General features: G+C 37.8%; 1 long non-coding RNA gene and 2 pseudogenes across 3 annotated transcripts; 2 read left to right on the plus strand and 1 right to left on the minus strand.

Moving 5' to 3' along the window:
- The first annotated feature begins 43810 nt into the window (after positions 1–43810).
- On the plus strand, positions 43811–45708 carry LOC145819931 (BURP domain-containing protein BNM2A-like; annotated as a pseudogene). Its single transcript, XR_014360718.1, has 2 exons — positions 43811–43992; positions 44691–45708. The product of XR_014360718.1 is annotated as a BURP domain-containing protein BNM2A-like (transcript).
- A 490-nt stretch (positions 45709–46198) lies between these two features.
- Positions 46199–54139, minus strand: LOC114274289 (uncharacterized). Its single transcript, XR_014360719.1, has 2 exons — positions 54002–54139; positions 46199–46838 (listed from the first exon to the last, which is right to left on the minus strand). It is a non-coding gene; the product is annotated as an uncharacterized LOC114274289 (long non-coding RNA).
- Positions 54140–55071: 932 nt separating this feature from the next.
- On the plus strand, positions 55072–57907 carry LOC114274288 (BURP domain protein USPL1-like; annotated as a pseudogene). The gene is made up of 3 exons (XR_003633358.2): positions 55072–55212; positions 56186–56273; positions 56931–57907. The product of XR_003633358.2 is annotated as a BURP domain protein USPL1-like (transcript).
- The last annotated feature ends 14182 nt before the right edge of the window (positions 57908–72089 follow it).

A 72089-nucleotide genomic window follows, 5' to 3' on the forward strand; every position in this document is an offset into this window, starting at 1 on the left:
TAACTGCCAGAATCTGCTACAGTTAACAGATTTGAATATGTACAGTTCAAACAGATCAAACTGTCCAGCAGATCTATTGAAATTCAAACAGTACTTGTTCAATTAAAAAACCCACCTGTTCAGTTTGAATTTTCCACCTGTTCGGGTCTATATAAACCAGTTCTGTTCCAGTATTTTTCCATTCCGAAAATTCATTCTTTCCTTCTAGTTTTTCTCTCTTGCATGATATAATCTTTATATTAATTTTAGGAAAAATTTAGAGAGAATAGAACAGAAGATTCTAGTTCGCTGGACAAATTTGTTTGGAGTGCTACTACAAATTTGTGAAGATCATCGTATCCTGGGAGATAGACTCCACTTAACCGTAAGCACCGTAGTGGGGTGAATCTGTCTTAAGGACAGAGTGTCACACACTCAACTTGGTCTTTAATTATTCGTTCGGTTCAATAAAATAAATTCGGTACGTTATTTATTTTATTTGTTTGCTTTTGTTTTAATTTATTGTACACAGAAGATTGTTCCAACATAAGATTCATTTTGGTGAGAAAAAAAAAATCATAAGATTCAGGTTGATGATAATAATGGATAGTAATGCATTGTTATTGATGAATTAGATGTCAGTGCTCTCTCCGGTGGTAGAGGGAAAGAAGGCCTAGGAAGGTCACGTGGCCCCCCTCAGTTTTTATTTTTTCTGTGTTGTTTTCATATACAAAATGCATTTTTTTTCTTAACATGTTTCTTGGTTAAGGGCTGATTGTATTGTTCACAACAAGTAGTTATTTGATACTTCGAAAGCACTATGTACTATTATTTATATAGTAGTTTAAACTAATAGTATAGCGAAAAATCTTATAGATTGGATATAATGAACGCATTATTTTCAGGTAGTTGATAGACTACTTAGTGTGATTTGTGATTTCCCATGCTTTGAGCATCACATAGGCAATGCTATATGGTATTCTAGACTATTTAATAATTTTCATTCAAAACACATCATTTATAAGCGATGTCATCTCTTTAATATTTTTCTATCAAATAAAAATTAAATAGATTTTATAATAATTTGTGCTATAAAGGATGTGTTTTTATTTTCTAAAATAAGGAATTTTTATCCATAATTTTTTGTGCTAAAATTACAAAGTTACATCACCATTCCACACCGAGCTATTCTACACTATTATAGAATTTTAATTTGTTCCTATTAATAATGAATATGTAATTTTTTATGCTTAAATTTAACTCATAAAATTATTATTATCTTAATGTTGATCATGATTTTTTTAAATAAAAATTATAATTAATAATGCCCCTCCAACTTAATTTCCTAGTTCCACCACTGACTCTTTGAATTTATGATTACTGTAATATTGAGCTCTCTTTACCAGCAATAATGAGCTAGAATCCAAGAGGAAGAAAAGTTGTTTAAGATTGCTGTAATATTGAGCTCTCTTTATCAGCAATAATGAGCTAGAATCCAAGAGGAAAAAAAGTTGTTTCAGTGTGGATTCGATATCTTATCTTATCTATTTTTGGTAACATGTCGATTTCAAGATTAATTTTTGGAATATGACAAGAGTGATTACAACAAATTACATTTTTGGTAATTAAATTTAGCGATTAAAAAAATTAAGTCGCCAAAAGTTGTGAAATTGGCGACTATAGCGATCCCGGTTCTTTCTCCTTTGGTTGTTGTATTCGGACTTAGTTCCGTGGATTCCGGTTGTTGTTTTGAACTTGTTTCTGCCCTTTAATTCTTTAAATTTGAGTTATAGAATGTTTTGGACTTGTTCGTTCCAGGTTGGGTGTGTTTGGGAGCAGGTGGTTGCTGCCCAGGTTTTTAGTCCTTCGCTCGAGCGAGATGTCTGTCGCTCGAGCGAGCGTGGAGTTTTGTGTCTGGTGGCTCGAGCCAGGGTTTCTTCGCTCGAGCGAGTGTTTGCGTCTAGTATAGACCTGAGAGTAGTGTTTCTTCACTCGAGCGAGAGTTTCTTCGATCGAGCGAGCTTCTGGGTTGCAGACCTGAAGCATCGAGTTTTTGGCTCGAGCGAGCTTTTCTTCGCTCGAGCGAGGCTTTCCTGTGTCTGGTCGCTTGAGCGACCAAGTATTCGCTCGAGCGAGCCTGTCCAGTTTAAATAGGCAGCAGCGGGTTTTGATCAGTCTTTTCATCCTCTTCTAGTTTTCAAACCCTAGGTCCGACTTCTCTCTCTCTAAACTCATCTTCTTTCTAGGTTTTCATCTACTTCTAGTGTGAATCCATCTTAAGTTCTTTGTAAGAAAGATAGAGGGCGGCTTGGGCTTCATTCTAATCTGAAAAATAGTGGATTTGGAGCACTTGGACTTTGGGTCATCTTCTCTATTTTTGTTCTTCGTTCGAGGTAGGGATTCTCCTTGTTTCTTTTCAATACTTCGTCTATAGATAGACATGTGGTAGTTTTTGTATTGCATAAAAATGGTATCATGTTGGATTTTGTGAAAATCATTGGGACTGAACCTGGGGTTGGTTGTTGAATTTGGGTTTATTATCATTAGTTGTGGTTTGGGCTAATTGGAGTGTTAATTAGCATGTAGTTGTTGAAAGGAGAGGAAACCCTAATTTCTTTTATTTGATTTAATAAATTAATTGAGGGGTTTTGATCTTTGGGAAAATACTTAGGTATTTTGAGTCTTAATTGTGGTTATTGTTGTTTGTTGATGTTAATTGGGCCTTTTTGGTCAATATTGAGAAAGAGGAAGGAAAGACCCTAATTTATTGTTTATGAATTAATGTGCATAATTAGTTTGAAATGGATTTGAAAAGAATGTAGCCAATTTAAATGAAGTATGGCTTTTGTCCATGGGAATGATTTTTGTGAAAACAAAGGAAGTGGAATTCATTTTGTGAAATGGGAAAGGTATTTTGAAACAAGTATAATAAAATTGGAATGTTGTATCTTGAGTATTGAACACACTTGTGTGGGGTATAGCTTTGACTACCATGTTCATGTTGTTGCTGAGTTTTGTAATCTCATGTTAGTTGGGTCTGTTAATAGATGTATAATATGCATGCATCTGGAGATTTTAGTCATCAGTGGAGGATGATAAGGTTGTGTTGAATTGTTGTGTATGTATTACACCATTGTTGATTGAACATCATATGTAATGAAATGCTGAATTACATTATATTTGTATACCGGTTGGGGAGAAGAGATGGGTTGTACTCCAGTGTGTGTGAGAAGATAGGGGATGGACTCCACACACTTATGTGTTCAGCGCTTATAATCAGAGGTATCATACCCTTCCAGCTAGCGCCTGGAGAACTGACGTGCTGATAATCTAAGGTACCATACCCTTCCAGCTAGCGCCTGGTAAACTGGTAGATTGTGGTGAGAAGTGTATCTTTGGCTTACTACGCATATAGCTAGTAGTGCAGTGTTGTTTTGTTATTGTTTCAGTGTATCTGGAAACATTGTGAATTGTATTTGTTACAGTGTTGGAGGGACGAGTTGACTCATTGATTGATTTTATGTATGTAGTTGAGTTGTTCTATTTTTATAGAGGTGTGCATGGATAATTATGTTATAATTGGAATTGCATTGAAATGCCAAATATGTTTTGAAAAGGCACATCTGTTGTATGTGTGGCAAATGGAAGAGTAATGGGCTTAGTGAATCTATTTTTCTAAGTAGTTGTAAATGTTATAAAAGATTGGGAACGGGGGTTAATGGAAGGAAAAAGGAAGGATAAATCGCTTATAGCGGTGAATTAAATGATTGTTTTCAAGAAAAGTTCATATATATATTTATATATATTTTGTATAAACTGTCACATTATTATTCTAGTATGAGAATGGGTGTTCATGATCATAGCTATCTGTAATGCTGTTATTGTTAAGGAGCATGTTGAGTTCCCTACTGGACTATATGTTCATCCCACGTTGTTGAATCTTTTTCAGGTGTTTAGCAGGGTGTGCTACAAGATTTGGATCTTCTTATTTGTTGGCCACGGGGCCTCAGTTATGTTGGCGGAATGCCATTGTTGTAAAGGGTTACACCCTTCTTCTTGTACTTTTAATGATGTAAGCCCAAGGGCAATTTATTAAGTTAGTTTATGTAATATTTACTTTGCATACGAATGAGAGTATTGTTAATCACTTCTACGGATTGAATGTATGAGTTTATTTCCGCATGTTATCTCTGAAATTGAATTAAGTTAAAGAATTTGGTAATGACTCCGAGTAATAAAAAGTGGGGCGTGACAGCGACCAAAAATTATATTTGTCGGGAAAAGTATAATATTTAGCGACTAAGTTTTTTCAATCGGGATATATTGATTATTGGCAACTAAAAAAAATTTAGTCGCTAAAAATGTCACATTGGTGACTAAAAATGCCTAATGAAAAAAAAAATATATTTTTTTTTATCTTTTGGTCGCTGAATATTTATTTTCAGCAACTAAAAAATATTTTAGTCCCTATATAGTGAGTTTTGGCTACTAAAATTATTTAGTAACCGAATGAAAAACAAAAATTTACTTTTTATCTTTGGCGACCAAAAGTTTGGTTGTCAAAAATTTATTTTCAGCAGGTAAAAAATATTTTAGTTGCCAAAAAACTAAAATATTTGAAGAGAGACATTTCAAATTTTGGAGGGAATTACCAATAGGTCCTAATAGTTAGACTTAATTCACATAAAGTTCTATTGAAAATAAATCTTGGTAAAATTATTGCTAAAAATAATTTTTTTGTGATAATTTTTTGCATACGTCGCTAAAAATTGACAATTAATGACTTTTTTGTCATATTTTTTATAAATTGTTTGTAAAACTTACAATTAGTGATTTTTTTATAACAAATTTTTCTCATAAGACCTATTAGATAATAAGTTCATTTATTAGGACCTACACGTAAGTACCTTTTATAAAAGGAAATGTTTGAGGGCTCGAAATGCCTGGCTCGAATGCCCCGAATGCCCAAAATGACATCGCTTTGGGCATTCCGTTTTTTTTTTTTTTTTTTGTTTCTCTACCATTTTCGACATCTGCAATGCAGAGGAAGAGGGAGAGAAAAAGAGGGAGAGGGAGAGGGAGAGGGAGAGAAAGAGAGAGAGAGGTCGCGTCGCCTGCGCCTCCTGCCGCCGATCGCGTCGGCCACCGCCCATTGCGTCTGCCTCGCCTCAGCCCCTCCTCCTCCACTTTTTAGGCCCCCTCCAGTCCTTCCTCCCCCTCCCCCTCCTTCCCTTCTTCTTCTTCCTCCTTCTTCTCAAATTCGAGCCAAATTTGGCTCGAAACCATTTCGGGCTCTGTAGCAGAGCTCTTTATAAAATTAATTGTTTGGTTGCGAATCGTGTAAAATGACCAATAAAATGACTAAAATGTTTTATTTGTTTATTTATTTATTAAACAACCTGGACCGTCCATCTCCTCACATCACAGATTCATATTGGATTTTTTTGCCCTAAACCAAAACCTAATTTGATCTCTCCTCTCTTTCTCTTTGGCAATCGTTCTACCCCTGGACTAGTTGCGACTCCACGTCGTATGAGGAGTCATCTTAATTTAAGAATCTCCAAGCCAGAAAAGGTTTCAGATGATACAGTGAAAGCTGTGGCTGATACTTTAGAGAATTCTAATTTTCTTAAGGTTTCTGAAGATGGTGAGTTTTTATTATTTTTATATTTCTGCCCAATTGGATGCTACTGAGAAGATGTGGAAAAGAAAATTAAGAATTGTAGCTTGTGTCTGGTTTTATTCCTTTTGATATTGGGCAGAATTACATATTGTTTGTATGTTTTAGGTAAGAAGATTGGTAGGGCTACTGAGCTTTTGCCGCCATATGAGGCCATAATAATCAGACAGTAGGACAATTGCTGCATCACCCCTAGAGTATGATGTCAAGCTTGAAGATGTGGAATCCTTCTTTGGTCAGTTTGCCAAGGTATTGGTTTCACCCCCTTTCCCTTTCCTTTTTTTTTTTCTTTTTCTCAATAATTTAGGTACTTTTGTAGAATCTCCTAATACTTATGTACAGAACTTAGCTGGGTAATCTAGGTTTTCTTCTTGTTTGTAATTTCTTTGAAAGAAGCCTACTTTTGTTTAAACTACCCTTGTTAAATGTTCACAATGTTCTGTCTTGTTACTAGTGCTTCCATTTTTGTTAAATTACAAAACCCAATTTGAGAAAACAACAAGTAGTTATTGCTTACTCACAATTTGCTCTTTCATTCAGATCCTTACTTGAACACTGATGCGGGAACAATGTCCCCTTTTGAGCATAGGCAAGTGTTTGTTCTAGATGATGGTGGAGAGGTAAAATAGGCGCCCTTTATATTACTCTTGCGTATCCACTTTTTCATATATTTTTATTGTAATTTCTTATCTTCAATGGGTCGGGTTATTGTTTTCTTGCTATTGTTAGAAGTTCAAACCTCTTGAGTTCTCAGTAAGAAGATTTGGTAATTTGAGTTGTCAATTCTATGATATACTGGAACTGGGTCACTTTGGTGGTGTTGCATTATTAATTAGTTACTAAGGATGTGCTATGAAATTTGAGTTATTTTATGTCATTACTCTTGATAATATTGGATCAAAGATTTAACTTATATGCACAAAATTTTCCTTGTCTTTATGAATTTCTCCTAAAATTCCAAATCCAAATACGTTGGAAGTATTCTGGCGATTATGTGATATATGGTAGCTCATAATAATGGCACGGTATAAGAATAGGGTAATAATAAAATCTATGTCAAATAATTTGTGCCAGGAGCAAAACTCTAGCCACCCCTACCAAAAAAATTAAACACTTAAAAATAAATAAATACAATCAAGTGATTAAGAAAATAAAGTTTACAAATTCTTCAATTTATGTTTATTTTGGTGAATCTGATTGCAGTTTATGTTCTGATTCAAGTATGTAAACTAGTGAAGACTAACAATGAACTCTCTCATCAATTTGAATTTAATTCATCCAAGCTTGAAATTTATGTTATAGGCAAGAATAGATTTTTCAAATACAATCTAGTAAAGTTCAATAGAGTCTCTTACTTTGGTGATATCTTGAGTTAGGGATAATTTTCTTGGTAGTGATTTGCCATCTCTTGTATAGTTGGATCAATCATTATAGCTCAACACTTCTTTCTCTGTTAATGTCTTTCCTAAAACATGATTTGTGAATATGTTATTTTGTGGTTAATGGTGATTGGATATTAAATTGAATGGGAAAGTGAACTAATGTTGTATTTGCTATTTGAATGGGAGTTATTATTTCATATTAGTGCTATTTTTTAGTTTTTTAGTTCAATCACATAAAATTAGCACAATTTTTTTTTTTAAAAGTGACTACCACGGCGTTTCTAAAAATATCGCTAAATATCATACCAACGGTTGGATTTTTTTTTTAAAAAAAGGGATACAATGGCGTTTTAAAAACGTTGCTAAATAGCATGGTGACGTCATGTTGCTGTTAGTAGAATTTTTAGTGGCGTTTTAAAAACGCCGCCTATAGTAATATAGCGACGTTTCTAAAGCGTCATAAAGTTACAGCAATGGCCGCATCTTCGGCGTTGGGTGCTAAACGTCACAAAAGGATTTGACAGTGTTTTTGGGACCTAATTATTTAGATTCAACCATATATATAGATATGTCTCACATAATCCACAGTGAGTACACCACACAAACACACAACATTTGCTTCTTAATTATTTAGATTCAACCATATATATAGATATATCTCACATAAGCCACTTCCAAGTTCCTATCCATGCTTGTGATTGTCCTTCAATGTTCATAAGTACTAAGATCTGGCCTCGGCTCAAAATCTTTCACAAATGATTTGCCTTTCAAATAAACTTCATCGTCATGTTAAGGCCTTGGCTCAAAGCCTTTCACGAAAGCTTTCTTCTCTGCAGAATCATTGACAAGTTTATTGTTGTTTGCTGCTGCTTTTGTTTTCGTGTGACAGTCAGTTTTCTTGTCGGAGAGAGGTGACGACACTGAGCCCGGGTGGATGATGAGGCCTTCAATTGCTTCTAGCATAGGCTGATCTTTTATGATGACTTGCCAGTATTCTTTTTGGTCTGTTCTTGCGTCAGCACTGCTAGCAACAAGCTGCTCAATAAAGAAACACACAAAGAGTTACAACTTAGTTGATTTTTGTGATCAAAATGCTAATTTCTTTTATAAATACTCAAAATTATGTTGGACCTAATGAGATCTTTTTGAAGTTTGGGATGCTAAGTTAAAATTATTTAGATTTCGAAGGGGCTAAAATGTATAAGATTATATAGTGTTGATAGTTCTTAAACCCCTTGGGGTTTGGAGGTTTCACCTAATATTCAGATTAATGCACAATTATACAACAAAACCAACCCTTCAAACCCAATAAGTGAAATTTCACACTTTTCAAACTGTGAAATTTTTTAGTTTTAAAAATTTCAATGTTAAAATTGTGAAATTCCATAATGGATTTGTACACAGACACATGATTCTAATCTCAGGGATGAACTTATATAACTGAAAAATATTTTTAACTAATACTAATACAATAAATGTGGTTTTCAAAACCCAGAAAGCTGGTTGCTTCCAACCATGCCTTCGGTCCATCCTATATATTATGTACTACTTTGCCCTAGGGAAATGCTTATCCCTACCAGGACCAATGAGAAGAAAGTGAAGAAAGCACAAGCTAATCCCATGTCTCCAATCACTAATTAGAATTACTCTGTAGTCCTTTTCTATTCTGCATGGTGGCTCTATAACCGCTTGCTATTTATAAAGATTGATTAAGAAATATAAAAAAACCATAAGCTATGTATGAAGCACAAACACAGATACGGATACGGTGATTTCAAAAAAAAAAATAGAGACACATCGGGGGGACATGGCAAATTATTATTATTTTTTAAAGAAGATTTAGAAACTCATTTTCTTATTTCAATTCATAGATCAAACGTGCATTATATAGAACAACCTAACCTCTTTTACTTAAGACTAACTATGATGAGTTAACACTAACTCTAATTACACTAACTTCTAACTAATTCTGTTACAATCATATCATACAGATATTATAATGGATATGGAATGATTGCACTGGACTCAGCTTGTAGCTTCTCACAGGTGGATGGAGTCTGAGCTGAGACATCTCTGAATAGGACCATATCAATAGCTACAGCCTTAGTCTGTTTGAGCTGCTGCTGCTACTGAGCCTTGGTCTGTTTGAGCTGCTGCTGCTGCTGGGTTTAAGCTACACTTTCATCACCCTCCTACAAGCTCATAGGGGAAGAAAACACCATGAGCTTGTCATAAAGAAAATGGAATCGAGAAACTAGTAAAGCCTTTGTAAAAAGATCAGTGAGCTGATCAGAGGAGGCAACATGCTCGATAAAGATTTATTTGGAGGCAACTCTTTTTTGGATATAATGATAATCAACAGCAATGTGTTTAGACCGAGAATGAAACACAGGATTGGAGCTCAAGGAAATTGCAAACAAGTTATCACACAATAGGATAGGACAAGGATGGGCTATGTGTAAATTAGTGAGAACTATTTTGAAGCCAACTCAACTCAACTGCAGCTTGGGCGAAAGCTCGATATTCAGCTTCGGTGGAAAAGCGGAAGACTGTAGGTTCCTTCTTGTCAGACCAAGAAGTTAGATTAGGACCTAAAAACACATAGTAGCCAGTGGTAGACCGACGATCACTAATACTCCCAGCCCAATCAGAATCAGAGAAGGCTTATCAAGAGGACTAGGAGTAAAAGACAGACCTTGATGAATGGTGTCTTTCAAATAGCGTAACAAGTGTTTGACAAAAGCAAAATCAGCCTCAGACGAAGAATGCATAGTTTGGCAGGAATGACTAACATCAAAGGAGATATCAGGGCAAGTAATGGTCAAATATTGGAGGGCACCAACAATACTGCGATAGAGAGAAGGATTAGAAAATGCCACAATGGAAAAAGACAAGGAAGAAGGCTTGACGGACATGGGAGACTGAGAGGACTTGCAATCAGACATGCTAGCCTTAGTAAGAATTTCCAAAGCATACTTAGTTTGAGAAAGAAAATAGCCAGAGATAGAGAGAGTAACAGAGACACCCAAGAAATAGTTGATAAGACCCAATTATTTCATAGAAAATGTTGTGCGCATATGAGTAATGAGAGAAGAAATATGGGCAAAATCATTCCCAGTGACTAGGATATCATCAACATACACTAGCAACACAGTCTTGGTAGTAGCTGTGTGTTGGATAAACAGAGAAGAATCTGATGAACTAATAACAAACCCATTAGTAAGAAGATAGTTAGAAAAGGTAGAATACCAAGCACGAGGTGCTTGTTTAAGACCATATAATGCGTTAGTCAATTTGCATACAAACTGAGGCTTAGATCTGTCAACAAAACCTTGAGGTTGGGTCAGATAAACTTCTTCATCCAAGATACCATGCAAGAATGCATTTGAGATGTCAAGTTGTTTAATAGGCCAACCGAAATCAAGGACCAAACAAAGCAAAATTCAAATAGTTGGTTGTTTAGCAACTGGACTGAATGTCTCATGATAGTCCAAACCTTCTTGTTAGAGATACCTTTTGGCCTCAAGACGAGCTTTATGATGAGCAATTGTGCCATCAGAATTGTGTTTGAAACGAAAAAACCACTTACATCCAATAGCCTGTTTGGTGGGAGACAAAGGAACCAAAGTCCAGGTGGACTGCTATTGAAGAGCTGCAAACTCTTCATTCATAGCCTTAGTCCAGGCAGAAGACAGAGCGGCCTCTTTATATGAACAAGGCTCTGAATCAGTAGAAGTAATGGAAAACAAAGTGAGATGAGCTGCCTTAGATCGAGTAACCATAGGATGAAGATTAAGAGATGGAACAATAGAAGGAGGATGAATAGAAAAAGAAAGAAGAGAATATTGGTGAAGATCAAAAACCAAATAATCAATGGGAATAGCAGGTGAAAAAGAAGGAGATGAAGAAGAAGAAGCAGAAGGAACAAGTGCTGGAGAGGATGAAAGAATAAGAGTAATAGCTAGTGAAGAGAATGGTGAAGTAGGAGTAACAGCTGGTGTGGAATGAGAACAAGATGGCCAAAAGAAAAACTGATAGTGAGACAGTGAAGGAGGAGGAAAATGCATAGATAAGGAAGCCAAATGGAAAGTTTGCTCATGAAAAATAACATGCCTAGACACATAAATTCGACCAGTGTGTGAGTTAAGACACCTATAACCTTTAACAAAAGAAATATAACCAAGAAACACACAAGCAATAGAACAGGGCTAAAGCTTGTGATGAACATATGGATCGAGCCAAGGAAAGCACAAACAACCGAATGGTTTAAGAAAGTGATAGTCAGGTAATTGATGAAACATAAATTCAATAGGAGACTGATTTTGAAGCTTAGAACTGGGCATGCGATTGATAAGGTAAACAAAAGTTGCTACAGTGTCAAACCAATAAGCAAAAAGGCACACAAGATTGTTGAAGTAAGGCAGTAATAGTGTCTATGATGTGTCTGTGTTTTCTTTCAGCAACACCATTTTGTGGTGGCGTATAAGGGCAAGATGACTGATAATCAATACCGTGAGTGTGCAAAAAATCCTAAAACTTAAGACCTAGATATTCGGTACCATTATCAGTGCGAAGAATTTTCAATTTAACTGTAAATTGAGTTTCAACAAAGGCTTTGAATTCTATGAATTTGGCAAACACCTCACTTTTAACATGTAAAGGATAGAGCCATGTAAACTTGCTGAAATCATCAACAAACAAAACATAGTATTTAATGGAAGAAGAAGAGTGAAATGGTCCCCATACATCACTATGGATAAGGGCCAATGGTTTATTAACAGAAGTAGTTGACAAACTAAAAGGCAATCGATGGCTTTTAGCCATACAACAATGCTTGCAAGGAAATGAAGAACTAGAAACATTTTTAGGCAATTTCAGTTTATTACAAATCAGTTACATCTTATGTAAGGAAGGATGTCCTAAGCTAGCATGCCAAGTAGAAGGAGCAGTAGTGGTGTTGTGGCAGACTTGATGAGAGATAGGTCTAGGAAGGACAGCTGGAAGATGATAGAGGCCATGAGAAGTAGAACCTCTATAGAGAATAGCTTTATCACTCTTGTCCTAAATCACAAAACCAGCATAATCAAAAGTAATGGAGCAGTGATTATCTGACACAAATTGATGAACTGAAATAAGATTTGATGAGATTTTAGGAACATGGAGAAGTTTTGTAAGAGAGAAATTACGAGAAAGAGTTGGTAAAATACCATTTCCTTTATGTTGAACAAGCAAAGCATTGTCATCTCTAATCATGACTTGATCTAATCCTTGATATGGCTGATAAGACTGTAAAAGATGAAGAAACATGTTTCTGACGATTATCTTGATGTGCAACAGAATAAGCAACCTGTAGATCTGACGAATTTTTAGACATTGATTCTACATGAATTTCCTCTGAACAGAGTAGTGATGATAGATTCTCCATGGATATAGATTCAGGTTTGGCTCAAATTGTAGTTTTAAATGCATTGTATTCGGCAGGAAGACCATTCAATGTGAGAAGAACAAGGTCTTTTTCATCAACTGGTGAAGTAGTCATAGCTAACTAATCAGATAGAGTTTTAATCTGAGAAAGATATTCTTCCATTAAACAGGATGTTTTCACAACACTATGAAGTTTGTTCTTGAGCTGATGAATATGAGATCTTGAGAGAGAAGTAAATCGTTTCTCAAGTGTGCTCTAGACTTCATGACTGGTCTTGCAATGAAAGACTGTGGTGAAGACTGCTGATGATAATGTGGCTGTAAGATAGCTTAGGAGATGTGAATCAATAAGAATCCATTGAGCACGAAATTTGGTAAGTCTTTGATGTATTGCGAATGAGGATCAATAGAACTATCAACATAGTAGAGCAAACCAGTAGCTCGAAGAATGTTTTGAAATTGATTCTTCCAAACAATAAAATTTGGAGAATCAAGTTTAACAGTAACAAAAGAATTTAGGTTTGAGATAAGAAGTGAGAGATTAGAGGGAAGCTGGGGAGAAGAAGGCAAGGTTGGCATTGATGGATCTTCAAGCTCATGAGAGCATTATCAGTGGCTCTGATACCATAAAGAAGATTTAGAAACTCATTTTCTTATTTCAAATCATAGATTAGACGTGTATTATATACAACAACCTAACCTCTTTTACTTAAGACTAACTATGATGAGTTAACTCTAACTACACTAACTCTAACTAACTTCTTACTAATTCTGTTACAATCATATCATACAGATATTATAATGGATATGGAATGATTACACTAGACTCAGCTTATAGCTTCTCATTTTTATTATATATATATTTTCTATGTAAATTAATATTATGTTACCAAATAATCAAAATTAACAAAAATTAACATCAATTCAATATATATATATATATATATATATATATACATATAAACCACTACATTTAAACAAATTAATAGATTATCTATATTTGAACATGTATGTCCTTGCCATGTCTCCTGCACAAACAAAATAAATAAATAAATAAATAAATGGACACGCCATCTGGCATGCGTGTCCCTGTTGTATCCCTGTCGTGTCCCTTTCGTGTTCCTTATAAAAAAATAATAAAATTAAGAGGACACACCATTTAGCGTGTCTCGTACATGTCCCCGGTATGTCCCCATGTTCGACTATGATAACCCAACCCGTATTATGCTTAATTACACATATGTTTTTATGTGTTTGATGTGAATTTGCAAGTTAAGTATGTGAATTATGTAATTTTGGATTTATATCTGTTGAATGGAGGAAAATCTGTTGCGATTGGAACCTTGAACTAAAAATTTAAAGCCTTAGAGGCGCGATAAACCAAAATCGACTTCATATTTGTGATCAGCATGATTTTTAGAGCCTACGGTGAAATTTTGTAAAATTACAGTTCATAATGTTTTAATTAGCCTAATTTATATATCTCTAGCTCTTGTGTTCATCTTTTTTGGTTAAGAGCTCTAGAGAGTGAGTTAGAGAGAGAGGAAGAGAAAAGGCTCGAGATTTGGAAGAGATTCAAGAGGCAAACCCTAGATTTGAACTAAGGTATGATAATCTACTTGGAATCTTTGTATGTATCTCACATTTTGCTTGAAATCAAGAAGAAATTGAGAATTATGAGTTAGGGTTTGAGATATGTAATAGTTAGAACCAAATGCAAGAAATTGAGCCCTAATCTCTTGATTTTTGTTTGTTTTAAGTTCATTCTTGTGATTATTCCATGAAATAGGCTCTAAATGGTTCATACATCCAAGATTTGTTGAAAGATTCACCATGTTTGTATGTATATAGAGCTTGAATATGAAATTCATGAATCTATGAAAAGATGAGACTTTGATTTGAATTCTAAGAAAGATTGATGTGTTTGAGTTGTGATTACACTTGTATATAAGGTTAGTATTTCATGTTTTAAAGGAAGATTACTTGAGATCTTGACTTGGAATTGGGTTTGAAAGCTCACACTTTGAACCATTTTCGAACTATATACTTTTGCCTAGACTGCACGAGCAGCCACGGGCTCCACACAAGCGAAATATAAAGAAAAATAGAGATTTGCATTTTGCTAAAACCACGGCTCGAGCGGCCCAATTGCCGCACGAGCGGTCAAAGTGGGCACACATGCGGCCAACACTGTTTCAGATTATACCTGGTAACTTCAAAAAGGCATATCTCCTTCATTTGGACTCCGTTTTATGCGATTCTTAAGCCTAAATTCAAGCTCTGGAAGTCTAGTTTCTAATAGTGGTGGTCTCACATCCAAATTCTAAGTACACAAATAGATATGCTAAAATTAGTGAAGGTTGTTTATTTTCTTTTAACTGTTTCATGCCATTTCTTACCCTAACTTAGTTTCCATTCGCTTTTTGCTATTTTCCTTAAACCTCAAATAAGTAAACATGATGGTGTTTGGTTTGTGTTTGTAGAGTAGTTTTTGAGATAAAAAGTACGAAAACTTGTTTGGTTTGCTTTTTTTCAGAAATGGTTTTGGAAAATTATTTTGGGGAGAGAGTTTTAAAAAAAGTGATTGATTTGATGTGTATGAGAGAGAGAGAGTGATTTTGGATAGTAGGTAACCAAACAAAATTTTGAGATTTTTTTGGAAAAAATTGTTTGGTTTGATCACTCTTGAAAATTTATTTGTAGAGAATTTTTCCCAAAAATTTTTCTGAAAAACAAACCAAACAAGGCCGATATTTTTAATGAAAAACATATAAAATTGTTGTAGGAAACATTAATTTAAGTCATGAACATTTAGGGTCATTTAAAGTACATCTTTGGCACATGCTTTGTACGTGATTCACGTGTAAAGAAGATTAGCATTAAACACTAGAGAGAAATTAAAGAAAGGTGTACAAATTGAAACGAATGATTTATCGAATGTGTATGTGACATGTTTTGTGTAGGTCGTGTGTCGGAAGCAACTCCGCAAGACCAACCGCAATGTGAGTAGTAGTATTGTAAAGACATGTTAAGTGATTATTTTGATCCAAGTACGATAACTTATTTTGACATTGTGTTTTGATCGAAATGAACGAGTTTTGTGAACATTATATGACATGTGCAATAAGGACTTAAGGTCATTCTGTTTTGATATGTTGGGCCCGAGGTCGTTTTGATATGTTAGGCCCGAGGCCGTTTTGCAATGATGGGCCCGAGGCCGTTTTGATATATTGGATCCGAGGCCATTTTGATATGTTGGGCCTGAGACCGTTTTGATATGTTGGGCCCGAGGTCGTTCCGTAAATGTGACTATGGATAATGTTATGAAGAATTATGGTTACTGTTATGAAGGATGGAATTTGGAAAAGTATGGTGTTCACATAATATGCTTTCTGTTAATTCAATATTATTCATTCAATTCTCTTTACTCTACTATTATTCATTGAGTTTCGCTTACTCTATATTATGTATGCACATGTAGGTGATCAGCAGCCTGGAGCCCAACCCTAGGGTCAGCTTCAGGAGCTATTTTGCGAACCTGTCAAGTCATGCTTCCAAGTTGGAGCTTTTGCCTTTGACTCACATCATGCTATGACATTTGCTTTACTTTAGCTCATGGTCTTAGGTTATGTAGACTATATGTATGAAATTTCTTATGGTACATAAGTTTTTGCATGGGTATGTAAATGTGTGAATGTGTTATTATGTAAGCTATATAATTTCACTCATATTGGCATAGCTCAATGGACTTCTTCATTTGTTGTTTGTTTTCGCTTATGGCCCTATTATTATAATTATTCTGTATGTTCATCTGGGGTCGTAGGTAATCAAGTGATTACTAGGCGGTTATGATCCAAACTTTTAGGGGCGGGTTTGGGTTGTGACATCGACACCACTACGGCGTCTATTTTGAAGTGTTCATACTTCATAGATCATAAGATTCATTTTGGTGAACAAAAAAAAAAAAAAAAAAACATATGATTCAAGTTGATGATAATAATGGATAATAATGCATTGTTATTGATGAATTAGATGTCAGTGCTCTCTCTGTTTATGATTATTATAATGCTCTGTTTGTTTTTATAAATAGAATGGAGGGGATTAATAGTGAGCGGATTGGTAAAATTATGTTTGTTTTGATAATAGTTGTTAGTGTGGAAATTGTTAAATTATTTTTGTATAAAATAAATATAAAATAATGAAACAAATAAAATTATGATTTTTACTTAATAAAAAATATAAAATCATTAAACATTAATGTTCAAAAAAAATTTCCAACATGTAATAAAAAAAAATTGCAGTTGATCGGCTGACCGGCCAGACGTCCCAGCGAAAGATCGGTTACTCACTAAGCCAACAAACTATTTTTAATACCACCTCTTCGCTTAGACTAATAATCTGTTCGCCCAAGGCTTATCCTAATCCGAACGGACTATCAATCTGGAGGGCTACAAACAAAACAAGCATGAGTTAAGCACACTATTCATCCATCACAATTCGGAGTGGACTGCTGCTCTGGAAAACAAACGGGGCCTAATAGTGAGCTCTCTTTATCAGCAATAATGAGCATAAAATTAAGGAGACACACCATTTAGCGTGTCTTGTACGCAGGGGCAGAAGGAAGAAGGGTCCGAGGGGGTTACATGCCCCCCTTGGGTTTTGAATATTTTTTTTTTTTGGGCAAACATAAAGAAAATATTTTAAATAAAAAAAATTTATAAAAATATTATTTAAGGTGAAATGTCAATGACATTTTTAAAATTATAAGAACAATAATGATTGTTTTGATTGAAAATAAAGAGAGTACGATATTATTATCTATGAAAATTCCAATATAATGGTGATGTCTGTCATTATTGACATGCAAACATAATTAATCTCAATGAAAATATAGAATTTATTAAATTGTTAGTTACATTTGACATGTAGGGTTCATCCTCCATGTGTTTCTTTACTATTAGTTGGTGATATCACATGTCAATAATGACGTGGTATGACTATTACATTGAATTTTTACACATATTTTGTATAAAAAATTACTTTATCATTATATAATTTATTTTAAAACTTTATATACATGACTTTTTTTTTAATATTGTCCATGATACACTAATTACAAATAACATTCACTTTGTTTGGTTTGAGTTTTCTAAAACCACTTTTCAAAAAATTTTACTTTTTTATTTTCTGTATTTTTTTATTTTTACTGAATTTTTTTAATATTTTAAGCAATTTTTTTTTTAATTTCTAAACACACCTAACATAAATACACTTAAAAAGTACAATTTTTGCGAAAAACATCTTTAAAAAAAATACTAAATACCAAAAATACAAAAAAATAAAATAAAAATTAGTACAATTTCATATTTTTATATATTTATTAATTTTTTAAAATATTTTTTCACAAATATTTTTTTTAAATACATCTAAGTAAGATGTATCTAAAAAAGTAAAAAAAAAAATGCTTAAAATTTTAAAAATATTCACTAAAAACAAAAAAATACGAAAAAAAACTCAATTTCAAAAAAATTAATTCAAAAAACTCAAACCAAACATACTGATTACTTCTTCTTCTTTTTCTTTTTTTTTATCTTTCTTGAAGTAATTGTAAAAATTTATGTGAAATATTTTTGTAAACATTTTCAATGTTGTAATCAATAAGTGACCCCTTTGATTTAATTTCTTGGCTCTGCCACTGCTCGTACGTGTCCCCGGTATATCCCCATGTCCGACACCATTACGGGGCCTATTTTGAAGCGTCCATACTTCATAGAACATAAGATTCATATTGGTGAAAGAAAAAAAAAACCATAAGATCCAGGTTGATGATAATAATGCCTTGTTATTGATGAATTAGATGTCGGTGCTCTCTTTGTTTATGATTACCATAATATTGAGCTCTCTTTATCAGCAATAATGAGCTAGAATCCAAGAGGAAAAAAAGTTGTTTTAGTGTGGATTTGATATCTTATCTTGTCTATTTTTGGTGACATGTCGATTTCAAGATTAATTTTTGGAATATGACAAGAGTATGGGCCACGGATAATCAATCATCAAAGACAATGTCTACTTCAATTGGCAATATTCATCTTCAACCCAGGAAATGCTTCTGCTTTGAACTTGGGTTTTCAAATTAAAAACCAGATTTTTGTTGAAATTTATCCTAACTATTTTTGAGATGTTTTGAACTTATGCACTGCTTGTATTAGTAGAAAACGTGTGAGTGATTTTCCGATCACACTGCCCAACTCAGTATTCAGCTAGAGAACATTAGCAGAATAAATAACACCTGGCTAACCTGTAACAGAAAGAGAAGATTTCGGCGGTGGTTTGTCCACCCGGGGGCACTCCGACGATCAAGTCAGTATATCTCTCAAAGATAATCAATAGTGCTTAACTCACTAGACAGAATATAAATTGCGTACCTTAGACCTACAGGAGTGCCTCTCTTTTATAGCTAACTCAATCCTTGTCCCAACAGGAGCCTAGCTCTAATGGACTTTGGATTACTATCAATCTTGGACTCCTTGTAGGATTGGGATAAACTCCCTAAGAGTCTTATCCTTTCTCAACTGTAGTCTTCCCCTTTTCTAGGACTCTTGTGCCTTATCCGTTTATCTCGGATTCCGATATCTTCAGAGGTAACCTCGGCCTCGCCGAGATAACCTCAGTGTCACGACCAGGACACGTGGCACCTCGGCTGACACGTCGGCATCACCTTAGCCACGTGTTGGTACTCTCAGAAAGTATATCCCCACAATTGCCCCTAGGTTCTATTACCTCAGCATTCTGAGGTGATGGAACCTATATCGGTACCTCCTTCCAGTACATCGGCTTAAATTATTTTAGCCGAGATCATTGTTTAAGGCCGACACGTCTTCTTAAAGAACAAGAGTTCCAATGAACTCCTTTATGCGTATGAGCTGTCAAAACATCACTTTTCAACCGTTTCATTCATGCGTTTTATCCTTATTGGATCGTGCTTGTGACGCGCTAATAAACCGTCTTGTCTGCATGCGCCGTCTGACGCATTCGCTGCTCTAGGTGTATTTAATTTGATTTCGCCGCCTTTTCAAGTTTTAACAAAAACTTTTGCCTCTTCTTTCATTTCTTCACTTTTCATTCGATTCCTTTGTTTTTTCTCTCTCTAGCTCTTGAATACGCCATTGTTCCAGACCTCAAGCTCTGCAACTGCCTTCATTCCTCCTTCTGGTGAAGCTTCCGCCGTTCTGTTACTTCTGTAACATTTGTTTGACTTCGGTGATCCTTACACTGGCTTCTTTTCTTCGGTGAGTTTACTGTTCTTTTCGTTTTCAATGCTTTGATGCTTTCTATTACTTGCTGCCATTACTGCATTTGTTCAAACTTTTAACTTGTGAATCATACATCTGAATGTGTTTTTTCCACGATTTTGCCGTTGCCCATATCTTGAACACACGCATTGTTTCACCACTTCCCTATACTTTTGCCACTGTTCTTGGCCCTATACTTCTTGTATTCTTAATGCTCTTGATAGACCATCTCTGTTCGTGATTCTGAAACTCATTCTTGTTTCTGTTTTTTGTGTCTTTTCCAGATTCGTGCCTTCAATCTTCGTTTCTATAGACTTAGGTTTGGGATTTGTCTGTAGAACCCACAATTTACGAAAAAACTGAAACGAACTCCATCTAGATCCATACAAACCCTTACCAAAGTGTACTTTTAGGTTTTGGCCGAGGTCCTTTAAACCTTCCAAAAATACTTCTTCCTGAAATCCGATATCTCCATTTAAGCCGACATCATAGGTATGTGGAAACATAGGGTAAACACCCCATTCAAACTAGAATTTTTTAGACAAGAGTTTGAAATCCCAGCCAACGTCCATCTGAGGTTGGCTGGGAATGATGACTCCATCATGCCTACTGATGACTCCATGCCTTTCCCTGTGGTAGCCTTCATTGAGTGTGGATTTCGGCTCCTACTCAACATCCTTTTCCGTGAAATACTTCATTATTACAAGTTGAACCCAATACAACTTTCCATCAATTCCTATCGAACCATCAATGGTATCATAGCCTTAGCCAAACAAGAAAACGCTAGGATCACATTAGCCAACATCCAATATTGCTACACTATGTGTGGCCTTAAAAAAGACACTGGCTACGTTTACTACCTCAAGCCGAGGTCCACTGAATACAAAATCATTGCCGACCTCCCTGACTCCAACAAGGGAGCTGGAGACGATTATTTCATTACTTCGGGGAACTGGGAGTTCGCCCCAGATGAAGACCTCCGTCTCTTTCCTCTCCTTTGATCAGTCTTTGCAGAGGGTAATGGTAAGAGCCCTACATTCATACCTACTTTGTTTTTTAAAGTCTTTCATACTTTATCCATTTCTTAATGTCTGTTTTTCTTGCAGCTGTTCCTAAGCCACCAAAAAACTTTCGCCAATCCTTCATTCCCAGCAAGGATTTGAACAAACTCTTGGACCTGCCAGTCCATAAACGAACGGCGCCCCTACTTCTCAATTTTATTCCAACATACAAGTCAGCTCTGCCCGACGTACCTAGAAAGAAGAAAAAAAGCCTTTCTCCACCATCTGCCATAACTCCATAAACCGCATCCACATCTCGGACAGACCAAGGGTCAACCTCTGATCCAGCTGAGCAACCGTCAACCTCGGCTCCATACTAGATTCCAATATCCCAACGCCGCTGTCGACGCTGAACAGTTTCTTCTGTCAAGATGGGTCGCCCAAAACCAGTCGCAAAAGACCTCTTGGCCAGCATCCCTTCTAACGTTGATGCACAACCAACACAAACCCAGCTTCCACCAAAGCCAAAACGAACCAAAAAGGCTCAGCCCAAGGCCAAGGTGACTCAGACTGATTCTGAGGATATCCTGCCAATTTCCAAACTGGCTCCGAGTGAGAAGACTGCCTCTACCCCTGCGAAGAGGTCCGCTGAAACACTTCCATCCGAATCCACCAAATCCAAAAGGCCGAGATCATCTTCTGCAACAACCTCGGGGTCTAAAAAGCCTGATGCCCCCTGGGCCCCCGAAATCACTTTGGAAGATAAGCCTGTTATGGCTAGTGATAGCGCCGATGATATCAATGTCGACGTTGCCCTCAATACTGCTTTGCTTCTTCCAGGCGATCTGGAGCGAAACACCGAGTTCAACGAGTACGAGAACTATGCCTTGATGCTTCAGCGTTCTGTTCAAGTAAGTGTCTTTCATCTGGCACTTTTTTCCTTCTTTTCCATACTTAGAAATTTTCTAATAACTTTTGTTTTGTTCAATTTCAGGCCATTCAGCATGCTCATTCCTTCTCAATTTAGTCTTTCGAGAACCGGGAGAAGCTGGACGAAATGAAGAGGGAGGTCTCCAGTCTTCAAAAGGCCAACAAGAGTATTCAATCAAAGATGAAGAAGTTGGAGGACTAAGACGAGGCTGCAATCAAAGCCCAAACCGATGACGAATAAAAGGCTGAATCTGTCGAGGCCATTAGGAAGGTTTCTGAGGCCCAAAAAAGAGAGGCCGAGGAAAAGATGGATCAGGCCCAAAAAGAGCTTCAAGAGGCCTTGGCCACGAAAAAAGTCTAAATCAAGGATGCTGATGAGAAGGCGTATGCTCAGGGCATGGCCGATGTCACGGAGGCCTACGAAAGGCAGGTGAAGCAAGTATGCAACAGGGTTTCACTCTTGGTTGGATGTCTCCTCTGAAAAGGATTGAGATCCCCGAGGACTCGCCTCTCCGGAAAGCCGACGCCATTCCTCTTCCATTCCCTCCAACTCCAACTCTTGCTCAATCTGATGATGAATATGATTCTGAGGATGAGGCCGAGGAGGAACTTTTAGTGAGGAAGTCTGAAGATGCTGCTCGGGCCAAGTCTCCTCCTCAAAATGAGCAAGTCCTGGACTTGACTCAAGACGAGGAGAATGAGGAGGTTCGCAAAGATGCTGCTCCTGAGAAAGCTTTATCCGATGTTCCTCTTGCTGATAAGAGCCTAGATGAAACCTTGCAAGAAATTGACGCTGAACTTGCGGCCGAGAAGGTCGCCGAGATGTCTTCGCAGCAATCCTCCGAGATCCAAAACCAGCCTGCTGAAGACTCTTAATTTTGATGTTATTTTCTTCTGTTTTTTGTACTTTTGCTTTTCTTTTGTGGGAACAATTGTAAGGTTGCTTTTCTTCTCTGAGTGCTTCTATCTTTATCTTCTCTTTACTGCTCTTGCATGATTCTCTACTTAGAAGTTTTGGCATGTCTTCAATATACACTTCAATCCTTGCGCAACCTCCTCGGGGTGACACACCTCGGTTATACAAACTAATGATTTATTTCAGCAAGTACTTAACTACCTTTCTCGGCGTAATCTTGGTTTTACCTTGTAAATATAAAATTTCAACAAGTGTTTTAACCTTAGTCTTCAATCTTCTAAATTGCCCACAAATTTCAATAAGTGTTAGACAATGATCTCGGTTTAACTTCATCTTGTAAATTGTCCACAAATTTCAACAAGTGTTAAACAATGATCTCGGTTTAACTTCAACTTGTAAATTGTCCACAAATTTCAACAAGTGTTAAACAATGATCTCGGTTTAACTTTAACTTGTAAATTGTCCACAAATTTCAACAAGTGTTAAACAATGATTTCGGTTTAATTTCAACTTGTAAATTGTCCACAAATTTCAACAAGTGTTAAACAATGATCTCGGTTTAACTTCAACTTGTAAATTGTCCACAAATTTCAACAAGTGTTAAACAATGATTTCGGTTTAACTTCAACTTGTAAATTGTCCACAAATTTCAACAAGTGTTAAACAATGATCTCGGTTTAACTTCAACTTGTAAATTGTCCACAATTTTTCACAAGTGTTAAACAATAATTTTGGTTTAACTTTAACTTGTAAATTGTCCACAAATTTCAACAAGTGTTGAACAATGATTTCGGTTTAACATTAACTTGTAAATTGTTCATAAATTTCAACAAGTGTTAAACATATTCTTCTTCTCTCTTCTTCTCTCTGCCCCCTAATGTGAATCTGAGTTCCACTTGGGTTCTCATTATGCATGTATTCTAGAGATAATATCAAGGATTTTGAAAAGAGAACCAGCTGGATCTTTATTTATTTACTTCGGCAAATGGCAAAGGAACAAAGAAATTCTAATGATAGAAAAATTTCAAATTACAAGTGTTCCAAGGTCTTGGCAACTCTTTGCCCTCATTATCTTCAAGCCGATATGCCCCATTACCTAGTACCGAGATGATTCTGTAGGGTTCTTCTCAATTTGGGCCAAGCTTGCCCTCTCTGGGATCCTTTTTGTTGCCGACGACTTTTCTTAGGACGAGGTCACCAATTTGAAATTCCCTTGGGTTAACCTTCTTGTTATAAGCTCTGGCAAGCTGTTTCTAGTATGTTGCGAGCTGAATTGCAACTTTCTCCCTTCGTTCTTCTAGAAGATCCAGATCTCAAGCTAAGAGTACATCATTAGTCCCATTCTCTACCCCTTGGGTTCTGATTCCTGGGATGCCGACCTCCAGTGGAATAACTGTTTCTGTGCCATAAGCTATGGCAAAAGGGGATTCCCCTGTTGATCTTCTCGGCATAGTCCGATATGCCCAGAGTACATTGGGCAATTCGTCTGCCCACTTTCCTTTTGCTGCCTGCAACCTTTTCTTTATCCCATCTAGAATTACTTTGTTGGATGCTTCTGCTTGTCCATTGCTTTGTGGAAAGCTTGGGGTTAAAAAGTAGTTCTTGATCTTGAACTTTGCATAGAAGTTCTTGATTAGTTTACTGTTAAATTGAGTTCCATTGTCTGCAACAATTGCTCTTGGAATCCCAAACCTGGTGATAATGTTCTTCCAAATGAAGTTCTTTATGTCCACATCTCAGATCTTGGCCGGAGGTTTAGCTTTTATCCATTTAGTGAAGTAATCTGTTGCTACCAGCAAGTACTTCCTTTGTCCAGTTGCTTGGGCCAGTTACCCGAGGAGATCCATACCCCATTGGGCAAATGGCCAAGGACTAGACACAGGGTTCAAGTCTGCTATTGGCTGGTGTATCAGAGGTGCAAACCTTTGGCATTGTTCACAATTTTTTACATAGGCTTCTGCATCTTTCTGCATGTAAGGCCACCAATACTCCTGGGTAATGGCCCTATGGGCGAGTGATCTGCCCCCAACGTGGCTTCCACAAATTCCTTCATGAATTTCATATAAAAAATCTTCAACTTATAAAGGATGTACGTACCTTAAAAGGGGTCCAGTGAAGGACCTTCTGTAGAGATGCCCCTCTGCTGTCAGACTGAATCTTGCCGACTTTAATCTGATCTTGTGTGCCTCTTTGTGATCGTCTAGCAGCTTCCCTTCTTTTAGGAATGCAACAATTGAGTCCATCCAGCTTGGTCCCATGTCTATGCATATTGCTTCATGCTCTGTGGATAGTGGCTCGACACTTGGGCCTAACAAGTAGTCGATCATTATTGTCCTTACTTTTTCAGGTTGTACTGCACTAGTTAGGTAGGCCAACGCATCAGCGTGGCTGTTATCATCTCGGCTTACCTGAAGTAGTCGGCAGTTCTGAAACAAGGCTGACAACTTGATGACCTCCTTTGCGTAGGCCGACATTCGTTCATCTCGGGCTGCAAACTCGCCTGTTGTCTGGTTAACTATCAGTTGTGAATCACAAAAAATTATTACCTCATCTGCTTGCACTGTTGCTACTAGCTTCAGCCCTGCAATGAGTGCTTCGTATTCTGCTTCGTTGTTTGAGGCTTTGAACCCCAAACGAGTGGACTGTTCCACTATCTGTCCATCTGGAGATATAAGCACTACTCCTGCCCCCTCTCCCTGTCGGTTTGAACTCCCATTGATGAACAGTCGAAAGGAGTCACCGATGTAAATGCTGCAGGGTCTGAGTTTTTCCTCTTTTCTTTGTTCCTTCGCTTTTGACTAAGCTTCTCCTTGCTTGGTTGGACATCGTTCATCCTGCCTCAACGGAGCCCGATGTTCGATGGATTCTGGCGTGAATTCGACCACAAAGTCGGCCAGAACCTGGCCTTTGATTGCTGTCCTTGGCCTATACTCCAGGTCATACTGGCCTAGGGTGACTGCCCACCTGGCTATTCTTCCTGTCAGGTCTCCTTGTTGCAGTAAGGACTTCAAGGGGTGCTCTGTTAGCACCACAATTTTATGGGCCTGGAAGTAATGGTTCAACTTTTTTGAAGCCATTACTAAAGCTAGTGCCAATTTTTCTAATGGTAGATACCTCGTTTCTGCGTCAGCTAGGGTTTTGCTTACATAGTAAACAGCCCTTTGCTCCCCTTATTCTTCTCGGATTAATACTGCACTTATCGCATGTTCTGAAACGGCTAAGTACAGGAACAGCTCCTCCCCAGGTTCTGGGTTTGAAAGAACTGGAGCTATGGTCAAGTACTTCTTCAGGTCGGCCAAAGCGGCTTTGCATTCTTCGGTTCACAGGAAGTCCGTGGCTTTCTTCACCAAGTTAAAGAAAGGTCTTCACTTATCTGAGCTTTTGTTGATGAATCTATTTAGTGCTGCGGCCTTTCCAGTTAGCATCTGCACCTGTTTTGCTGACGTCGGGCTCTTCAACTCTAGGATGGCCTTGATCTGATCCGGGCTAGCCTCGATGCCCCTTCTGGTCACCAGGTATCCTAGAAACTTACCAGATCCAACTCTAAATGCACACTTCGATGCATTGAGTCAGAGCCAATATGTTTTAAGGATTTCAAAGACTGCTTTTAGATCGGCGAGATGACCCTCAGGCTCCTTGGTCTTAACGACCATGTCGTCGATGTAGACTTCTACTGTTCGGCCAATCAGGTATTTGAACATTTTGGTTACCCACCTTTGGTAAGTTGCTCCTGCGTTTTTCAACCTGAAAGGCATTACTCTGTAATAGTACAGGCCTTTTGGGGTGATGAACGCGGTCTTCTCCTCGTCTGGGGAGTACATGGCTATCTGGTGGTACCCCCTATAGGCGTCTAGGAAGCTCATTCTTCCATGCCCTGAAATGGCATCTACTAGCTGGTCAATCTTGGGTAGAGGAAAGCTGTCTTTGGGACAGGCTTGTTGAGGCTGGTAAAGTCTACGCAGACCCTCCATTTACCGTTCTTCTTCTTTACCACCACTGTATTGGATAGCCATGTTGGGTAGTGAACTTCTCTAATGGCCCTGGCCTCCAGAAGTCTGTTTACTTCTTCTTCTACTACTTCGACGTGCATCAACGTCGGTCTTCTGGCTCGTTGAATTACAAGTTTGGCCGACCTGTCAACATTCAGTTTGTGGCAAGTGACCTCAGGGTCAATGCCAGGCATTTCGTAAGGTGTCCAAGCAAACACCTCAATATTTTCTCTCAAAAAAGCTTCTAACTCTTTTTTCTCTTCTTCGGCTAAGCCCGAGCCGAGAAAAAAGAAGCGTTCTTCATCCCCATCCTAGATGAGGATTTTCTTCAGTGCCTCTTCGCTCTTCTCGGCTGGCTCCTTACCGACGTCTTCTAGGACTTTTACGTCCTCAGCTTCAATCTCTGCCTTTTCTGGCTCTCGTATGCTGTAGGTAGATTTCATTGCTGCCATGAAGCAATTCTTCGCCTGCAGCTGATCGCCTCTGACTTCCTTTATCCCATGCTCTGTTGGGAATCGCAATAGTTGATGCAATGTTGAGGGAACTGCCCCTATTGCATACAACCATGGCCTTCCCAAGATGATGTTGTAAGGGGAGGGTGTGTCGATTACGGTGAACTCTGTTGTTACCTTCCTATAGCGATCCCGGGTTTACCCTTGTTATACCGTGATCCGGACATGTGTCCGTGGATGTTGGTAGTTGTTTATTATTTTGTTTACATCCTTTTACTTCGTATTTGAGTTATAGGATGTGTTGGGCGGATTTGTTTCAGGTTGGTTGAGTTTAGAAACCAAAACTAGTTGCCCAGATTTTTGGCCTGTACGCTCGAACGGAGGTGTTGGCGCTCGAGCGGAGATTGCACCCATTCAGTATTTTCCTGTGCAGCGTTGTACGCTCGAGCGTGGTATTGGCCGCTCGAGCGGGGTTGTCTGAGTGCCGCTCGAGCGTAGGGTTGGGAGCTCGAGCGGAGGTCTGGTTCTGCAAAAGTGCTGGGCGAGTGCATTCTGCGCTCGAGCGGGCGGTTGGACGCTCGAGCGGAAGTCTGTGAGTGGACGCTCGAGCGGGGTGTTTTACGCTCGAGCGGAGACCTGGGTTAAAGTCCCGAAATTGTGACTTTTCAAATCACTTTTTCACTTTCTCTTCTCTCTCTTACTTTTCCAAAATCACCATTGTTGAGCCTCTCACTCTAGACTCTACCTTCTCTCTAGGTTTTGATCTAGTAGGAGTGATTTACTCACCTTTGGCCTTTACAAAAAAGTTGTTGATCGTCGAGGGCTTCATTTTAATCTGAAAATCTCGGGTTTTGGAGCACGTTGGGTTTTGTCGTCTTCTCCTTTGGGACTCCGAATTTGAGGTAGGGATATCCTACTCCTCTCTATGGGTTTTGTCTTTAAATTTTGGTATTTTGAGATGTTGGGCTTGGTTTGGTAATTTTGTGAAAGTTTGGGACTTTTGTGTAATTTTACAAAAGTTGGGGTTTTATTCATAATAAACCTAGATGCATGTTTGGCATGAAAAGAATGGAATGATTGTTGAATCATTGATGAAAATGGGACCTAAGGGTTGAAATGTTAATTATGGGAATTGCCCTAACTACATTGTTTAATTAATTGGGATAATTAATTGAGAAGAATGAGGAAATAAAATGTTGATTGAATATCCATTTGTGCATTTATTTTCTGTTTTAGAAATAACTGCTTTGGGCTATCGGTGGAGGATAGTCGAGATTGTTGTAGACAATGCATGATGATTAGGTAAACGGAAACTAATCAATGGAATGTGTCATGGAACTTGACGGTTGATAGAATACATTAATTGTGTGTATTGTGTGATTGTATATAGAACCAATGTGTTTATATACGTTATGTGTAGAGGAGGAGATAGGGGATGTACTCCGCGGTTTAGGGGAAGATAGGGGATGTACCTCTAAACCGGATAGGTATTGGGAGGAGATAGGGGATGAACTCCGTAGACACAGCTCATATGCTTGTCTAGAGAAGTGAAGATAGAGCTCATATGCTTATCTTTGTGAAGTGTGGATACAGCTTGTATGCTTATCTGTGGATATTGTTGTTATGCATATCTATTGAGAATGTGGATATAGTTTTTATACTTATCTGAATGTGAGATATAGTTTTTATACATATCTGTGGAAATGATGATAGAGCTAGTATGCTTATCTGTTGTTAAAGGGAAAATGAAAAGTAATTGGGACTTGTAAGTCGTTGACATAAATATGTTATTTATGTGATTGTATCAGTGTTGACCAACTATCAATTGCTAATGTTTTAGTCATTGTCCATGGTTGGTTTAGTGTATTTCTACTGGGTTGTGGCTCACCCTATATGGGAACATCATTTTCAGGTGCAGGAAGCATGCCACCTCCAAGGACATAGCTGGGAGGCTAGTGGCGGACATACTTTTGTCGTTTAACTTTTGATGTATTACATGTAACTTCAAGCCTAGGGCTTAATGTGTAAACGAGTTAGTACTCTTTTGTTGTAACCAAGTGTTAACTTGGAAAGCTGTAAGCCTGTAGGGCATTTTGTTATGATGTTAACATATAATATTTATGTAATGGAGCTCTAATGAATAAAGGAATATGGTTGGTTTATATGTAAATGCATGTCTTATCTGATGGGTTTAATGTTTTTTTTTTAGGGCGTTACAACTTGGTATCAGAGCGTACCGGGTTCGAATACTTTGGGTACGTGGGAAGTGATTAGTATCACAATGGGTTTGTCTCGCTTGATAGAGACTTAGATGTAGTATCATATGCTATGTGCTTAATTGATAACATGTTTATGTGACTATGTGGGTATGGGATTTAATTTCTGGGATATTGATTGGATCCTTGAGTTTCTGGGAGTCTTGTTGGAAAAGCACTTGATCAATGCTGTTTCTAACCGGAACTCTAGTAACGCCTCGGGACTATTATTATCCGGAAATGAAATTCGTAAGTGCTTATGTGTTTATGTGCTTATGTGGAGTGAATTACAGTTGTCCATGCATTAGGACGTGAGTGTTTAGTTTCGGCACATTTATGAATGTGCTAACGTTCTGTGTTGCCGTTATTAGGATGTCAGGACGAGGAAGAGGTGCTAGGCGTGGTAGACCTGCGAGGCAGGAAGTACCGTTACAAGGTGAGATTCCGGCAGTACAGGAGGGAGTTGGGCAGGCCAATGTGGCCGAGCCAGTAGGTCAGCAGGCTATGGGTGCCTTGGCCAGAGAGATAGCAGGAGCCTTGGGTATTCTTAGAGCTGGGAATCAGGCAGCTGAGACAGGGCCTTCCTTCTTGAAGAGGGAGTTTTTCCGGTGTAATCCGGACGAGTTTATCGGGGATCCTAAAGAGCCGCTTAAGGCAGATGAATGGCTCGAACAGACAATGAAGACGTTTGAGATGCATGGCATCGAGGACGGAGCACTGAAAGTGACCTTGGCATCCTTCCAACTGAAGGGAGATGCGGGTCAATGGTGGAAGTACGAGAAAGCTCGTGTTGGTGGTACTTGGGAGGCGTTTGGGAATGCTTTTCAGGAGAGGTTTTTATCAGCAGCAGCTAGGGAGAAGCTGAGGGATCAGTTTAGCCGGCTTAATCAGCAGGGCTTGTCAGTGGCCGAGTTTGAGGCTACTTTTACCAGTCTGTCTAGGTTTGCACCTGAACTGGTGGCGTCTGAGGAACGCCGTTGCTATGAGTTTGAGCGGAAGTTGAGGCGGGGCCTCAAGTTGAGAATTGGTGGGTCTTATATTCGAGAGTATAGACACCTAGTGGACGCTGCAGCTCATATGGAGCTTATGATGCAGGAGGAGGATGAGGGTCAGAGAGGCTCCAAGAGGAGCCAGGATAGTCAGGGTGATGGCAGGAGACAGAAGGGTTATAACCCTCAGCAGTCTCAGGGTGCAGTCTCTAGATCGACCTTTCCAGTGCCGAGTGGAGGCTCGGGGAGAGGCAGTCAGGGGGAATTCACTTGTTACAAGTGTGGCCAGCTGGGTCACAAGGTTTCTGTTTGCCCGCAGAAGGGTGGGGGTTAGAAAGCTGCTTCTTCTTCAGCTAGACCGCAGAGTCAGAGTTTGGACAGGGGGCAGCTCTTGACTTGTTATCAGTGTGGACAACCTGGGCACATGAAGAGGTTTTGCCCACAGTTGAGTGCCACTTCGGGAGCGTCTAGTTCTAGGCAGACGCAGGGTTTTCAGCCAGCTCAGTCTGTGCAGGCCTCGAGGGCCAATCCGGGAGCTTCGTCATCCCAGTCTGTGCAGCAGTCTTTTGCTCCGAGAGGTGAGCAGGTAGACCAGGGGCCTACGGGGCGCGTGTATGCTGTTACCGTGCAGGATTTAGTACCGGCTCCATCAGTAGTGAGAGGTACTTTTCTGTTTTGCAACTCAGTTGCTAATGTGTTGATAGACACGGGTGCATCTCATTCTTTTGTATCTGCTGCATTTGCATCTGTTTTGGAATTGGAGTTAGCACAGTTAGCATCTCCTATTTGTGTGGTATCGCCTTTGGGTGGTGAGTTGATCCTGAAACAGGGTGTTAGAGGATGTGATATAGAGGTCGCCGATTATAGGCTTCCTTTTCCGTTTGTTGTCATGCCCATGAAGGGTTTTGATGTTATTTTGGGTATGGACTGGTTATCGTCATACCGGGCTGTTATTGATTGCTACCGCCAGAGGGTCACGTTATGTACCTTGAGCGGGGAGTGGTTCCATTTCTTGGGAGACCGGGTTGGTAGTGTTTTGCCACCGGGGTATGATTCGCGAGGGCGAAGTGAGCTTAGTAGTCTACTTGCCAGCTTTGAGAGTGGTGAGTGTGGTGAGACCCAGGTTGTATTGCCAAGGGTGGTTTGTGAGTATTCGGATGTCTTTCCCGAAGATCTTGTTAGTTTGCCACCTCACCGAGAGATAGAGTTCTCTATTGATCTAGTGTCTGGTACGGCGCCGATTTCTATGGCACCTTACCGTTTTGCTCCAGCAGAGTTGGTTGAGTTGAAAGTTCAGCTCCAGGAATTGCTAGATAAGGGTTTTGTTCGCCCTAGTGTTTCACCGTGGGGAGCACCGGCACTCTTTGTTAAAAAGAAAGATGGTGCCTTGAGATTGTGTATAGACTATCGGAAGTTGAATCGGGCTACGGTTAAGAATAAGTATCCTATGCCCCGTATAGATGATTTGTTTGACCAATTGAAGGGTTCCCGTTGTTTCTCTAAGATAGACTTGAGATCGGGTTACCATCAGTTGAGGGTCAGGGAGGAAGATATTCCTAAGACGGCATTCCGTACGCGGTATGGCCATTACGAGTTTCTGGTGATGCCATTCGGGCTTACCAATGCACCGGCAGTCTTTATGGACTTGATGAACCGGATTTTCCGGGAGTTCTTAGACCGATTTGTGGTTGTCTTCGTGGACGACATCCTTATCTATTCGTCTTCTGAGGAGGAGCACGAAGCACACTTGAGAGTGGTGCTTGAGTTACTTAGAGCCCATAGGCTGTATGCCAAGTTTGGGAAGTGTGAGTTCTGGCTGAGGGAAGTCAAATTCTTAGGCCACGTGGTATCCGGGGAAGGGGTGTCTGTTGATATATCCAAGGTTGAGGCAGTGCAAGATTGGGCACAGCCTAAGAGTGTGTTTGAGATCCGCAGTTTTCTGGGATTAGTTGGGTATTATCGTCGGTTTGTGAAAGATTTCTCCAGGTTAGCGTCACCGTTGACTAGACTGACTCGGAAAGGAGTCAAGTTTGTGTGGAGTGAGACTTGTGAAAAGTCGTTTCAAGAGTTGAAAGTTAGATTGACCACCGCTCCGGTGTTGATTATTCCGGAGAGAGGGTTGGGTTATGCGGTTTATTGTGATGCCTCACGAGAGGGTTTGGGTTGTGTGTTGATGCAAGAGGGGAAAGTGGTAGCTTATGGCTCACGTCAGTTGAAAATACACGAGAAGAATTATCCCACACACGACCTAGAGTTAGCAGCAGTGATCTTTGCCTTGAAAATCTGGAGGCACTACCTTTATGGTGAGAAGTTCAAGGTATTCTCGGATCATAAGAGTTTGAAGTATCTGTTTACACAGAGAGACTTGAATTTGAGGCAGAGGAGATGGATGGAGTTCATCGAGGATTATGATTTTGAGTTGCATTATCATCCGGGAAAGGCCAATGTTGTGGCCGATGCCCTTAGTAGGAAAACCATTAGTGATGTAGCTTGTATAGCCATCCGGGAATGGGAGATGTTGGGAGCACTTGGCGAGTTTGATTTCCTACTGGGCGAATCTGTCGAGGCTGCGGCCTTGTTTTCTGTTGTTGCGCAGCCTACACTTGTGATTAGAGTGTTAGAGGCACAGAGAGGTGACCTTGAGGTAGAATCCCTCCGAGAGAAGATCTCCAGTGGGAAAGTTGAGAAGGGTTTGACGGTGTATCCCGACCTGAGTGTGAGATACCGAAACCGTTTGTTTGTACCGGAGTCTTGCCGAGAAGAAGTACTCCGAGAGTTTCATCATTCGCGCCTTGCGGTGCATCCGGGAGGTACTAAGATGTATCAGGATTTGGGTAGCCAGTTTTGGTGGCGGGGTATGAAGAGAGATGTGGCTGTTTTCGTATCGAAGTGCCTTACTTGCCAGCAAGTGAAGGCCGAGCATCAGAGGCCAGCGGGTTTGTTGCAACCCTTGCCTATTGCCGAGTGGAAGTGGGAGCATGTCACTATGGACTTCATTGTAGGTCTTCCGAGGACTCAGCGGGGTAGTGATGCTATTTGGGTGGTTGTAGACCGGTTGACTAAGTCGGCGCACTTTATTCCTATGCGCGTGAGAGATTCGGTAGATCATCTTGCCGACCTGTATATTCGGGACGTAGTGAGATTGCACGGGGTCCCAGTGACGATCGTCTCAGATAGAGATCCTCGTTTTACTGCTAGGTTGTGGCAGAGTTTGCAGAGTGCCTTGGGCACTAAGTTAACCTTTAGTACGGCTTATCATCCTCAGACTGACGGGCAGTCCGAGCGTACTGTTCAGATCCTCGAGGATATGCTTCGGGGTTGTGTCCTGGACTTCAGCGAGACGTGGGAGAGGCACTTGCCATTGGTAGAGTTTGCCTACAACAACAGTTTTCAATCTAGCATCGGTATGGCACCGTTTGAGGCCTTGTATGGCCGACCGTGTAGGTCTCCAGTGTGTTGGGCCGAGGTGGGTGATGCACCTTTGTTGGGTCCAGAGTTAGTTAGGGAGACGACGGAGAAAGTTGAGCTTATCCGTAAGAGGCTTGTTACAGCCCAGAGTCGACAAAAGAGTTATGCCGACCGTAGGAGGAGGCCTTTGGCGTTTGAGGTAGGTGATCATGTCTTTCTGAAGATATCACCTAGACGAGGCCTAATGAGGTTTGGGAAGAGTGGGAAGTTATCCCCTCGGTTTATTGGTCCTTTTGAGATCCTTGAGAGGATTGGTGAGGTTGCTTATCGATTAGCCTTACCACCGCAGTTGTCCGGAGTGCATGACGTGTTTCATGTGAGTATGCTTCGGAAGTATGAGCCAGATCCATCACATGTGTTGGATTGGACTGATTTAGAGGTAGATGAGGATGCCTCGTATGAGGAGAGACCGGTACGGGTCTTGGATAGACGGGATCAGGTCCTGCATGGCAAGACCATTCCTTTGGTGAAAGTCTTGTGGAAACATCACGGAGTGGAGGAAGCCACTTGGGAACGTGAGTCGGGAGTCCGTGAGAAATATCCGGACTTGTTTGTTGATATGTAATCTTGTATTTAAATTTTACTTTTTGTTGAATTTAAGAGCTTTTATATATGTCTTAAGTTGTGAAACATTGAAAATGTTTTGATTATTGGAAGTATGTTTGGAACTTGCCTCATATGGAAGTTGAATGTGACACTATATGTGTTGAATATATTGTTGAAATTGGAAAGATAGTGCATAATGTTAATGCATGTTGAAAATACATATGTTGTTTACATATTGTGATATGTCTCTTGTTAAAGGGATGGGATGACCGGTAATGGGTCGAATTGTTGAATGTTAAATTGTAACATTGTCTAAAATGAAGGAAAACTTGTTTTGAAAACTTGTGCTTAATTTCGGGGGCGAAATTCTTTAAGGGGGGGAGGTTATAGCGATCCCGGGTTTACCCTTGTTATACCGTGATCCGGACATGTGTCCGTGGATGTTGGTAGTTGTTTATTATTTTGTTTACATCCTTTTACTTCGTATTTGAGTTATAGGATGTGTTGGGCGGATTTGTTTCAGGTTGGTTGAGTTTAGAAACCAAAACTAGTTGCCCAGATTTTTGGCTTGTACGCTCGAGCGGAGGTGTTGGCGCTCGAGCGGAGATTGCACCCATTCAGTATTTTCCTGTGCAGCGTTGTACGCTCGAGCGTGGTATTGGCCGCTCGAGCGGGGTTGTCTGAGTGCCGCTCGAGCGTAGGGTTGGGAGCTCGAGCGGAGGTCTGGTTCTGCAAAAGTGCTGGGCGAGTGCATTCTGCGCTCGAGCGGGCGGTTGGACGCTCGAGCGGAAGTCTGTGAGTGGACGCTCGAGCGGGGTGTTTTACGCTCGAGCGGAGACCTGGGTTAAAGTCCCGAAATTGTGACTTTTCAAATCACTTTTTCACTTTCTCTTCTCTCTCTTACTTTTCCAAAATCACCATTGTTGAGCCTCTCACTCTAGACTCTACCTTCTCTCTAGGTTTTGATCTAGTAGGAGTGATTTACTCACCTTTGGCCTTTACAAAAAAGTTGTTGATCGTCGAGGGCTTCATTTTAATCTGAAAATCTCGGGTTTTGGAGCACGTTGGGTTTTGTCGTCTTCTCCTTTGGGACTCCGAATTTGAGGTAGGGATATCCTACTCCTCTCTATGGGTTTTGTCTTTAAATTTTGGTATTTTGAGATGTTGGGCTTGGTTTGGTAATTTTGTGAAAGTTTGGGACTTTTGTGTAATTTTACAAAAGTTGGGGTTTTATTCATAATAAACCTAGATGCATGTTTGGCATGAAAAGAATGGAATGATTGTTGAATCATTGATGAAAATGGGACCTAAGGGTTGAAATGTTAATTATGGGAATTGCCCTAACTACATTGTTTAATTAATTGGGATAATTAATTGAGAAGAATGAGGAAATAAAATGTTGATTGAATATCCATTTGTGCATTTATTTTCTGTTTTAGAAATAACTGCTTTGGGCTATCGGTGGAGGATAGTCGAGATTGTTGTAGACAATGCATGATGATTAGGTAAACGGAAACTAATCAATGGAATGTGTCATGGAACTTGACGGTTGATAGAATACATTAATTGTGTGTATTGTGTGATTGTATATAGAACCAATGTGTTTATATACGTTATGTGTAGAGGAGGAGATAGGGGATGTACTCCGAGGTTTAGGGGAAGATAGGGGATGTACCTCTAAACCGGATAGGTATTGGGAGGAGATAGGGGATGAACTCCGTAGACACAGCTCATATGCTTGTCTAGAGAAGTGAAGATAGAGCTCATATGCTTATCTTTGTGAAGTGTGGATACAGCTTGTATGCTTATCTGTGGATATTGTTGTTATACATATCTATTGAGAATGTGGATATAGTTTTTATACTTATCTGAATGTGAGATATAGTTTTAATACATATCTGTGGAAATGATGATAGAGCTAATATGCTTATCTGTTGTTAAAGGGAAAATGAAAAGTAATTGGGACTTGTAAGTCGTTGACATAAATATGTTATTTATGTGATTGTATCAGTGTTGACCAACTATCAATTGCTAATGTTTTAGTCATTGTCCATGGTTGGTTTAGTGTATTTCTACTGGGCTGTGGCTCACCCTATATGGGAACATCATTTTCAGGTGCAGGAAGCATGCCACCTCCAAGGACATAGCTGGGAGGCTAGTGGCGGACATACTTTTGTCGCTTAACTTTTGATGTATTACATGTAACTTCAAGCCTAGGGCTTAATGTGTAAACGAGTTAGTACTCTTTTGTTGTAACCAAGTGTTAACTTGGAAAGCTGTAAGCCTGTAGGGCATTTTGTTATGATGTTAACATGTAATATTTATGTAATGGAGCTCTAATGAATAAAGGAATATGGTTGGTTTATATGTAAATGCATGTCTTATCTGATGGGTTTAATGTTTTTTTTTGAGGGCGTTACACTTCCTGGTGCCCGCCTGCACCTCCAAGCTGGTTGTTCCCAGTGGCTATGTTGGCGTTCCATTGAACCCGACCATTGGGCTATTGGATTGCTCCATATCGTCTGGCTATTGGATTGCTCCATATCGTCTGGGTGAAGGTCGAGCTCCTTGTAACATCGAATGTACATGATGTCGCAAGAGCTGCCTTGGTCAATCAGGATGCGTTTCACTTGGCACTCCCCAACCTAGAGGGATACTACCAAGGCATCATTATGTGGATGCTGGACCATCTCAAGGTCGGCTTCTGAGAAGGACACTACTGGTCCTTGGCGCTCCTCTGCCCGATGTCTCTTCTCCTCGACTTGGTAGACATGTTACAGGTGCTTTACCTTCTGGGTCTCCACCCTAATTTCGTTCTCGTTGACCTTCGAGTAAATCACATTGACTACCCGAGGTCCTCTTGCCCGAGGTTGTGGTGCTGGGAGAGGCGGAGTTGCTGGTGCCTGAGGCAATCTTTCCTGTTCTTCCCTTGTCCTGGCCTCATCGATGAGGTCTCTCAGGTGGCCTTGCCTCACCAGTTCTTCCAAGTGTGTTTTCAGGGCTCTACAACCCTGAGGCATGTGCCCATCTTCATTATGGTAAGTACAATGTCTGCCAATGTTCCTTCCCATAAACTCTCCTGGTGCCTTCACTGGTGTTCTGAAATAGGGTTGGTTTTGAATCCGGTCTAGGACTTTGGGAATCAGGATTCGGAACACAGTTGTTACTGCTTGTGTGGCCCTCAGTTCTGCCTCTTGTTTGCTCGATCCATTGTTACCTCGGCCTCGCTTCGGCGAGCCATTTCCTTTCTCTTGCTTTATCTCCTTAGTCCCCGACGTGTCTTCTTCGGCTCTGGCATACTTCTCAATTCTCGCCATGAACTCTTCTATACTTTTTGGTAATGTCTTTGCCAAAGACTTTCGTAGTGAACAGTTATTTTTCAGGCCAGTCTTGAAAGATACGACCGCCACCTCTTGATTACATTCGGGTATTCGATTGAACACCGCATAGTATCTTTTTACATAGGCCCTAACGCCTTCATCCTTGCTGATCTTCAGAGCCATCAATGCGTCCACCCTTAATGGCTGCAGCTTGTTTGTTACGAACCTGGCCACAAACATCTCGGCCAGGCCTTCCCAAATCTTCACGCTTCCCTTCCGTAGATTGTGGAACCAATCTGATGCAATCTCCCCAAAGGATGAGGGGAACACTTTGCAGAGCAACGGCTCGTTCTCACTATACAATGCCATTGAGTTCAAATATAATCCAATGTGAAAGTTGGGGTTTGACTTACCATCATATATTTGAAACCTCGGCATACTGAATCTCTTCGGTACCTCAAACCTGTCCAATTCCATCGAGAATGGTGTCCTGGCTTATCTGGGGAGGTTATCTCCGCATCGGCATTATGTTGCTTCCTCTTGAGGTAATCTCTTAAGTCCTCCTTCGTCCACCCAGGAGCTCGGCTATCTCCTGCTTTTAGTCTTTTTGGTGCGCTACTTTCAGCTTCATGGTGAGTCCTTTTCGACCCTTCTCCATGAGTTGTGTCGAAGCACAGTGCCTGCCCCTGAACATTCCGATGTCCTTTGGGGTCTGCCTCCTTTGTGCGATGCGTCCTCCGTGATTCTTCTCTTCTTGACTCTCTTCGTCTGACTTTCCTGAAAGGTCGGTGAGAGTATCTTTCGCTCCCGTTGTGCTGAGGGGCTACGGGGATTGTTTTCTGCCTTCTCTTCTGGGCATTGGCCACTGGAATCGGAGTGTCTTGCGGCGGGAACGGTGGCTGCATGATGTTATTTTGCATCATGAAATTGATGACCGACTGCAGGTCTGCCAATTTGTTTGCCATCTCTTTTACCTCTTCGTCCCTCCGTAGGCACCTATCCTTCCAAACTTGGAGGTCATCCTCGTTGTAATATCTACTTCGATCTGGTTTCTTTGGTGTATTGCCAGTTGTAACACGTCCGCGAGGGACCCCGCTACACGCTACAGCTCGGACTCGATTTTGTTTGCGGTTCTAAATCTGAACCAAAGAGTCCAAATCCGGCAAATCGTTTTGAGAAAACAGATTTTTGAAAAGAAGTGCCAAACATGGACTGCTTTGCCAGATACAGAGTCGCCACCTAAATATTTTAATGGGGGAATTTAGGAAACCCTGACTCGGTGCCAAAGGCCACGTGTCCGTCATCACCAAAGTTGCCTCGGCTCGGGAACTTGGGTACGATCGGAGAAGGTCAGCTATGAGCACCCCCTCTCGCCCGATCCGAAGACCGGCCTCTACTAACCGTGATATCCGTTTTTGAAAATGTTATGTGTTCTTATTCCAGTTATTAGCCTAGAATTACTATGTTATACGCAGAGCAAACAAGTATAGACTAGATTGCCTAATTTGGAAATAAGCATTGCATATTCGTTTGTCTTGAAAAACACTTTGGAATTTGCTACTCGCAAGTAGGCTAAAATACGGATTTCAATGAGTTTTTTCCAACTCAGACAATCCAACCTTCACCCACAGGCATTCAAACAGTTTATCACATAAGCATCTAGCCACATGGTAAGCATGCTGTCATGATAGCATTCACACGCATGCGATATGCTAAAGCATGAAAATACTTACATCGTACTCCGTGCCAAAACAATAAACTAGTTAGCCAACATGCATGGTCCTAGTTCATGTCAAATTGACTAATGCAACACATACAGGATGCAATTTAGAGTAGGCTCGGCTAACCTAAATATGGCATGTGAAATGCAATCAATTGATGCAGGTATTCAATTTGGAATTGAAGTACAAATGCAGTTAGCATGATGTACCGAGCCCGGTGCATGCAAGACAAATGTATGGATGCACGCATGCATAACATAAGGTATGCTAATTTAAACATGCCCTAATCTACCTTCATAAGCGGGTAAATAAAGGGGAAGAAAGAAGTAGGGATTAGAAGACATGCACACATACGCACCCACACTTATTACAGATTCGCCCTCACCCGGAGGGACCGAAAGAATAATACAGTTCGAATAATGAATTAACTATCCTAGCTAATTAATTATTACAGACCAACTAAATTAATTGAGCAAATTAATTAATCTAATTAAGCAATAAACAGTCCCGGGATGAAGGCCCAATGCAGTGCGTGCTCGGTTTTGCTCGGAAATCCGCCACCATGCACAAGATGCCTCTGTTTTCCCTGCTTTACTCCTCTGATGACTGCCAAAGCCTCAGGGTTTACTCCGTGGATGCTGGGAAACACCACTGGCTGAAGGAGAACACCACCGGCCATGCAGAATGGTCATCGGCCACAACTTTGGTCCATCGGCCAACAATGGTGGCCGATCGGCACTAAATGTGGCGGTCGGACAAAAGTTCCTGCAGAAGTTGTTTTGACAGCAGCAGAGGGCAATACTTGGCATGGCAATGCATTTCAAGCAATGTATGCACCAACCTTATCCCTTATCATGTGTATGACTCAAAGGGACATGATCCTTGGTTCTCGGGCCATCAATCGCGCATTTCAATGCGTGATGGCCCAAGAGACCAAGTTGTGCATTTTCAAGTCAAATGAAATGCAAACCAAATAAACACATAAAGGCCCAACCTTTATCACTTGACTTCAAGAGGCAAGGCATGCATGTTCAATGCGATGCAACCTAAGCATGTTAGCTAATATGCAAAATGGCATAAAAGAGAGCATACAAACATGCAATGCACATTAGGTACACAAACTAAGCAACAAAGCAAACAAGCATGCCACAATTGTGCAAACCACTAGAGCATGCAAGATGTGATCCAATCACACAACATGCTAGCAACTTGACCAATGGGATACAAGGCGAATGCAAGTGATTTCAAGCATGTAACATGTGCAACCAAAGCATGCAAACATGGGATGATGTAACAACACTTGAATGGCATGCAAGGGATGGACTTACACTAATTGGACGGCTCTAAGTTAGGTCCAAAACAGTGGCCAAAGCTTAAGAAGATGGGACCAACCACACATATACACATGCACATGTTAAGGCCTAAACACTTAAGCATCAAAGGGCATCTTTTAAGCACACTTAAAAGGGAATAATCATGGACATGGGGCATGCATTAAGCTCTGAAAATCATGCAAGAACATGGTGCCAAACCAAGCAAACATGATAGGCTAAACATGCAACAAATGGCCCAAGCCTTCAAGGCAAGCTAATGAAGTATTGAACTACACTTGACATGACCACACATGGCAAGACTTAAATGACCAAAAACAGAGTTTTAGCACATAAAACGAAACCCAAAAGACCACTTAGATGGCATCTAAATGGCTTGAATTCAAAAGCATGCACAATGACCAAAACATGGAGCATATAACACAAGCTTTCAGAGCATTAAAGAGGTGTCCAAGGAAAGCATACAAGCATGTCAAAGGGACTGAAATGATGCTACAAATGGTCCCAACCCACTAAATTAAGGCAAGGATGCATGCTATACATTCACACACTTAAGGCCAACACACCAAAAATGCAAAGGGGCTATACTAAGCATGCCAAAGTCGACCCAAACAACTAAGGACAGACCTCAAACATAGCAAAATAAGCACAAAAGCTTCACAAAGCTAGGCCTAAAACATGCTAGAATAATGGTTTACAACCTAAGGCATGTTAAGGCCTAAACATGGCATTACAAGGTAGGTATGCTAAGCATGCATGGTGTACCAAAACCAGCTAAAAAAAGAGGCATATTATGACATAATAAGCAAAAAAATTAGCTAAGGCATGGTCAACAAGAGCCCAAGCTAGGTGCTCCCTCAAGAGGCGAAAATGGTCCCTTTCAAGGACAACAAGGAGAGGGGGTGGCCCTCTCCTTCTTAGGACTACAAGGCACCATCCTTACCACTGAAATCCCTCAAGATTTCAGTGGTGAGGAGGCCCAAACACCAAAGTCCCGGAGCTCACTCAAAATAGCACAAAATAGAGCCTCTCAAGGCTTAAGAGGGGTCAAACACCTCCAAACCACAAAACACTCTAAACAAACTATTTAGAGGGCCCAAAAACAGAACTTTTTTTATATTATACACTAAGCTCAAAAATAGTTCTAAGATAGGCAAAAATAGTATGCAAGAATGGGGTAGAAAGGGAGAAGATTGTTACCCTTGTTGACTTTCTTCACAAATGGTGGACCAGCCCCTTCCTTGAGCTCAAAACAACTCCAAAGCTTCAAGAACAAACCTCTGGCCCTTCAAGAACCAAGAAAAGGTGTAACACTATGTGTTTGTGTACAATAGTAAGCCTAAACACACACTAAACACAAGAGGAAGAGAGATATAGAGCTAGGATATAGACAAACCGTAACCCTAGAACTCAAACCCTAAAAATGGCTGTCTAAAATGTCTAACCCCTTTCAACAAGAGAGAAGACCTCTCTTTATAGAGATTTTTGTCTTGTAAAGCTTACAAGACAAGCTTCTAAAGAGAGAGATCCCTCCATACACGTGTATGGAGGGGAGCCAAATGCAAGACAGCTGTGTCAAAATATCTGCAAAAGCAGATGCATAGTAGTCGGCCGGCCAAAGATGCAATTGACCAAAAAAAGATAGCCGACCGGCCATCTATAGTGCCGGCCGGCCAAATATTTGGCCGGTGGCCACAAAACACAGCCGATGGCCTCAAGCCACGGCCGGTGATGGGTGAGGATGGTCTACAAGCCCTACCCTGCCTCTCAAAGGCAAAACACAAGTGTTTGGTGTCAAACTAAGAACAAAATAGTCGAGTCGAGAGGTCCTGCGACGAGGCGCGCTGCCAAGGCTTCCGGGAACTCAAGACGAACACAAACATGGATTATCACCGAGTGTTCAAACGGTGACGTCCAAGTCTTGAGGACGGTCAAAAATGGGGTGTCTATACCAGTCTGGCCGACGTCTTTCACTCCGTGATTCTAAGTTTCTGCGTTGCATTCGTCTCCTGTGATATCAAGGTCAATAGGTCTCCCACTCCCAGCAGGAGTGTCGTCCCCAATCTTTTCCTTCTGTCTGTTACTGGCTATCTATTCTACTTTCTTTCCCACAGACGGCGCCAAATTGTGTGAGTGATTTTTCGATCACACTGCCCAACTCAGTATTCAGCTGGAGAACACTGGCAGAATAGATGATACCTGGCTAACCTGTAACAGAAAGAAAAGATTCCGGCGGTGGTTTGTCCACCCGGGTGCATTCCGACGATCAAGTCAGTAGAGTGGTTGAACATGACCATCTACAATAAAGAAAAAGTAATGTTTAAATATTTGTTTAGGGAATATATTACATATAGAGTGGTTGTGGTGTAGTGGTTGGTGTGCATGGATTAAAGGTCAAGGGTTTGAGGCCTGGGGGGTGCAAGATGAGAGAATTATTTTTTTAAAAATTTGAACCTATTTACGGCAGTAAAGAACCGCCGTTTTTGGTCGACTTTTAACAACGGTAATTTACCATTTTACGACGGTTGTACCTTTTCCGACACGAGTATAAACGGCGGTCTTAAATTACCGCCGTTAAAAGCTATAACGGCAGTTTTACATCCTTTAACGGCGGTAAAAAACCGCCGCTAAAGTCCAATTTTGGCGTAGTGTAAGAGTTTTAAAAACCAAATATTTTGGTAAAAATTTTGTTACAAAAGACATTTAGATACCAATTTCTATCGTCACGAGGATAGTCGCTAAAAGATCGTCCCGAAAAGTAAAAACAAGGCTTTTAGTGACAAAATTTTTAAAATGTCACTAATAAATAGATTTTTAGGGATAAAATAATTTGGTCTGAAAATACTTTTTTTTTTTAGACAAAAAATTTGTTCCCAAAAAGATAATAATTAATCACTAATGTCTAATTTTTGTTGCTAAAAATATAATAACGACACTTTTCGTAACAAAATTATTTGGTTCCCAAAAATAATTTTGCCTCTAAATTTTAGTTTCTAAAACCTTAATTTTTTGTAGTGGTAATAGGAAAATGAAAGGATAAAGAAATCAGGATAGTGGATTTATAAAAGTATTTTCTAATTTTTAAATTTTTTCTTGAATAATCAAAAAGTTCTCCTTGGATTTTATAATAAAAAAATCTCCTTGATGGAGGCGTCCTTTTGCAAATTGGATCTGCATGCTTTATCCATATTGAATTGGCTGACTTCCTAATACTCTGTTTGTAGAAGAAGAAACTGAGAAGAGCTTAAGGGAAAGAAGAAAAGATGGCCATTGGATACGCTTCTTGGAGCGTCTTGCTTTATCTACTTCTTGTGATAGTAATATCTAAGGTATACATGTCTACTTCTTATGCAGTAGTAGTATCATGTAGTAGTTGTTGTTAACTCTTTTTATTTTTTTATTTGAAATCTTTTACACTGTCAGTTCCAAGCCCGGATAAGGAAGAAGGTTGTGTGTTAAGTAGCCTAGCATGTAAAAATTCTCATAAAACCCTTGTGAACATAAATCCTAATAAAAACATGTGAGTATGGTTTGACGAGGTAATTGTTGTTGTTGTTGTCGTTATTTGTGTTCTTGTTCTTGCTCTTCTTGGTACTTTGGTCGACATTTTCATGTGAAAGTTGGGATTCCTTTTGTCTTCATGAAAGGAAATGATAATAGTACTGGCAGTTGTTGTTGCTGTTCAATTCGTAGTATTTTATCTTTTATACCAGGCCTGGATAAGGACGGTTGTGTGTTTGGGAGCAGGACAACAAGTAAAATTCCAGTCCGTTCTCTTATGAAAGTAATCTTGATATGACTATGCATGTATGATTTGGTTTAGTAGTTGCTATTTCTGTTGTTAGAGGGATTTCAGAACACATGGAAGTTTAAATTATATCATTACATCAAGAATTATTTTCAGTTTATTATCAAAGTTTGAAGAAACATTCTAGCATTGGATGTTTTCTTTACCTCTTTTTCAATACCATGCTTACGCAGAACTTTAACAAATTGCTAGTTCTTATTTTTGCAGAGTCCTCATGGAATTGGAGCCATGAAGATGATTCCCAAAGATGATTTGGTCGATGATCTTCATCACAATGTGATAAATACTTTAAAATATCCCATGATTGATAACCAAGAAGATCATGCTCATGCTCATAATGAGATACATACAGATCATATTCATGCGCATTCATCATCACACATGGATCACATGACCCTTCACTAATTGTGTTCTTCTTTTTGGAAGACCTAAAGGTAGGAAAAAGAATTCCCATTTACTTCCCAAAGAGAGACCCTTCTTCCTCTCCTCATTTCCTACCCAAAGAGGAATCCGATTCCGTTCCTTTCTCACTAGAACAACTTCCAAATCTTCTTCAAATCTTTTCCTTCCCTCAAGGCTCTCCACAAGCCCAAGCCATGGAAAGCACACTTAGACAATGTGAGGTCAAACCCATCAAAGGAGAGTCAAAAACATGTGTCACATCACTAGAATCCATGCCTGATTTCGTACGTGTCATGCTCGGATTAGAGAGCGAATTCAAAGTTGTATCAACTATCCACTTCACAGAATCAACCACCATTCTTTAAAATTACACTATCCTAGAAGATCCTCTAGAAATTTCTGGTCCCAATAAGATGGTGGCATGTCATACCATGCCTTACCCATATGCGATTTTCTATTGTCATTACCAAGAGAGCGAAAGCAAGGTCTTTAAGGTCTTTTTGGGGGGTGTAAATGGAGACAGGGTTGAAGCGGTTGCTGTTTGCCACATTGATACCTCTCAGTGGAGCCCTGGTCATGTGTCGTTTCAAGTACTCGGAATTGAGCCAGGGTCCTCCCCAGTCTGCCATTTCTTCCCATCTGATAATCTTGTGTGGATTGCATCATCTACTTTAATTAGTTATATGTAGTTTGCATGTAATCACTGAGATCCTTGCACTTTGATTTACAATCTTACTTGTGTGCATGTCCAGTGAAATGAAGATCGTGTTATGCAAGTGTTTTATGATTTAAGAATGTCTGTAATAAAATAATTGGGACCTATGGCAGCTATTTCTGCTTCCATTTTTCTATTTTGTTGCAGTTTCTTAAGCTAATTAGACTTATTCAGCTGGTTCAAGTATTCTAAGGTAGTTCTAAATCATATGGGCATGTTTGGTTGTATTTTCATTTTTTGTATGTGTACTCATTTTCTGAAAAACTGTTTTTGGTTATATAGTCATCCATTTGAGTTGAATATTCCTATATCTAGGCAGAACCATATTACAAAACGCTTTTTTATTTATTTATTATACTAATAGATTGATAATAGCTAGCGTGGTGCTTATGCTGACAGGTTCTTGTATACATAGACTGGTTGCCTTTTGCATTGTTAATGCTGATGTAGTGTAATATATATTCACATCCGTAAAAAATAGTTTGGTTGCTAATTAATTGCTATTTTTGTAAGAAGTTGTCGCCTATCTCTTTCTTTCTGTCTACGTGCACACACGCGGATGCTCAAACACAGGGATAAGATAAGAGGGGAGAAAAACAATGAAATCGTATTGTTGCCTCAATACATTTTTCTGATATTTTTTCGTTAAATCTCTACGAACATCATTTTTTAAACTACAATGAATATCAAAAGCAACAATCTTAACAGCCTCTTCGCATACAGGGGCAAAACTGCTTATATCTGACCCTTTACAGACCCTTTAGTGGCAGGAGGTTCATGGCCTGCCCCTGTGAAAAATATTTTCCATTGGCAATTCTCACAAGCTTTCAACAGATACCATTACGGACACACAGTTTAAGCAAGACTAAAATGAAGCATACTTAGGTGTCTATTCTAAGCTAGTTTACGATACAAAAAATGCATATATATATGATCTTTCTGCGCTTGATTATACTCGGGAAACTTTATCCGGGGCTTGACAGGTTTAACAGATGATTGAATCATCTCTCCTTGATCTGAATCAATTTCATGTCCCTGCTTCAAGTCCTCCTTGACAATGTGGCTGTGATAAAGTATATGATTAGGCCTAGTATCGAAAGCCTTGTTGAAGTGTTCCATGTTTATGGTCTCAGAAGAAGATGAATCTCCATGGACAAGTTCTTCAATCGCTTTAGGTATGGGCTTGCCTTTCATCACGCTCTTCCAATAGTCTGTCTCGCATTGCTGAAATTGACAAACTGACAAGGAAGAAGAGTGAGTTCATATATCACACATGAATGTACAATCTTTAGAAAATAAATGGTAAGACGATTTACATGTGTACATAAATTAAATTGTTTAGGAATGTTTGTTTACCAAGAAAAGCAACAAAAGGAGGAAGAAGGCAGAAGGAGTTCTCATGTCTGCACTTGATGGAAAAGTAAAATTCGAGGTTACAACTTTATTTTCTTGACTCCTAGACCTCTGACTTGGTATTTATAGACTATTTCAATGGGAGTTACAAAACACGAAAGATAAAAAAAACTCATTTGAAAACTCAAAGCAAACTGAGGTACAAAATCTACACTACTGTTCTGAGTATCTTTTAGATACATAGCATCTCTGTATTAGTACAAAACTAAATTATTGAGAGAGAGAGAGAGAGAGAGAGAATGGTTTGATTCCATTAGGGGTGGGATCTGGGCAAACATGTGATGCTTACTCATTTTATTCTTGGTAGAAGTGGCAGATAACTTTGACCCAATTTCACCTGTTTTAGATGACTACTTCACCTTGGCATGAACATTTTAGAAAGAAATGTAGTGTACACCAATCAAAGGGCAGTTGATTAAAATAATGGTTAATTACACGAAAACCCCTCTCAACTATTAATAAATATTACTTTACCCCTCCTTTATAAATTTATACATATTGACACCTTTTTAACTTTGAAAACCTTACAAATACACTCCTTTTGGAGGTGATTTGGGTGATTTGAAAGGGATGAAAGTGTTACATTTTCATGATTGAATGAATGGGTCAAAATGTATGGATTTATAGATGAGGGGTAGTGATATTACCTAATTGTTAAGGGGTGTTAGTGTAATTAACCCTTAAAATAATCTAGTAATAAAGTCAACTCTTGAAGAGACCCCCATTTTGAGGACCATCTGTCCTTGTATTCAGAATGCAAGGCATCTGGGGATGATGATGAGCTTTAAGGACTTCCTCTCACAATGTTATTTTTTTTTAAATGACAGCATATGCTAATCCAAGCAAGATTAGAAGCATCTTGAGTTATAATATTGCTACAATGACTTTATACAACATGAAAAAAAAAAAAAAAAAAAAAAAAAATTGTACAAGGCACTTTCCTAGATGTTGTTCATGTCCGTGATCATGTTGAGAAATTCAGTAATGAGATAACAATCTTGTTCAGTAGCATTTCAAAGTTTTATTTTTTATTTTTTCAAAGCAAAGCAAGAACATAATACATTCATTATTAGACTAAGGGGATTTCATCTCTAATCTAGAGCGTTGACTCCCCTTTATGATCACATATTGTAAGTTTTTTTATTTTTTATTTTTAGAGGATATGTATGTGGCACCTCAATTGTTGATTCTGAAACATTTTTCGAACTTACTATATATATGGGGTAGGTTTGTTATGGTCCTATATTATTTATATTGTTAGATCATTCATGTAGTCAAAATGATTGAATTCTATAACCTAATCAAGAAATAATTAATTGCACTTCCTAGATGAATCTATTGGTAAATGTCAACCAATCAAGGCATGGAAGAAGTATGTCTGACCAATCTACAGTTGAATACCATCTGACTAGCAAGTGGGTATGCAATATATATATATATATACACACAAATATACAGTGCTCTAGCAGTGGGAGGGGACAAAATATGTATAATTTTTTATTCTTTAAAAAAAAAAGTGGCTCTTATTCCTTCATGCGAAGTATCTTTCTATTGCAATGAAGTTTTTTAATGTCTTTGAAGAATCAAAGTTTTGTAAACCTTTTGGTTTGTACCTGTAGAAGTGTACAGAACATGATCATCAAACTGCCTTAAATTTTTGAAAAATAGAATTTTAATTATGGGCTAGAAGACAGAATATGTAACCTTAGTAGTTGAAGAAATTTTTTTTGAGGCATTGCTCTCACACAACCTGTACTGTTCTATTACATTGCAAGTCGCAAGAAATGTTTGACTTAAAAAGATGTACTTTATACCAAGTCATAGCCAAAAAAATAATAATAATAATAATTGAAATAGGGGATATATATTTTACTTAAAATTTTTAGTTCATATTTATAGTTTTTTTGTATGTCATTGTGAGTCCCATCAAATTTTAAATATAACAAGTCTTATATGAACACATATAATGATGTAGATAAACTAAGATCTAAAATAAAATCATCAAATACATCTGGTGACAAATATTATTTTATGTGTTGTCTAGAGTTTATCTTCTCAATTTTCATGTGCTTATTCAATCATTTTGTACCCATGATTAATGATGAACTCCAAATGCAAATCAAGAATCAAATTGACAGAGAGAAGACAAATGGGGCTAGTGAGAGAAACCAAGTTCTACTCCAATCACAATGTATATTCTTTATTCCAAAAACTCAGTACAAATGGGTATTACACCTCTTATTTATAGACTTCAACTAATAGGCTATTTAATACACTTAACCTAACTATATTCTACTACATCAGACTCTCCCTCTTTTAAGAAACTTGTCCTCAAGTTTAAGTAGCAACGAAGTGTGCTCAATGTAACAACATGCATTGAATCTGAGGCGAGGAATAGACCTGCATCTCCATGCTCAACACAAACATATCTCTCTCAACTCATCCTTCCTTGAACACAGGTAACTACATCCTTAGCTAAACAGCCATAGGTGCAGACTGATAACCTCCATCATGTGTCCATACACTCTTGCTAAAGCTTGGACAAATCTCCATTTTCTTGAGCCTTCATCTCTAATTGGCACACTGGTGCAGAGACATACTCATTCAATCGGAATGAGACCAACAGATTGGCAAAAGGATAGTTTCCAAAGCCACGGTGAAGAGTGAGACAAAAGATGAAAGGATCGACTATGCATCCGCTAGGTAAGAACCATGTATGAGAAGCTAATCACGAGCGAGAATACTGCAATGCATTATTCCTTTTGTCCCTTAGACACAACCAGCAAGTTAGCATCACTTCCTGTAACTAAGTCACATAAAGTTTTATTAGTAAAGGTGACGTGAATAGAGTTTTTGGAACTCTATAAGATAGAGAATTCTAAACATAGTGCTCTATGTAGCCTAGTTGAGAATGGAAAGAAATTTCCAATATCCTAGGGACAGTGGGAGCGATGTGCCTACTAATGGATTACTCCATTAGAGAAGAATACTCTACATTCTTAGTTGCGTGGTAGCAAATGTAAAAATTTTCCTCGTCATCACTGGGTGATTAAGAGGGAAACATTCACGATTGCTCCGCAAGATGATAAAGAGCCTAGGATAATGCCAAAGGCTCTAGTCCCCTATTTTTAATAAGTGGATCAATGTTGCGCGATTAAGACAAAGTCTTTGAGGATTAATCATTTCTATAATTTGGTTGACTTTCCATTATGACGCAAAACTGTTTTAAATTTATGCGTAATTTGGATAGTCATTGTTGAGGCATAAGGCTCGCTAGATACCGAAAAGTCGCACCATTGAGGAAAGTGTAGACCATGAGAAGACTTCCTCCTAGGGAGTGAAGTTATTTTGACTTAGGCTATGATTGACATAAGTTCGGAACATTGATTTGTGGACATTGTGACCAGATTTCTCGTTAGAGAATTGGATAAGTATATCCGTAGGGATTTACCTTCTGCTTTTATGGTGAAAAGTTAGGAGAGCAAAAAGGTTGCTAGTTCCAATAAATCTTTTACAGCTAAAACAGTTATCCAAATAGTGGTTCTTAGATTTCGTCAAGCCATGATAGGCAAACGATGATCGATGAAGACCACTGAGGCATGATCAATGGTCCAAAAGAAGTTTTTCCTTACTTAGTCATTATGAGCCAGGAATTTATAAGGTTGTCGCCACCTAGGATGGGCAGTCCTCTATTTTAGATATGATGGACATGGGTGATGTAATTTATATGCTCGGATGTACGATCCTTAGGGATTGTTTTAGGAAAATTCTCGGTTTGTCTTCCATGACTTACATAAGGAATATTCTAGAACGATTCTAGATGCAAAATTGCAAACCCATTGACTTACCTATCGGTAAAAACCAGAGCCTTAGCTATTGAGTGAATCCTCGGATTGTCTTTGGGAGGAACAGATGACCTATATTCCTTGATCTTTTCTTTGTTGTGGGAGCCTAAAGTACGCTATGTGGGCGTATTCGGCATGATAAGTGTTATCTTTGGTAAATGGTCAACTGAGTTGTTTAGACATTGACCTTGCTCATTAGACTGTGGATAAAATGCTTTCCTAGTAGTATATTAATTTGCTCATTGTAAGATTTAATGCGCTAGTTGGGCGCATCTGTGCTAGTTGGGCGCACTAAGAATGAACGCAAATTGGTCACCAAAATATCTTTAGAGAGGTTATTGCGCAAGAGGTAGTGATCTTAAATTACTTCATATGAGGCGCACATGGTGGATTCCGTTGTATATACTTATCGCAAGAGGTGCTGATAAGGCTTATGTTTGGAATCTATAATTGCGCAACCTGTGTTTTTTTTTTAAATCGATCACTTATTTTGAGATGATGGGATGTTGACACTATTATGGTTTGTGTCATAATGATTAGCAGATGATGATGTCAGCAGGCAAGATTGGCTCACTCACACGAGCAATCGCCCTTGGCGCTTGGGAGCGAGCAAGGATGAGACTAGTGATATTTTTATTTGGAGCCAAGAGAGGCTTAAATAATCCACTATGCATGTCGCCTTGGTTACAACCAAGAAGAGGTCGTGTTAAGGACCAAACATGGATGTTAGTACCCACTTTCCATGTTGTGCCTGTTATAATTAGCCAGATGCGAGATCTCATTTGGCACCTAGAAGGCGAGCAAATAGAGAATTCGGGTTAGGCGCTAGAAAGCGACTAGACTAATATCTGCACAATGTATCGAGTATGACGTCACACTTTATGGAAGAGTTACTCCACTGTAGCATGTATTCATACTATATGTGCTTGGCGACCGAGTAATGAGGTGAGAGAATGGATCACTGCTTCCTCACCGTGTAAGTCTTACGTGTCATTATTGATATAACTTTCATTTATGTACCCTTTTGTGACTTTTGACTATGTCATAAGGTAAGGGGTTGATGTTCTGCTACTTTGGTATGTTGCCTGCGGTCATGCATGATTCGGCCTTAAGGGACATCACTGGGAAAGCGGTCAATCCTAAACTAAATGGCATGAGTGCAAAGGGAAGATCATCTAGTATTACACCACTATTGTATATTCACTGCCGGCAACTCACATCGCTCTGTATGAGAGGCGAATTGAGTGTGAATATATTGCAAGAATTGAGAGGGTCAAACATGCTCTTTTTGAGGGATTAGAGATGTTTTTAGACCGGAGTAATTAGATGGGTCTGGGGTATATGAGACACTATTTCTGTTCTTTTTGGGTTGATGTCTCTATGTTGGCTCATTTTGAGTTTCTAGTATAGAGCTCCCACATGCAAGTGTTCTCAGCAGTCGCACGGTGCAGTGGCTAGTATGAGATTGTTTATTTTTTTGGGAGATTGAGATAGAGATGTGGCAGTGTCATGCCAACTCATGTGCGAGTGAGAGATGTTAGTAATGGGCGTCCATGTGGCATGACCATTTGTATTTGAATTTGAATCTTATCCAAATAGGTTTTGAAATTGAATTCAAACCTATTTAGGATAACCACTCAGGATACAAATATGAAAAATCTAGAAATCCCCTAGATGTTGATTTGTGATTATGTATCAATTTAAAGCAGAATATAACAATCCCAATCAAACAATCAAACAATCAAGACAAAGAGACACAACAATTTTAACGTGGAAAAAACCACAATTGGACACCTCCAACTGTGATAAAAAAAAACCACGGGCAACAGCCACAAGAACAATCCACTAAGAAGATTTAAAGGAATTACACAGGTATACTCTCAATTACCTAGCGAATCCACAACGCCTAATTGAACCAACCTTTATGTGCCTCTTCCAACCCCATCTTCACCACGGAATTGTCTTTCTGATGAGCCACTCCGGATTCCACCAAAGCTTCAGGCTCGAATTCTTCAGAATCCACAACTGAAGAATAACTCTCTCTTTTGTGTATAACAAACAAACCTTTGATGTACTCTCTTTAGATCATGAGTTGAATACTCAATAAAAACATCAAAGAAAACTCCCAAAGTATCCCCAGATATAAACCCTAGAAACCAAAAAGAAGATCTGGAGCCGTTCTCCTAAAATCTGACCCAACACGCGAATTTATAGAATCTGTCCCGCGATCTCCGCTCGAGCTCAACACAGCCCGCTCGAGCGGACTGACCAAAAACTGCATGCGAACAAACTGAGATGCGCTCGAGCGTAGGAGCATCCGCTCGAGCGTAAAATCACACATTCCAGTATTTTTACAGGCGACTGCAGAGTTGCTGAGAGCTTCCAATCCCCGCTCGAGCGTCCCTTTCCCCGCTCGAGCGGGACGGCCAAAAATGGAAAAACTGGAAAAAAATAACATGATCGGACAGGCAACTTTGAATGCATTTTTGCATTTTGCTTCGGGGGCGCTGCCCCTCGACCCCGCCGTGGCGCTGCCCCGGACCCGCCAAGGGGCGCTGCCCCCTGGACCCCCGCGAGCTGACCGGGCAGCTCGATCCCCGTCATAATCAGCGAAGTGGCAATCTTCAATGCTTTAGCATCACAAACTTCTCTGAATGGCACAATTCGGGTTGGATTCGCATCTAAACACTCATAGCCTTACTGAAATAAAAGTGCGAATAAAATTACAACTCAAAGGAGTTTTGTCAAACGGGTGTGCCAAGAAATAAAACCTAACAAAATATTATCTCTATTAACTGATATGGATAGATAATAATAACATATTATATATCTGGTATGTGGGTTATGAGTGAAAAAGAGAGAAACAACGTATGATCTGAGTTTTACCTATATACTGATTATCTCCCAAAAAACAACGATCAAGTCATTTGCACTGTGATTTGTGTGGGTGATAATATCACTTCACTGCTGGGTTGGTTTATCAGATTTTGAAAACACGTAATTTACACACGAGGTTCTATCATCTAAAGGTATGATATAAATATTTTATCCGCTGCATTTTTTATACTTTATTTACACTTCCATCGTCATACTCAACTCAAGCCAATGTCCAAAGGAGGCATGTAGAAGTAGGAAACACTTACCACTTCAAATAATCTCTTTGAAGCCTTCAAAAATTTCAATGGCGGCTTGTAATGTGACAAGTCATCCACCCATCTGCTTCAACTCATCTCATTGATTATGACTTCGATTTGGAGTAGCATCATGGCTTCCTTCCAATTGAGAGATTCATCATAGTATATTCACCCAAATTTGCAACATAACCTCTATTGCGTCTATCTCTACAATCTCGATCTCGACACTGATACAAAATTATAACTCACAATACAACACTTAGCAGATCCAAGACAACAAACCATCAGTAAGCCCATTGATTGAAATCCAAGCTTGTCGCCAAGCCTCGAAGACAATATTGGAAATAAGATCAAAAGTCGGAGAGCAGATTCAATTCGCAGAATTCAAGCAATGGACTAAACTCAAGACACCTCAAATCTGTTGACAAGATCACAAATCCAATCACCACTGCTAGGGCTTTGTGAAATCCCAATCACGATTGTTAAATTGACTGAAAACACTCTATTTCAGTTCGCCAAGGCGAAGCACAGGTGAGATCAAAGTCGCGAATCTTCAGCGTAGGCTCCATCTGTCGGATCTGAACCAGGAACTTTGAATCGAGTTCAGTTCTTAACCAATGATCAAGCTCGCATTTGAATAGGAGCTTGAGATGAGTTCGGATCTGAAAAAAAGGAACTTCCAAATGAATTTGTATCTCGACCAGGGAGTCAGATCTCAATGATCGATCGTGGTTGGCTAGGGCTTCTATAAACTAGAAGATCACGAATCGACTTCATACTTCAAAGCGATTAGATCACAATGGTCGTCTCCTGGGCTCCTGATAGATCCAATCAAGTTAGGGCTTCGAACTGGCGTCGAACTCGAATCTCGAATGAAGGCTTCAATTTCCTGACAGATTTGAATCAAATTCAAGGCTTCGCAGGAGATCACTAACCAGCTAGGGTTCATATGGTTGATTCAACGATTGCAACACGAGATTCAACCCAGAGTAGAAGGTTGAACTGCAATTAAACTTAGATTTGAAGTTGTGGAGATGCGATTTCACTTTGAGTCTCGATGTGATTTCTCAAGTCGATTTCATAGATTGACTGGCGATGTGTTCGCTATTGAGAATGGAGGTTGACTTCGCAGATTCTTGGTTCACTTCGAACGAAATTTGAGATCTCTAGCTGCTGCGACTGAGATTTTTTGTGGGCAACTGACTCAAGCCAGTTTCTAGGTAATGAATCTTGAAAATTTAGAAGGTTGCGATCCAAACTCTTTGCTCTGATACCAAATGATGAACTCCAAATGCAAATCAAGAATCAAATTGAGAGATACGGGCTAGATTGAGAAACAAAGTTTTACTCCAATTACAATGTATATTTTTTATTCTAAAAATTAAGTACAAATGTGTATTACATTCCCTACTTATAAACTACAACTAATAGGTTATTTAATACACTTAACCTAACTATATTCTACTACATCAATTATTAATATAGCTTTGTCAATTTTCAAAACCAGAAGAATGAATAGCTTTTGACTTCTTAAAATTGGATTTGTATAATGAGCTAGGCTACAAATTCAAATAGAAGAAGCTTTTTCAAGATTAGTGTGCATGAAAGGGACTAAAGTCGGAAAAAAAAAAAAAAAGGATATAGAAAAAGCTGCATTAGCTTGTGCTATATATGGAGAGCTAGGTCATCCTTAGGTTTCGGTGTTTGACTTCTTAGCAATAGATTTTATCAATGACCTAAGCTACAATTTTCAATAGGAGAAGATTAGTGTACATGAAAGAGACTAAAGTAATAAGAGGGAAAAAAAAAAAAAACCAAGGAAAGAGAATAGCAAAATATGCATCAGTTTGTGCTATAAATGGAGAGTTTTGTTAGGTGATAAATTATTTAGTGGTTCATATGCAGTAGATAGTCCTTCACATCATTCAGCAAATGCTACATAACTCTATGTAGATGACACTCACTATTAGAGCCCACAAAGTGATACGACCACTGTGAAGATGTTGAGATGTCTATTTGTGATTAGTATAGCGCTATGTACAATGCTCTAGAGCACCAAGTTAATTTTTGGGTTAGGCTCTGTTACTTGGTAAGAGCAACTTAACAAATTTTGGTTTCACCTCCTATCTTGAAATGGGCAAATAATTAGAGGATTGGTCAGTTTATGACTTAGTCCAATCCCTTTTGTTTCAGAGACAGAAGAAGATCAAAAGAAAGAGAAGAGATGGGTTCTAGGTTTGCTTCTTGCAGATTCATCTTTTATGTTCTGCTTGTTTCTCAGGTAATAATGGCCCTTCCATTTTTCTGATTGTTTTAGCTTAATTTCAGCTGTTTCTTTTCTTCTTCTTTTTTTTTTTTTTCCAGCTTTGTTTGTTTGTTTGTTTTTTTTTTTTTTGTTTTTGTATGTTGTTTTTCTGTTTGTTGTTTTGTGTTTTCTTCTTCCCCTCTTTCTTGTTGGATGAACAAAAACAGAAACACACACAAAAAAAATTAATTGAATTTAAAAAAATGTACACTTTCCATGATATACCATTCATCTATCAATCATTCAATTGTACATAATTTTGAAAAAATGTTCTTGTATTTCTCTAGTCTCTCAGCTAAGCTCATGCTCATTGGAAATTTCTAAATTTTTCTCCAAAATCAAGCAAGTTCTATATCTTGTCGTGGATGGTTTAGTATTTTTACAAAAATGCTATGCTTCCATGAAAAAATAACTAGAAAAGTACTCAAAATTTGAATCTGTTCCTCTATGGTGTGCCGTGGATCATACACAGAATAAATTTGATCCACGCATTTCAAATTTGGACACTTTTCGGTTCATTTATTCTAACTACGTATCATTGTTGGTGTTTTTAGTATAAATTTTTCTAAGGTTAATTTGAAAACTATAATTTGTTTTTCTTTGAAACTAATTCTTCTATGATTTTAATCACAGTGCACCCACACCAATTGCATCAGAGAGATTACAGAGAAAACCTGGAAAGATGCTAACAAAGAGGCATCTGATTTGCAACAAACTGCCATTGATGATGATCTTCAAATTTTCTTCACTGTTGACAATCTAAAAGTTGGGAAAACAATTTCCATCTATTTCCTCATCAAAGACCCTTCAACCACCCCTCACATACTCACTAGAGAAGAAGCCAATTCAATCCCTTCCTCATCATCAAAACTTCCACAGATTCTTGACTTTTTCTCATTCTCCAAACACTCCCCACAGGCCAAAGCAATGCAATACACACCCTCTCAATGTGAGCTTGAACCCTTAAAAGGAGAGACTAAATTTTGTGCTACCTCCTTAGAATTCATGCTTGACTCGGCTCGTGGCGTGTTTGGTCCAAAAACAAAATTCAGAGTTCTAATCACCAAGTACCTGTCAAGCCACAATGCTGTTTTGCAAAACTATTTTGGATGTGGCGAAAGAGATTGTAACTCCAAAAATGGTGGCTTGTCATGCCATGCCTTACCCTTAAGCTGTTTTTTACTGTCACGGGCAAGAGAGTGATCACAGAGTGTTTGAGGTGGCGCTGTGTGGTGGCAAGGATGGGGAGAGAGTGGAAGCTGTTGGTGTTTGCCACATGGATATGTCGGAGTGGGACCCGGATCACGCGGCGTTTCAGGTTCTCAGGACTCGGCCTAGACAGTCTTCTTTCTGTCATTTTTTCCCAGCTGATAATCTTGTTTGGGTTGCATCACCTGATCTAGTTAGTTAGTAATTATCTGAATTGTGCTTGGATATATGGTGAACACCAGTATATGTAAAAAAGGGTTATTTATAATATGGTTGATGATGTTGTGTTTGTTTTAATTTAAGAGAAGTGAACCTTAAACACAGATCTAATTATTCTATGGCGTATCATAGGATTGTGTGTCTGTTCAATAACAAGCCACGTGCCCCATTATTTGAGTCCATTGAATAATTTTTTGTAAGAATAAAAAAGGGATTGTAATTAGTGAAAAGTATCAAAGTACTTGCAAAAATATAAACATGTAAGTGGAATATGTGGGCTGATTGCAAATAAGGTCAAATTTCATTTTCACCAGAACACATACCTATTTGCACCTTCATGTATTTTTACAATTTTCACTGATTTGCAATATATATGTGTGTGACGCTATTGGCATGAACATTTCCAGAACAAAGAACTTTGCCACAGATTTTGAGAAGTCTAGCACAAATATGTGACTTATATTCCAGTTATCTAAAAATTTTAAATAAATAAATGAAAAAAAAATAAAGGAAAAATTATTTGTAAGTCCTATTTGGAAGACTTATTTAATGTGAAATCCTATAAATATTCTTTTAGAGTTTGAAATCCTATTTAAATAAGAATATGTTCCATAAGGTCCTATGAGTTGTAAATGAATAATATTAGTGTACTATTATACCCTTAATTTGTTTCCATATTGTACCTTCTTTTTTTTTTTTTTTTCTTATTTATCATATCACGTTTAGGAAGGCTTTCAGAAAATACAAGTCTACAGGTAACGACCGTGCGAGTTTTTTTCGCCTTGATCGCGAGATTCCAGTGCATTTTCAAAATGTTGCTTAAATGGATGTGGATATTGTTGGTGATATTATGAAATTTGAGGGTTATGTGTTGATTCCTTTGACAATTTTTTACTCCAATCGGTTGAAGGGAAAAAGGTTTTTTTTTTTTTTTTTAAAGTGTGTTGTTGTTTTTTGAAGTGTGGATTGTTTAGCTTTAATAGGGCATTGACAATTTATTACACTCATTGATAGACACACTTTAGCCAATGTTCTGATTAATTGTGTGTATTTGACATTGTGATGGTTAATGTGTTTTGATATGTTCGATGTGTGGGATGGTGTGTATGGGTTCAAGGGTTGGGTTGGGGGTATTTGGTTTTGGTTGTTAATTGGATGTTGAATGTGAACCGCGTCATAGGATGGCAATTATACTTTGGGACTAGGACGATCGTGATTTGTCCTAATCGTGATTTTTCTCTACTCTATTTTCTTTCCCTTGATTTGTCCTAGTTGTGCCTAAGCTCTTTCTATTTCTTACTCAGACTTCTCTATTTCACTCAAATTATCGAACGACCATCGTTGATAGTTCTTTCTCACTAGATTCTTCCTCTCTCTATTCCTGTGTCTCTACAATAGATCATTGAACTCGCCACTACTCTCTCTGTCTATTTCAACACTATTGATGGTGATAATTGTTAGAACAATCTTCTGTGTAAATAAAATAAACTGAAATAAATTCAAACAAAATAAAGTAAAACTTACAGAAAATATTTTGTTGAACCAAACAAAAAATTAAAAGACCAAGTCGAGTGTGTGACACTCTGTTCTTAAGACAGATTCGCCCCGCTATGGTGCTTACGGTTGAGTGGCGTCTATCTCCCAGGATACAATGATCTTTAATCAATTTGTAGTAGCACTCCAAAACAAATTGCTCGGCGAACCAAACCTGTGATCTAACTCTCTGAAAATTTATTCTAAAACTAGAATGAAGAATAATGCAAAAGAAGGAAAAATCTGGACAACAAAGAGATCAAATTTGGACAGATTTTTTGATGTAAAATCCAGATCCAAACCTGCTAGAATAGATGGTATATATAGGCAGAAAAAGTACCGAACGGGTATCAACATAAAGAAGTGAAAAGGTGCAATATTTTCAATTCAAATAATAGTTGACAGTTTTGATCTCAAATTCAAATATTTGAAGTGTTCTGTTAGATGTTCCAAATCTGTAGGAAAGTTATTATTTACACTATTTCAAATATATATATATATATTAAACTAATTAAATATATATATATATATATATAACTATTAAACTATCGAAATAGTTAAATAAATAAATAAATAAATAAAGAGGTACAATCTTTAGAAAACCACTTAGGAACCAAAAATTTGAATTTAGAATTAAATTAAATTCTCACAATTACAAACTTTAGGAAACCACTCAAGAATCCAAAATTTGAATTTAGAAGTAAATTAAATTCCCACAATAATTTTTATTGAAAAAATTCAAAAGAATTTTATCTAAAAAATTAATGTTAAATCCGAAAACGACGTCATCTTCCCATTCACTCATAAATGGTTTTGACGTTCCGTCTTCACCACTTCATCTTTTCGGACCCACCCCAAAACACGTTTGGGGTCCACCCAAAATGGGTTAAAAAATATGCCTATATAAAACCATTTTTTCCAACAATCCCCCACATGAATGGAAGTTGACGGAGAGAAAATGCAACAACATGATCTAATCAGAGAGTACAGAAATTGAAAATATTCTGCAAAGGATAGGTAGCTTTTGGCTTTGAACCTTCCCTTGTGAGACACTATCGGATTTACTAGCTAACCAGTGAACATGATGTCTTGAACTGTTCAGCCGTTTGTGTAAACCTAGACAATAGAACTCACACAGTATATTCCCAGACACAGTTTAGTTCTCATTATTGTGTTCATTTTGGCCCTGAACAACCTGGTCTTTCATGAGTGCTCTAAAGACTTATAGCCCTTCACAAATCTTATAGAACCGGCCCAGTTCACACTCACATAGGTGATTCTTATGAAAAGTATCTTGCCATACTCCACTAGGTTTACCTAGATATAAGAATCATTAAAAGTATTACTTAACCTAAATCGCCGCAGACATCACTTATTTCATCATAGAAATGGGTAGGAGTTGGACTCCACAGTGATCCTTCTGAGTCAATCACAACTCGGTTGTCCCTTTGAACCTAGATCTTGGGATCTCCAGTCAACTAGGTTGGGTTGCCGTTGTGGTAACTCTTATTTACTAGGCTTTAATCCCATTCCCCTCGATGAATTCTCAACTAACTCTCTTGCTAACCCTTTGGTTAGTGGGTCCGCTATGTTGTCCTTAGACTTAACATATTCTATGGAAATAATTCCATTAGAGAGTAGTTGTCTCACGGTGTTATGTCGACGACGAATGTGTCGTGACTTACCGTTATACATATGACTCTGTGCTCTACCTATAGCTGATTGACTATCGCAATGTATGCATATAGCAGGCACCGGTTTTGGCCAAATTGGAATATCTTCAAGGAAGTGGCGAAGCCATTCTGCCTCTTCTCCAGCTTTGTCTAAAGCTATGAATTCAGATTCCATAGTAGACCTAGCAATACAAGTCTGTTTGGAAGATTTCCAAGATACAGCCGCCCCACCAAGAGTAAAGACATACCCACTGGTGGATTTCGAGTCTCTTGTATCCGATATCCAATTTGCATCACAGTATCCTTCAAGTACTGCTGGATATCGAGTATAGTTAAGCCCAATGTTACGAGTAAATCGGAGATATCTTAGAACCCTTATAATTGCTTTCCAGTGTTCTACTCTCGGGTTACTCGTATATCTACTTAATTTACTTACTACATAAGCTATATCTGGGCGAGTGCAGTTCATTAAGTACATTAAGCTTCCAATAATATGGGCATACTCTAATTGAGAAATACTTTCCTGTACATTTTTAGAAAGATACAAATTAACATCTACAGGTGTTCTAGCTAGATGATCATCATCTTTGCTGAATTTATCAAGTATTTTCTCAATGTAATGAGATTGTGACAAAGCATATCCTTTTGATGTTTTGGTAATTTTCATACCAAGTATTACATCAGCAATGCCCATGTCCTTCATGTCAAAATGTTTATTCAACATTTTCTTGGTAGTTTTAATCATGTCATTATTACTACCAATGATGAGCATATCATCTACATAAAGACATACAATGACATAACCTTTATCTGTGTTTTTAATATAAACACATTTGTCACACTCATTAATTTTAAATCCATTTGACATCATTGCCTTGTCAAATTTCTCATGCCATTGCTTTGGCGCTTGTTTTAAACCATATAATGATTTAACCAATTTACATACTTTCTTTTCTTTCCCTGGAACAGAAAACCCTTCTGGTTGTTCCATGTAAATTTCTTCATTTAACTCACCATTTAAGAAAGCGGTTTTAACATCCATTTGATGAATTTCTAGACTGTATAGAGATGCAATGGCAATTAGCATTCTAATGGATGTGATTCTAGTAACCGGTGAGTATGTGTCAAAGTAATCTAGACCTTCTTTCTGTCTAAAACCTTTGACTACAAGTCTTGCCTTGTATTTATCTATTGATCCATCCGCTTTCAATTTTCTTTTGAAAATCCACTTGTACCCAAGAGGTTTACAACCTGGTGGCAAGTCCACTAATTCCCAAGTGTGATTTTGCAAGATGGATTCAACTTCACTGTTGACAGCTTCTTTCCATAAAGGAGCTTCAGGACTGGACATAGCCTCTTTAAAAGTTAAAGGCTCATTTTCTAACAAAAATATTAGAAAATCTGGACCAAAAGATTTTGAGGTTCTAGCACGCTTACTACGCCTAGGTTCTTCTTCCCCATTTTGGTCTAACTCTTGCTCTTGATTATGTTCTTGATCATTACTAGTAATAGTATCAAAAGATCTCTTATTATTACTAGTCTCTTGTCCAGTTTTATTTGGAAATACATGTTCAAAGAATGATGCATTCCGAGACTCAATAATAGTATTTACATGCATTTCGGAATGTTTTGATTTATGAATCAAAAACCGATATGCACTACTATTCTTGGCATAACCAATGAAAATGCAATCAATGGTCTTAGGACCTATCTCAGTCTTTTTAGGACTAGGAATAGCCACTTTAGCCAAACACCCCCACACTTTTAAGTATTTGTAGGATGGTACTCTTCCATGCCACAATTCATAAGATGTTTGATTTATTTTCTTTCGGGATACTTTATTTAAAATATAATTAGCAGAAAGTATTGCTTCCCCCCACAAGTTCTGAGGTAATCCAGAACTAATTAACATGGCATTCATCATTTCTTTTAAAGTCCTATTTTTTCTTTCAGCAATTCCATTTTGCTGAGGTGAGTAAGGAGCGGTGGTTTGATGAATTATTCCATGTCACTACTACAAATATAAATAAAGATCACACTTTTTTGGTGTGATATATGTTTTTTAATCACACCTTTTAAGTTTTATTAAAGTGTGGTCTTTAGGAGTGTGATAAAAAATGGTCATTTTTAATCACACTTTTTAAGTGTCATTAAAAAATGCTTTCATCACATCTTTTAAGTGTGATTAATAATATTTAGATCACACCTTTTAAGTGTGATTAAAAACATTTAGATCACACCTTTTAAGTGTGATTAAAAATATTTAGATCGGTTAAAAACATTTAGATCACACCTTTTAAGTGTGATTAAAAACTTTAGTTCACACCTTTTAAGTGTGATTAAAAACATTTAGATCACACCTTTTAAGTGTGATTAAAAACTTTAGATCACACCTTTTAAGTGTGATTAAAAACATTTAGATCACACCTTTTAAGTGTAATTAATAACTAATAAAACCTGTGATAAAAAAAATTGACATATTTAAAGAATAATCAATATTATTTTTGCACGCGCATTTGAATAATGTAATACACACTATATACTATATTTTGAATCACAACCATATATTGAATGAAATAATATCATATATTTCATAAATCAAAGTTAAATGTTTAAAAGTATATACAAAGAAATTAATAAAAAAAAATTAACTGTGATTACATACATTAAAAAATAAAAAATAAAAAACTTGAAAAAAGTAAGTTCTTGAATTCTTTGACCATATTTTGCATCTCTCCAAGAAATTTCTGACCTGAAAAATAAAAAAATAAATTAATTTAAAAACCGCCAGAAGCATATGAATAAACTTACTAATTAATTTATAAACTTACATTTAGATCACACCAAAAATAATGTAATTTATCCAGTTGTTAAACTGCCCCAATCCTTTTCCCACAGCCACCAAAAATGACATCATTATTTTGATTCTCCACACAAATAGTATAAAGCTACAAAAGATATTGATACCCTTGTAGAAGCCAAAATAAATCATCAAGACATGAATGATTTCAAACTTTCTTAAGCTAGAATAATTTAATAATAAAACAAAAAAGTGATCTAAAACTCAAGATATGCACTTGTAGAAAATGACAATATTATTTGAGAAACAAGACATTTAATAAAAGATTAGATACTAAGCACGACATAACAAAGAGAGTAGGGGTAATATGTATACATCCACTCACTTATAGATCAATGTATTGTGCTAGTCTAAAACAATACAGTCTACACCATTCAAGTTTTTTCGGTGTCACTTATAGATCCACTCACTTCTCTCAAATTATTTCCCAGCAAAATACACATTAAACTCCACTTGCTATTTTTTTGCTTCTTCAAAATCTTTGCTAATTGAATCTAGGTGTGAAATGATATACATAAAACTATGACAAACTCTAGTTCTATCAAACCTTATGAACAAAGTTTCCTTATATATGCCTAAAACACAAAATTATGAAACACCAAACATAAGCAAAATTAAAGCAATTATAGCAATTATAGCAATTATAGTCCATTTCATTCCATATTACACCAAACATAAGCAAAATTATGAAAATCAGATTCCAAAGTAGCAAAACCAAACAATACCAAACAATGTCATTGAAATCTCAAGTTCATTTTATTTGATACAAGACACCAAAAACACTAGTCGAAATTGTAAAATGAAGATCTCTCTTTTATGACCAAACTTGTGGAACAAAAGTGAAAAATAAACAAATAACATAACAGAGCAAAATTAAAGCAATTATAGCAATTATAGTCCATTTCTAAACCTTTTTTTCTCCTATTTTGTCAATCTTTATTTTGGACCTTTTTAATAAAATATTGAATTCCTTTAAACAGATTCAGATTAATAAAATATTAATAAAATATAAAATACAGTCACAGATTCAATTAAACAGATTGAATGTAAACAGATTCAGTTTGAATGTAAACAGACACAGATTCAGTTTGAATGTAAACAGACACAGACTAACAGACACAAATTCATGAAATTAACTGGGCAGTGAGTGTTCAGCTGAAGCACAATCATAAAAGAAAATTTATTTACTTACCAAGTTGCCCAACTCTGAGACTAGTTTCTTTACTGTAGGTACTATTATGATTGATTTATAAAATTAAGATGCTGTGGTACTATTATGATTGATTTATAAATCATAAACTCAAGGAAATTTATATGACCAGTTATCAATCTTTATCCAAATATGCACACGTTAATGTACCTTTTGGGAAATACAATTTAGAAACACAAGAGTTAAAACACTGTGTATTTACTTCAATTGGTGATCCCCAAACGTGTATCTAATAGACTGTAATTTGGCTGACTTTTCTTAGGCGTCATACTTTAGTAATAATAAAGGGATTCAAATGATCAGAAATTTGCTAACATAAGAGATTGAGTTACAGCTCCATCAAAGGCTCTAATATTTAGTCCTGAAAATTCAGAAAATATTGAAACAAGTTCGGGAACATAGGCATTTTGGAGTTGCTTTCCTCTTCATCAATTTTAGAAGGAAACGATAGTAGGCATAGGTGGAACCTGAATACAAAGAAAATTACCTACGCAGTTCATTCACAGAGAGTATTTGACCTTCTCAAAATCCAAGTTAAATTCTATCAGGAGATCAATGCTGGATTTTTCCATTTCTCTGCTCAGAAGAATTCTATCAGGTTTTTGTTATCAGGTATGTTTTATCTCTCTACTCAAAGAATCAGTAAGTCATCCACTTAAGCACTACAAAGTCTCTTCCTCTATTTTCTTACTTTTGTCCTTTGATCTGGCTCTTTTAGGGTTGTTTATTGGGAGTTACATGGTGCAGTAGTATTTTCTTTAGCAATTTTGAAGAAAAAATAATAATAATTTAACTTGCCTCTAGTAAATTAATATTAACTCATTAAAAATAATATTTTTTAGATAACAATAGGGTACTTCTATTTTATTTTTCTCTATTTTTTGACAAATATCTACTTGTCTGGTCAAATATTAAGTACCGTGCGTTGTTGATTTAGACCTACTTCCACCCGTTAAAGTTTGAAGTTTTCTACTATAGACAAGTTCTTTGAAAACTTAAAAGTAGTAATTAAATATTTAAACTAAAATGGTTAGTTATGAAAATATTTTATACATATCTTAACTCCACTCTGCATTTTATATACATTATGTATTGACGATTATACAATTTATATGCTTTTTATCTTTCAAAGAACCTTACTTTTGTAATTTCAAGGACTATATACTGTTTGGTGTCTTGTTCTCACAAGATATTTGTGTTTGCTATAACTATATTTATTTTTCTACCCATTTTTATAGATGTTAAAAGTATCTTATGATACACAATATGATACAATACTCAACTCAGAAAAATAGAAAAACAATACTCAATTCGTATCCCAATTTGACAACTATGGAAATGATATTTACAACTAAGATTTTTTCTACATACTTTCATCATATTCTTTTCCTCATTGTTTTCCATGTTAACAACACAAAGATTGATGATTTCCCTTGCATTTCCTTTTCCTTTTCCTCAAAAAATTGATGAGCCAAACAGAGGATTAGTAATCGTATCCGAGGACGGACAATCACGAATAATTTTGCAGATTGAAAAAATTATTCCAAAGCATGATTTTACTAAAGAAGAAAAATAGCACAGAATTTTGTAATAGGTCATGAAACATAAGCAATCTTGAGTAATTGATAGAGAAGCTTATGGCTACCTTACAGAACCGATATTTCTTTTCTCCTGGGCCAAAAATGATATCTTTCACAACTTTATTCCCATCAGATTCCTATTCATGTCATACAATCAATTCCAACGATATGAGATACAAAGATAATGAGAAAAGTACACAGTCTAATGTCAAATAAAAATAATAAAAACAGTAATGATAAGCAAATATATAAAATATCAAAACAAAATATGTACCAGTACTAGATTATACAAGCCCAACAGAAACAAACCAAACCCCTACTTTGACCATCCACTAGTTCTTTTGATCACCAGTGGTCTGAATGAACTTGATGTGGAAATGTAGTAATTTTCCTCATCAAAGAAATTTCATTTGGTTCAGTGTCATAGGCCTGCCAATTTAAACTGGAAATTTTCCTCTTATCAAATAATGTCACTAACTGCAATAAAATGATATTACTTTCTCTGCAATAGGAATGATTAGGCAAGGGCTCAAATTTCTACTATGTACAAAACGAAGAAAACAAAACTTTCATAATGTACAGCAATTCGTGTTACATAAAACAAAATCATACATTTAAGATTGCAGCAATCTGACCCCAAAACAAAGGTACCTCACAATGCTGAGGGATAAAATCAACTAATCTTGTTTCTTAGGCATTTGAGTTTCTAGCATTTCTTTCTTCAATATCCCTGCTAGTTCATCATTCCCTTGTTTTGAGTTTCTAGCATTTTCTTAGGCATTACATGAAGATTGGCTTTAGAAACAAATCCCTTCATAAACCCACTTTAATATTTTTTAAATAAAAAACCATTCAAAAACACATTTAAATATAAATTTGTAAGAAATTTATCAAATTTCAACTCTAACCTTATAACTACTTGTAGCCCTTAGCCCACTCATATTTGTTGAGGATCTAAAATCTGAAAATTAACCATGATAGGGAGCACAGTAACATACCAATGCACTGAAAACATCAAGCAACCAAGAAGCAAACATGATAGCAAAAGGAAAAATGTGATTGTGCTCCAATTAATGATTTATCAACATCAACACAACAAAAAAACAAAAAACAAAAAACAAAAAACAAAAACAAAAAAGAAAAGAAAATCTGAAATCAAACACCCACCTCCGCTGTATCCACCACCACTGGTCAATCACCCACCTCCGCTGTATCTACCACCACCCACAACAACACCCCCCAATTTCCATTCCCTAACCTCAACAACATCACACTCCTCATCAACCACAATCTCATCCAATCCAGACCCCAAAAATAACATTCGATCCAACGAATCTAATCTCGAATCAAAACCCTCCTCTCTCTCCTCCTCCTCCTCCTCCTCCTCTTCCATTGCAATTGCCGGCAATAGTAGTCTTCATTTGGAGACCGACAGCTCTCTGAGATCAGTCTCTGACATCGATCTGGTCATTTTCTTCCCCAATTCGTCGATCGGAAAAACTAAGACCATCGAGACCGATCGAGTCTTTGGGATTTGAAAAGAAATCTATCTCTCTGGGGATGTTGATGACTCTTTCGAATGTGGAAGCCATGAATTTAGAACTGGATTTGATGCACTTCGAAGAAGCATTGTAAGTTAAAAACCCTAGTTCTAGTTTTGAGATTTGTGTATCGACATGTACAGAAGTAAGGGGAGAGAGAGAGAGAGAGAGATTTGAAATTTGAATTCTAAGACGTGAGGCTGAGACCAAAAAAACAAAAAAAGGTGTGATCTTGTGCCATCTGAACCATTGAAATATTGTATCATCTGAGCCGTCCACGTATATATACAATCTATTAGTGATTTGCAACCGTTTCCATCCATAAAAGCTATTAAAAAGTCACACTAAAAATAAATACTATAATCACATGTTAAATAGAATGTGTGATTAAAAAAAATATATAATTACATTTAATTAAAAAATAATATAAAAAATAAATATTATCACACTCAATTAAATTAAATATGATTAATATATCAATCTAATTTTTTTTATCATATTTCTAATAAAAGTAAGATATTTTAATTTCTTAGAGCGGGAATGGAAAACAAAAACAGGCGGGAATAAAAAATATTTTTTTTTGTCAGAAATGAAATTTAAATAACAAAATAATGTCGTTTAACTTTCTTCTTTTTTTTTTTTTTTTTGCGACGGGAGTTGCCGTCGTCAAAAAAAAATATTTTTTGTTAAAATATATATTTTTCTGTAATTAATGATTTTTTTTTTTTTTTTTTTTGTAGAGGATAGAAAGTGGCAGTAGTGGTGAAGGTGGTGGATAAGAGATGATGGTGGTGGTGGTGGTAGCGGCGAAGGAGATTAATGGTGAAGTTGTGGTAGTGGTAGAGTAGATGAAGTGGCAAGGGTGAATGAGAGGTAATGGTAGTAGTAGTGGCAGTAGTGGTGAAGGTGGTGGATAAGAGATGATGGTGGTGGTGGTGGTGGTGGTGGTGGTGGTGGCGGCGGCGAAGGAGATTAATGGTGAAGTTGTGGTAGTGGTAGAGTAGATGAAGTGGCAAGGGTGAATGAGAGGTAATGGTAGTAATAGTGGCAGTAGTGGTAGTGGTGGCAATGGTAGTAGCAATGGTAGTCGTAGAGGTGAAGTGGCGACAGTGGTAGTAATGGTGGTAGTGGAATGGCGTTTGCAGTAGTGGTGAAGGTGGTAAAGGAGATGGGTAGTGAGAGAGAGAAAAATGAGTGAGAGGCAGATAGAGGAGAGAAATAGAGAGAGAGAGAGAGAGACAAAGACAGAGTGATGAGCAAGAGAGAGACAAAGTGGTCGCTAAAAGTGCATTTTCTTGTAGTGGATAGATAAATCGAGAGGGAGCTCAGTAAATAGAGAAAACAGAAGAGAGAGAGTTAGCAACGCGAACATAGTGGGAGAGAAAGAGAGAGAGAAAGAGAAGAGAGAGAGAGGGACAAAAAGATAGAAAGTGAGAGACAGAAAAAAGATAGAGAGAGAAGAGAGATGAACGAGAGAGAGATAGAGAGAAGAGAGATGAGCGAGAGAGACAGAGAATAGAGAGATGAACGAGAGAGACAGAGAGAAGAGAGATGAGCGAGAGAGACAGAGAAATATGAGAGAGATAGAGAGAAGAGAGATGAACAAAAGAGACACAGAGAGAAAAGAGACGAGAGAAGAGATAGATGAGTGAGAGACACACACAGAGAGAGAGAGAGAGAGAGAGAGACAGAAAGAAAAGAGTGATGAGTGAGAGAAAGAAAGAGAAGAGAGAGAGAGGAAGATGAAAAAATAGGTGAAAAGATATAGACAAAGAGAGAGAGAGAGAGAAAGAGCGAAAAGAGATAAACGAGAGAGAGACAGAGAGAGATAACGAGAAGAGAGATAGAGAAGAGAGATAGAGAGAGATGAGAGAGATAGACAGAGAGAAAGAGAGACAGACAGACAGAGAAGAGTGATGAGTGAGAGTGAGAGAGAGAGAGAGAGAAGAGAGACAGAGAGATATAAAGATGAAAAAATGAGTGAAAAAGTTCCGTGTCTAAAGCCTCATTTTCTAGTAGTGAGTCATCTCTATCATTCATGGGTAGAATAGAGGCGCGGATTTGGGAATTGTATATTTTATATAAAAATCAAATTGAAATATTTTATACAATCACACCAATTTAGGGAGTGTGATTAAAAAGTAGTAATGTATATATAATCACACTTTAATTAAAATGTTTGATTAAAAAATATATATGTAATCACACTTATTTAAAAAGTGTGATTAAAAAGTAATAGTGTATATATAATCACACTTTAATTAGAAGGTGTGATTAAAAAATATATAAATAATCACACTTTAATTAGAATGTGTGGTTAAAAAATATCTATATAATCACACCTATTTAAAAAGTGTGATTAAAAAGTAGTAGTGTATATATAATCACACTTTAATTAGAAGGTGTGATTAAAAAATATATAAATAATCACACTTTAATTAGAATGTGTGGTTAAAAAATATCTATATAATCACACTTGCTTAAAAAGTGTGATTAAAAAGTAGTAGTGTATATATAATCACACTTTAATTAGAAGGTGTGATTAAAAAATATATAAATAATCACACTTTAATTAGAATGTGTGGTTAAAAAATATCTATATAATCACACCTATTTAAAAAGTGTGATTAAAAAGTAGTAGTGTATATATAATCACACTTTAATTAGAAGGTGTGATTAAACAATATATAAATAATCACACTTTAATTAGAATGTGTGATTAAAAAATATATATATAATCACACTTGTTTAAAAAGTGTGATTAAAAAGTAGTAGTGTATATATAATCACACTTTAATTAGAAGGTGTGATTAAAAATATATATATATAATCACACTTAATTGAAAAGTGACATAAAAAATAAATATTATCACACTCAATCAAATTAAGTGTGATTAAAATATCAATCTAATTTTTTTTATCACACTTCCAATAAAAGTAAGATCTTTTTTTTTTGTCAAAGTGTGATCTTTAACTATTTTTGTAGTAGTGTGTAGGGGTGGGCGTGGGTCGGTTGCGGCCACAGAACCTCCAATCCGCTATCCGTCCGCCAGATTGGCGGATTGGAGAAAATCAATCCGCATCCGTCCGCCAATCCGGCGGATGTGGATTGAGCTGATTGGCGATTTGGCGGATGGATGCGAATCGGTTTGGCGGTTTAAAATTTTATAAATTTTCAACATAATTCAACTTGTGCACTTTCTCAAAAAAAAAGAAAAAAAAGAAAGAAAGAAAGTATTACAGTCAATGACTTAAAAAAGTATTGCAATCACTGTATGCCTCATCTAAAGAAAGAAAGTTTAAAACTTTAAAATATCATGATCACTGCATGCCTCATCCACATATTATAATCACAGCATGATTCATCCACATAAAGTATTACAATCTGTGGTTCTTAAAATATAATAATAATTCAAACCACCAAAACCATGAAAGAACAGTAGTAGAGATTGTATGTCTCTGTATTGTTACATCTATATATATTTTTGAAAACAAAAACCAACCAGCATATATCATATTTTCTATTTATTATTTTTAGATTTAGATTTAAAAACCAAAAAATATAGATAAATAATACGTTTATTTTTTTCAATTCAAAAAATATATTCAAGTTGAAAACTTTTTTTCAACAGAATATTTAAACTCTTTTTCAATTGAAAACACAAACATAATATTTAAACAAATTGAAAACACAAAATCTTATAAATTACTAGGGGTGCTCGTGGTTTGGCGGTTTGGCGGTTCGGTTGCGGCCAAATAAATCTCAAATCCGCCATCCGTCCGCCAAATTGGCGGATTGGAGAAAATCAATCCGCAACCGTCCGCTCGTCATCACGCATCCGTCCAAAATGCGGCGGATCGGTTCGGTTCGGTCGGTTTTGGCGGATCGGTATATCCGCTGCTCACCCCTACTAGTGTGTTCTTTACAAAACTCACCAAAAGGTGATTCATATTCACCACCCCTATC

This window comes from Camellia sinensis, chromosome 2, assembly GCF_055761805.1.
Source record: "Camellia sinensis isolate YWXY chromosome 2, ASM5576180v1, whole genome shotgun sequence".
NCBI classification, from domain to species: Eukaryota; Viridiplantae; Streptophyta; class Magnoliopsida; order Ericales; family Theaceae; genus Camellia; species Camellia sinensis.